Raw genomic sequence first — 72,089 nt, forward strand, 5'->3', positions numbered from 1 at the left:
TATATTTTCATTATGAATAAAACTCAGCTTAAAAATAACTTTACTGTTCTACTTCAGTCTGCAAGTTGGAGTCCAGGCTACACCTTTCAACACGCCTAATTTTATTTCGATTAATAAAACTATACTGAACAAAAATATAAACGCAACATGCAACAACTTCAAAGGTTTTACTGAGTTACAGTTGTTGTATCACAGGAGGTCTGGGAGGTACGTGGTCTGGGATGTACGTGAGGTCTGGGAGGTCTGGGTAATACGTGGTCTGGGAGGTACGTGAGGCAAAGTTGGCTCCCTCTGCTGGGAATACGGGAGCTGGGCACCCCGACATGGACAGCTCTAAGTGGAGGTAATTAGAGGAAAGTGCCAACCAGCCGTGGAGACCAAATAAAAGGAGCACGGGAGAGAACGGGGAGAGACCGACACCAAGTCACAGTAGAGAAGAAGGACCGAGCCAAACCGAAGTGATTTTCTTTGTTATATTTAGTTTCTGTTTAAGTGAAGTTGTTTTTGCGGACTAAAGCCTCCATGTCTCTGTGTCAATCTCTGCACGCTCAATCCAACACCTCACGGTTTACCACACAGTTCATATAAGGAAATCAGTCAATTGGGTCATCTCAGTGCTAAAGGTGTCACTACAGACCCTGGTTTGATTCCAGGCTGTAACACAACCGGATGTGATCGGGAGTCCGATAGGGCGGCACACAATTGGCCCAGCGTCGTCCGTGTTGGGGTTTGGCCAGGGTAGGCCATCATTGTAAATAAGAATTTGTTCTTAAAACTGACTTGCCAAGTTATATAAAGGTAAGAAAATAATAATAATAAATTACACAGGTGTACCTTGTGCAGGGGGCAATAAAAGGCCACTCTAAAATGTGCAGTTTTGTCACACAGCCATTTATGTCTCAAGGTTTGAGGGAGCATCCAATTGGCATGCTGAATGCAGGAATGTTCACCAGAGCTGTTGCCAGAGAATTGAATGTTCATTTCTCCACCATAAGCCGCCTCCAACGTCGTTTTAGAGAATTTGCTCCACCCTCATGGAGTCTGTTTCTGACCGTTTGAGCAGACACATGCACATTTGTGGCCTGCTGGAGGTCATTTTGCAGGGCTCTGGCAGTGCTCCTCCTTGCACAAAGGCGGAGGTAGCGGTCCTGCTGCTGGGTTGTTGCCCTCCTACGGCCTCCTCCACGTCTCCTGATGTACTGGCCTGTCTCCTGGTAGCACCTCCGTGCTCTGGACACTACGCTGACAGACACAGCAAACCTTCTTGCCACAGCTCGCATTGATGTGCCATCCTGGATGAGCTGCACTACCTGAGCCACTTGTGTGGGTTGTAGACTCCGTCTCATGCTACCACTAGAGTGAAAGCACCGCCAGCATTCAAAAGTGACCAAAACATCAGCCAGGAAGCATAGGAACTGAGAAGTGGTCTGTGGTCACCACCTGCAGAACCACTCCTTTATTGGGGGTGTCTTGCTAATTGCCTATAATTTCCACATTTTGTCTATTCCATTTTTTTGAGCAGTGTATATAACAACATTCAACGCTTGTTTTAGCATGATCTAGTCCAATTGTGGCATAATACCACAATTTTTTATCCGTTTGCGTCAGTTTCAATGGGGGACTTTTATTTTGAAGGCGAACCGCCGATTCCACTATTGTTGCTCACGGCAGTGTTGTTCTCAACACACTGGTATGATTGAGAGAGTGAAAACAAGGAAAACAAGCACTGATGTGTTACATTTGTTGTCTCTTTCTGCGTCTTGAAGTTATCACGTTTAGGTTCCATTGGTTCATTGGTTGGCGAGCAAACAGTTCAGGAAACAGACCAAATGTGATACAAATCCCAAGAAAACGGACTACATGGTAGCGGTTTAGCAATAATGTAACCAATATGTATCAAATCGCTCTTCAAGAAGCGTTGCGACAGTCCTCTGGTAAAAACAATTTTTTTGGTAGAGGGGACCACATTTATTTTAGACATTACAAAACAACAATGTGCCAATTTTTTAATAGGAATTTCCACGAATAATATACATGTATTTTAATCTGTAGGCAAGACATACATAACATAGGCTATATATTATGTTTTCTAACAACAGCTGCAAATCACTTACGTAAATTATTTCTTCATCGTTTTCTGACCCCTCTACTGTAATGGTATATTTCAGAGTGTCGGGATGGTCAGATGACGGTGAATTTGAGAACAATCATCTGGCAGCTTCCAAAATCAATTGAAATGTTTTCTTAATAACTAGATTATTTTAGATTAAATTGTTAAAAAAATTATGAAATTAGGTATTTTGGCCATGCAGGCCTGTCCATTTTCTTTGTTTTGAAGGCAAGAAACAAAGAAATATGGTTAATGAATAATGCAACACATATTATATTGGTGTACAATATTTTGGATATGAGATCCTCTTTATAGGCTGGGCTCTGCAAAAAGGTCGGACAATTTGTAACGCTATGAAGCACTGGCTGCTTTCAAACACACACGGATTGGTTTTCTTTATATTTTTCTCGTCTCAGTCTTATTGATCATTCGTTCATGTGAAAAGACTGATAACCTGATAATAGAACTAGCAATACCGGATGTCCCCACGTTACCATACTGTGATTTAACCAATCCAGGTATTGTAGAGATCAGACAATGATACAAAGGAAACGAAACGAAGGAGACACGCGAGTGTATTAAGGAAGCGTCCGTGATTTTAGTCGCTTACAGTCACATGTTTATCTTGTATTGATCATATGACTATCGCGTTCAAAAATGACAGCTGGATTCAGCCAGCAGAATGCAGCAGTGGTCTTATTAATCATTCATTTATATTTATATGGGGGTTATCAACTGACTGAGTTACAGGTAAGGGTCTGCTTCAGGTCTATGCTATACAGGAATGCTGCGCAGCGCCATAACCTGTTATTTACATTGTACCTGCTGCTAGTAGGCAACACTCAGAAGTGTTGTTACATTGCGCAACGGCTGCTACACTCAAGAGTATAGTTGTTACATTGTTTATACACTCGGATGTGTTACATTGTATTGTTACATTGTACCTACTATGCTACTTGGCTACACTCATTGTTGTTATTGTAATTTACATCTTGACATATTTCATTGGGCGCTACGTCATCTTCACGGGGTCTTGCCCCACTAGAGAATGGACATCTGCAGTGTTTGTAGCGGCAATATGGAGAAGAGACGGTCTCTAGTCATAGATCGCATTTAGTTTGGGAGATTGCAAAATATGACCTTTTCTTTCAAGACAGGATAAATATATTGTTTCCGGTGATAAAAAAACATGTTTTGTTTCAGTTACTTTTTCCTCAACTTGTTTCTCTAACTTTATAGCAAGTCAAGCTAGTTTACAGTGCCGAGCTAAAAGCTACGCTAAGTTGAAAATACCACTGTAGCTAACGTTAGCGACTTCCACCTAATAAATATCATAAAAACAAACGACATTAGGGTCACAATAAACTAAAATAAACTAAAACGGGAGGCAAAAGTATTATAATCAAATTGGCTCAACAGACAATGTGTATTATTTAACATGACTATTAAAATGGTACTTATATGAATGGGTAATTGTTTACAAGTTACTAGCTATCCCATAAAGCCAACACCGAAAACCACATATTTTCATCTTCTGTAGTTTGGTAACCTCCTGTTCTTCTACGCCGTAGAATCTACGGACTCTGGCTGGACTGAAGACGACGGACTCTGTCTGGACTGAAGCTGTCGTAAAGTGGCATCCATCTCGCACACAGATCTTTCAACCACAACTGGGCGGTGTGATTCCACTCCGTTGTGGACGTCCCCATTGAAATGCATGATATCCGGCGCCTTGTTCACATTAGCATGTTATGCCGGATGAAATTAATTTCAATGGGGACGTCCACAACGGAGTGGAATCGCAACGCCCCATTGCAGTCGAAGGCTCCGTTGTGATGCGGATGCCACATACATTGACATTTTAAAAACTTTACATAATCTTCAATAGAAGAACTAGATGAAAATATGTGGTTTTGGTGGTGGCTTTATGGGATATCTAGCACATTGAAAACCATAACGAATTCCGATAAGTACTGTAACGACCCTGGGTTTATAAGCGCGGAAATCGACTCTGCCGCTTGAGCATGCTTTTGCGGCACAGTCGATAGCGCGCCGGACCTCGGGCTAGGAGGTCGAGGGTTCGAGACCTGCTCCCTGCTGTTTCATTACAGTACTATTTGAATAGTTATGTTCAGTGACGTGTATTCAACGATGCCAAGTGAATCCAGGCTTCCCCCAAAAAATCACCAAGAAAAAACAAAATAATTTATCATTTGTCTCTATGTTTCATAATTTTCCTTCAATATCCAAGAGGCTGAATGTATCTTACCGAAGAAAGCGAGCGAAACAGCGCCCCTCTGTCTCTGTATGTGTAGGCCATCTATTCGATGCTGTCTGGCCCAAAAAAGTATGACATTGTTTGCCGCCCCCGATAATTGAATGCAAGGGAAGCCAGTGAGTATTTCGCCTCCCTTGATTAAAAAAAGGTATAAAATAGCCAATCAGCGTTGAGCTAAAGTGAGTGAGCTCAACTGTGAATGGTCGTGACACACCCCCCCAAAAAATGTGTCAAGGGAAGCCAGTTTGGATTTGGCTTCACTCCTATCAGATCCCATTCATACGTCATTGACAGAAACAACTTAAATTGTTGCATCTAATTGTGTTATTGTCCTCTGTTGGCTAGCTAGCTAGCTAAAATTGGCCCTTTTCTAAATTAGCCATGGATGGAGAAAGGGACTTTGACTTGTGGTTTTACCTAATTCTCCGTATTGGCCAATGATTATAATGGCAATTCTGATCCAACCATTAATTCATACATTGTGCCCCTGGCCTGAGAGGATGGAAGTTCAATATGTAGCTCGATGTAGAAGGCTAATGTTAACCAGCTAACGTTGCCCATGAATGGAAGTTAGGCTAGCGAGCAAGCATTTTAGCCAGGTAGCCAGGGACAACAAATACTATAATAAAATGTAATGTATGACAGAGTCATAGACCGTTTGGTCAACATGAAAGAGAGGAGGATGGCATTGGCATTTCTCTACAAGTAGATGTGAGTCAACATGTTTTTTTATTTGCAAACCACACACAGAAATCAGAACCATGGACAGCCACATCGTATTTAGCTTATGATGATTGGACTAAATTGGTTTCAGTATCTTTTTAGTTGTCAATGTATTAGACTAAGCGTAAGTGATTTGATGATGTTGAAATGGTGCTGGAATAGTGGAGGCAGCTCCAATTTTCTTTGTGACTTGCAGTAACTCTCCATGGTTATAAATCAATGAATATTCTGGCTGGGCTTCCCCAGTGATTTTACCCACACACCACTACTGGTAATGTTAAATAATACACATAGGCTGTTAAGCCAATTTAATGTTGCCTTCCGTTTCCGTTTAAGTTGGTGATGGTAATGGCGTTTGTTTTAATTATTAGGTGGAGGTCACTAGCTACATTGGCATTTTCAACCTAGCCTAGCTTTTAGCTAGCTACAGTGGTACCTTCAACCTAGCCTAGCTTTTAGCTAGCTACAGTGGTACCTTCAACCTAGCCTTTAGCTAGCTACAGTGGTACCTTCAACCTAGCCTAGCTTTTAGCTAGCTACAGTGGTACCTTCAACCTAGCCTAGCTTTTAGCTAGCTACAGTGGTACCTTCAACCTAGCCTAGCTTTTAGCTAGCTACAGTGGTAACTTCAACCTAGCTTAGCTTTAAGCTAGCTAGCTGCTCTGCAGTGCAAGCTAGCTTGACTTGCTATAAAGTTAGAGAAACAAGTTGAGGAAAATGTAACTAAACAAAACATGTTTTATTATCACCTGAAACAATATATGTATCCTATCTTGAATGAAAAGGTCATTTTGCAATGTCCCAAAATAAATGCGATCTCTAACGAGACACGGGGGCGACCGGGAGCCTAGTGGTTAGAGTGTTGGGCCATTAACCGAAAGGTTGGTGGATCAAATCCCCGAGCTGACAAGGTAAAAATCTGTCGTTCTGCCCCTGAACAACGCAGTTAACCCACTGTTCCTAGGCCGTCATTGTAAATAAGAATCTGACTTGCCTAGTTAAATAAATATACAGCATCTCCTCCATATTGTGTTACAAACACTACACGTGTCGGTTCAGAAGCGGTTGCAGGACTCCGTGAAGATGACCTACGGCGTAATGAAATACGTTACGATGTAAACGGGGTATAAATAACTGTCTGCTGCTAGCCTGCCTGCCTGCCTGCCTGCTACATTGACAGAGATTTGTGGCTTGAATTTTTTATTTATTTTTAATCAGTTGTTGATGTTGATAAAGGCGTTGTGAATTTCTCTACATTGTGAATTTCTGCGGAACAAACAGATATGCCACCTCTGCAACGGAACAGTGCGGAATAGCACCGCGCTGGGCCAGTTCTGTTCCGCATCTGCGGGCTTGATTGACGGATGCTGCTGCCTGCTGCGAAAAGAAAACACCAGCAATGCTGACTACGTCATCGGGTAGGAAATTGTGCTTTAATTATACAACACCAGGCTTTGTTTTGTAACCGTTGGCAGTTCCAGTGAATTGCCCACAGGACAAAATACTCAGTGATTATTCCCTTGATGTAATACCACATTTAGCAACATTCAACAACTATAATAACATGTAACAACTGTTTAGTAAAATATACCAACTGATTACTTGTCTTGTAGCCAATGTCTCATTGTCATTATGTTACATTATGTTGTTTATTTTCCCTAAAAACGTTATTTATCCCACTCTGTTTTCACACTCAGGTTGGATCTATCAAATTGTTCTCTAAGTCATGTCGAGGACCTTCAAGAGGCATCAACAGCTGCAATGATGTATGTTAAACAGACCGTTTTACATTTAAGCTACAAACCTGATCAGTTTGTTCATGTTTTTATATAGCCTGTGGTACTTTCTCTCTTCTTCCACAGAGATATCTCACTGAACCCCATAGTTCAACTGAACAATTCACTGTTTCAAGGCTTCATCCAGCTGGATAACCTGTAAGTACAACTCACTGAGCTGTGTTACCAAGTCCAACCTTGCAATGCACATTTTAATGTCCAATCAGTTCCTTATTAGAATAGAATTCACACATTTTAATGAGCCTATATCCTTTCTGTAAGGATTCTGCCTGTCAACTTGGCCTGTCCAGGAGGCAATATATCATGGAATAAAGTGGAGGTCAAAGATGACACACGTTACTGTGAAGGACAGAAGGACATCTGCAACCAGACTGGACATCTGTGTAAGTGTAACGGCTGTCTAATGCCTCCTCCTCGGATGAGGAGGAGGAGTAAGGGTCGGACCAAAACGCAGCGTTGAATGAAGACATAATGAATTTATTTACAGACAGACGAAGACGGTAAAACTCTTAAACAAACGTAGACAGACCTGAACTTGAGAACTTACATATACACAAACGAACACACGAAACAGTCCCGTGTGGTGCATACAGATACAGGAACAAACACCCACAAAACACATGTGAAACCCAGGCTGCCTAAGTATGATTCTCAATCAGGGACAACGATTGACAGCTGTCTCTGATTGAGAATCATACCCGGCCGAACACAAACATCCCAACATAGAAAATCACACATAGACAAACCCACCCAACTCACGCCCTGACCATACTAAATAAATACAAGACAAAGGAAAACAGGTCAGGAACGTGACAGTTAGTCACTGTCAAGGTTTTGTTTTTGTTGCATGATCCTTGTTGCTGTGTTTAATAAAGAAGTAGCCTGGTAGTTGAAAAGACAAAAACAAAGTGATCACCCCACCACTGTTTTGGTAAATAGAAAGATGGAGCTGTGGGGAAATGGAACCACTCTCAAATTCATAGACAATTGATATCAAATTATAGTTTTAACCACATTTTGAGGCAATACAGTGTTTCTTTGCAATGACTTTGTTTACTATCATTGGAGTAAAAAAAAAAAAAATATTTTGTTCTAATGACGGCCAAAGTTGAACAAAGCTAATGAGGCATTTTATAAGTTATATTCTTCAATAATCAGTGTGCTGTATGTCATTAATTTAAGAAGTCCAAAAATGTATGTGCCAATTACAGATTCCCCCCTTTTAAACTCACGTTGGGTAATTAAAATGTCCGTGTCAACTTAGCTGTGATTCTGAATACAGTGATCTGGCATCAATATTATAGTTGGCATTGTGGATCGTTACTGTCATAATATGTTTATAAAGTATCATAGAGACTATGCTTTTCCCACATAACATTGCTTCTGAGCAAGGCTATTTAACCCAATGTTCCCCGGGCGCCGAAGACGTGGATGTCGATTAAGGCAGCCCCCCCCCCGCACCTCTCTGATTCAGAGGAGTTGGGTAAAATTGCTTAAGACACATTTCAGTTGAATGCATTCAGTTGTACAACTGACTAGGTATTCCCCTTTCCCCCCCCCCCCTTCTACAGCGTTGAATTGCCCTGAGAACTCCCTCTGTGCAGCGTACGGTCCGGGCTTCTTTGAGTGTAGCTGTGTGGACGACTTCCATGGATACAAGTGTCTTCGAGAGGTCTGTTAGTACACCACATCATCCATGTATTAGTTATTGTCAAGACAATGGCTTTAACTTTTATCATCAACAACATTCATTCATATCCAAACTCTGATTGTTGAAGACGGAATGAGCGTTAATTGCCGAGGGAACTCACAGCCTTTCAAACGAAACCCCCATTTTGGCGTATGTGCTATGGTAACACTGAGTCACATTGTTGTTGTCCGTCTCTGTTGTTGACAGGGGAAGTTTCCTATAATCCAGGTGTTCGGGCTTCTAGGGGCCTCGACAGTCCTGGTCTCCATCCTGCTATGGGTCACCCAGAGACGCAAGGTCAAATCTGTCTGAGGTTCTACCCACTCCTCTGGTCTGAGGCCTGGCCCTGGGACTCTATGGTTGGAAAACACTTGTTTTCCCAGTGATTCTGACATGAAGAGGGGGGGGAAACATGTGAACATTTTTAAAACTGACTTTAGGGTGGACAGTCAAGTGTATTCTAATGGAGAAGGTTGTATCATTGCTCTGGATCTTTATAATTTTAATCATCTGTTTTGATGGGGTTGTTGAAAATCTTTGTTTTTATCGCCACCGATGTTGTAGCCTTCAAAAAAAACCTTACAGCCATTTGTCTAGATCAACATGAAATCTAAGAGATTGTGATGCAAGACACAATACATGACCATCACTTTATTATGGCCTACAGTATATGTGCCAAATCATGTTTATAAAAAGCTTACTAAGATGCTTGGGGCCAGTTTCCCGGACATAGACTAAGCCTCGTACAGCACCAAAACATCTATTTCAATAGAGATTCTCCGTCGAGCATGTTTTTAGTCCAGAACTACGGTTAATCTGTGTCCGGGAAACCGGCCCTTAAACTTGATCAATGAAGCATTAATTGTAGAAGCAATAATGTGCAGTATAAAGTTGCATTAGCCCCCCCCCCCCCCCTAATTTTTGGGAAAACTGATATATCAAGATATCGGTTGATTATATACATTATAGGGAGACAAACACATTGTTTGCAGAGAGTACTGCAAATGTTGAATTGTTGTATGTACAGATTGTTCTTATAATAATACATTGTTGCTGTTGTTTGCATTTTGTATTTCATCTTGGATTAAAGAAGATTATATACTGACAATATAGATATGATATACTGACAATATACTGTCTATTGAACAAAAATATAAACGTGAACATGTAAAGTGTTGGTCCCATGTTTCATGAGCTGAAATAAAAGATCCCAGAAATGTCCATATGCACAAAAAGCTTATTTCTCTCAAATGTTGTGCACAAATTTGTTTACATCCCTGTTGGTGAGCATTTCTCCTTTGCCAATATAATCCATCCACCTGACAGGTGTGGTATATCAAGAAGCTGATTAAACAGCATGATCATTACACAGATTCCCCTTGTGCTGGGGAAAATAAAAGGCCACTCAAATATGCAGTTTTGTCACACAACACAATGCCACAGATGTCTCAAGTTTTGAGGGAGCGTGCAATTGACATGCTGACTGCAGGAATGTCCACCAGAGCTGTTGCCAGAGAATTTAATGATAATTTCTCTACCATAAGCCGCCTCCAACGTCATTTTAGAGAAGTTGGCAGTACGTCCAACCGGTCTCACAACCACAGACCACGTGTCACCACGCCATCCCAGGACCTCCACATCCAGCTTCTTCACCTGTGGGATTGTCTGAGACCAGCTACCCAGATAGTTGATGAAACAGGAGTATTTCTGTCTGTATTAAAGCCTTTTTGTGGTGAAAAATGTATTCTGATTGGCTGCGCCCCTGCCCAGTCATGTGAAATTCATAGATTAGGGTCTAATTCATTTACTTCAATTGACCGATTTCCTTATATGAACTGTAACTCAGTGAAATCTTTGAAATTGTTGTGTTTATATTTTAATTCAGTATAAACATGATAAACTGATCAAATACACTGAACAAAAATATAAACGCAACATGTAAAGTGCTGCTCTCATGTTTCATGGTCCCAATCTTGACTTCACTGCTCCCACAGCCATTTAGATTTGCCTTTGTTCTCTGGTTCCACTTCCCCACACTCTGATCCCCTTACCAGCTTCAGGCCATACCAAAGAACACACAGGAACGCTTGTTTAAAAAGCCATTTCAGATGTACATTTATTTAAAATGCCAAATGCACAGGTGTGAATGTGTGCGCAGAGTAGACTCGCTGTTTGGCACTTCTGACGTCTGACTTGGGCCAGATATCACAGTGGGTGTGTAGCCTAGCATGTAGAAAGACTGAGGCGGGGAGAGACTGTGTCTAAAGCCTCGTTCCAACATCCACACTGGCTACTAAGAATGAAGCCATTTATCAGGTAGAACCTATGTATTGTAAGACATCCACACTGGCTACTAAGAATGAAGCCATTTATCAGGTAGAACCTATGTATTGTAAGACATCCACACTGGCTACTAAGAATGAAGCCATTTATCAGGTAGAACCTATGTATTGTAAGCCGGATGCTAGACTGGACATTGGAACATAGTGCATTACAAAATGCCACCCTATATAAAGCACTACTTTTGTCCAGGGCCCTATGGCACCCTATTCCCTATTATAGTACACTACTTTTGACCAGAGATCTATGGGCTCTGGAGCCTTATGGGCCATGGTCAAAAGTAGTGCACTATATAGGGAATAGGGTGCCATAGGGCCCTGGTCTAAAGTAGTGCACTATATAGGGAATAGGGTGCCATTTGAGACAGCCTATAACTTGCCAGACGAGCACTTCTTCTAGAACACAATCAGATCAAGTCTACATTATCAGTCTGCATCAGACCCCCCCACGTCCTCCCCTACTCCCCTCTCCTCTCTTATTGGTCCAGGTTTTTGACCCGGAGTACAACGGGAACGGAGGTACAGGGGATCATGCCCAGGTCTGTGATGACCAGGTCAACAAAATCTGGTGGCGTCACGTCGTAGACCAGGTTCAACAGCCCCAGGGAGCTGACGTCATGCCAGTTCTCCAGCTGGGTCTTCCCCTTCCGGGTCACAATCAGGTCATCGGGGTCATCTGGGGAAAGAAAGTGATTGGTCGAAGGCGAGGGTTAGTGAAAGTCTTATTACAGTTTGCGTCAATGCTGTTTCAATTCTAGTTTAGAAATAGTTTAGAAATAGATAAGAATTTAAAATGTGGATAAGTTTGTCTATCGAAGTTAAAAATCACATTTGCACATCCTTATCTGGTGTTGACTAGAAGCAGAATGGAAATGACTTGCTTTACATAAACTAGATGACTTCATTATCTCTAGAAAGATAACCCCCACACCGTGGCTCTTTACTACATGTTATCAGTCACTGACATCCGGTTTGGAGCGAGCGGTCGCATTTGCATTCGCTCTGCAGGTAGTATAACTTTTCATTACATTTCATTATAGTACAACGGTTTAATTTGTCCAAATTTCTTCTTAACTAGCTACATAGCCGTCTGTGTAAATGTAAATGTAAATGCTAAGTAATTAGTTAAATAGTTAACCAAGCCATAAGACTGCTAATTAGTTAAATAGTTATCTCTAGAAAGATAACCCCAAAACACCGTGGCTCTTTACTACATGGTCATAATAAAGTCAACGAGGCCAAATAGCTCCCACGTTACCAAGCTCGTTTGAGACGAAGGAGTCAGTTTGCACTCTCTCGCAGAACTTGTATGTCTCACAGCAGACCAGGACTGGCACGTTGAAGGTCCTAGCCACCAGCGCTATCTGAGATGTGCCAACACGAGACATCACGTAGCCATTAGCCAGCAGAGCATGGGCACCCAGGAACACCTTGGATACCTGGGAGAGGGGGAGTTTAATGAGTACACGTAGACGTTAAATATATTGGAAATTTGTTACACCCCCCCCCCCCAAAAAAGGACAGGGAAGAAAGAGGGTTAAACTGAGAAGCGTTGGGAGGAAAAATATAAATCACTGATTGGATTTTCTACAAGAGGCCAACAACGTTTGTGATTAAATCAACTCATGTCTAAAACACCAAAAGCCTACATTCTAAATTCCACAGTGAAATGACACCTCCGGTCCCCCAAGGGGCGGTCATCTGTTTTGGAATCACCTCAGGTAGTATGTATGAGGGCAGCGATGAGGACGAGGTTACCTCAGGTAGTATGTATGAGAGGGTAGGGATGAGGACTAGGATACCTCAGGTAGTATGTATGAGAGGACAGAGATGAGGACTAGGTTACCTCAGGTAGTATGTATGAGGACAGCGATGAGGACTAGGTTACCTCAGGTAGTATGTATGAGAGGGCAGAGATGAGGACGAGGTTACCTCAGGTAGTATGTATGAGAGGACAGAGATGAGGACTAGGTTACCTCAGGTAGTATGTATGAGGGCAGAGTTGAGGACTAGGTTACCTCAGGTAGTATGTATGAGAGGGCAGAGATGAGGACTAGGTTACCTCAGGTAGTATGTATGAGGACTAGGTTACCTCAGGTAGTATGTATGAGAGGGCAGAGATGAGGACTAGGTTACCTCAGGTAGTATGTATGAGAGGGTAGAGGAGATGAGGACTAGGTTACCTCAGGTAGTATGTATGAGGACTAGGTTACCTCAGGTAGTATGTATGAGGGCAGAGATGAGGACTAGGTTACCTCAGGTAGTATGTATGAGAGGGTAGAGGAGATGAGGACTAGGTTACCTCAGGTAGTATGTATGAGGACTAGGTTACCTCAGGTAGTATGTATGAGAGGGCAAAGATGAGGACTAGGATACCTCAGGTAGTATGTATGAGGACTAGGTTACCTCAGGTAGTATGTATGAGAGGACAGAGATGAGGACTAGGTTACCTCAGGTAGTATGTATGAGGGCAGAGATGAGGACTAGGTTACCTCAGGTAGTATGTATGAGGACTAGGTTACCTCAGGTAGTATGTATGAGAGGACAGAGATGAGGACTAGGTTACCTCAGGTAGTATGTATGAGAGGACAGAGATGAGGACTAGGTTACCTCAGGTAGTATGTATGAGGGCAGAGTTGAGGACTAGGTTACCTCAGGTAGTATGTATGAGAGGGCAGAGATGAGGACTAGGTTACCTCAGGTAGTATGTATGAGAGGACAGAGATGAGGACTAGGTTACCTCAGGTAGTATGTATGAGAGGGCAGAGATGAGGACTAGGTTACCTCAGGTAGTATGTATGAGGACAGAGATGAGGACTAGGTTACCTCAGGTAGTATGTATGAGAGGGCAGAGATGAGGACGAGTTTACCTCAGGTAGTATGTATGAGGACTAGGTTACCTCAGGTAGTATGTATGAGGGCAGAGATGAGGACTAGGTTACCTCAGGTAGTATGTATGAGAGGGTAGAGGAGATGAGGACTAGGTTACCTCAGGTAGTATGTATGAGGACTAGGTTACCTCAGGTAGTATGTATGAGAGGACAGAGATGAGGACTAGGTTACCTCAGGTAGTATGTATGAGGGCAGAGATGAGGACTAGGTTACCTCAGGTAGTATGTATGAGGACAGAGATGAGGACTAGGTTACCTCAGGTAGTATGTATGAGAGGGCAGAGATGAGGACTAGGTTACCTCAGGTAGTATGTATGAGAGGACAGAGATGAGGACTAGGTTACCTCAGGTAGTATGTATGAGGACAGAGATGAGGACTAGGTTACCTCAGGTAGTATGTATGAGAGGGCAGAGATGAGGACTAGGTTACCTCAGGTAGTATGTATGAGAGGGCAGAGATGAGGACTAGGTTACCTCAGGTAGTATGTATGAGAGGGCAGAGATGAGGACTAGGTTACCTCAGGTAGTATGTATGAGAGGGCAGAGATGAGGACTAGGTTACCTCAGGTAGTATGTATGAGGACTAGGTTACCTCAGGTAGTATGTATGAGGACGAGGTTACCTCAGGTAGTATGTATGAGGACTAGGTTACCTCAGGTAGTATGTATGAGAGGGCAGAGATGAGGACTAGGTTACCTCAGGTAGTATGTATGAGGACTAGGTTACCTCAGGTAGTATGTATGAGAGGGCAGAGATGAGGACTAGGTTACCTCAGGTAGTATGTATGAGAGGGCAGAGATGAGGACTAGGTTACCTCAGGTAGTATGTATGAGGACAGAGATGAGGACGAGGTTACCTCAGGTAGTATGTATGAGGGCAGAGATGAGGACTAGGTTACCTCAGGTAGTATGTATGAGAGGACAGAGATGAGGACTAGGTTACCTCAGGTAGTATGTATGAGGGCAGAGATGAGGACTAGGTTACCTCAGGTAGTATGTATGAGGACAGCGATGAGGACTAGGTTACCTCAGGTAGTATGTACGATGACTAGGTTACCTCAGGTAGTATGTATGAGAGGGCAGAGATGAGGACTAGGTTACCTCAGGTAGTATGTATGAGGACTAGGTTACCTCAGGTAGTATGTATGAGAGGACAGAGATGAGGACTAGGTTACCTCAGGTAGTATGTATGAGAGGGCAGAGATGAGGACTAGGTTACCTCAGGTAGTATGTATGAGAGGACAGAGATGAGGACTAGGTTACCTCAGGTAGTATGTATGAGAGGGAAGAGATGAGGACTAGGTTACCTCAGGTAGTATGTATGAGGACAGCGATGAGGACTAGGTTACCTCAGGTAGTATGTATGAGAGGGCAGAGATGAGGACTAGGTTACCTCAGGTAGTATGTATGAGGACAGCGATGAGGACTAGGTTACCTCAGGTAGTATGTATGAGAGGGCAGAGATGAGGACTAGGTTACCTCAGGTAGTATGTATGAGGACAGAGATGAGGACTAGGTTACCTCAGGTAGTATGTATGAGAGGACAGAGATGAGGACTAGGTTACCTCAGGTAGTATGTATGAGAGGGAAGAGATGAGGACTAGGTTACCTCAGGTAGTATGTATGAGGACAGAGATGAGGACTAGGTTACCTCAGGTAGTATGTATGAGAGGGCAGAGATGAGGACTAGGTTACCTCAGGTAGTATGTATGAGAGGACAGAGATGAGGACTAGGTTACCTCAGGTAGTATGTATGAGAGGGCAGAGATGAGGACTAGGTTACCTCAGGTAGTATGTATGAGGACTAGGTTACCTCAGGTAGTATGTATGAGAGGACAGAGATGAGGACTAGGTTACCTCAGGTAGTATGTATGAGAGGGCTGAGATGAGGACTAGGTTACCTCAGGTAGTATGTATGAGAGGACAGAGATGAGGACTAGGTTACCTCAGGTAGTATGTATGAGAGGGCAGAGATGAGGACTAGGTTACCTCAGGTAGTATGTATGAGGACAGCGATGAGGACTAGGTTACCTCAGGTAGTATGTATGAGGGCAGAGATGAGGACTAGGTTACCTCAGGTAGTATGTATGAGGACAGCGATGAGGACTAGGTTACCTCAGGTAGTATGTATGAGGACAGAGATGAGGACTAGGTTACCTCAGGTAGTATGTATGAGAGGGCAGAGATGAGGACTAGGTTACCTCAGGTAGTATGTATGAGAGGACAGAGATGAGGACTAGGTTACCTCAGGTAGTATGTATGAGGGCAGAGATGAGGACTAGGTTACCTCAGGTAGTATGTATGAGAGGGCAGAGATGAGGACTAGGTTACCTCAGGTAGTATGTATGAGGACAGAGATGAGGACTAGGTTACCTCAGGTAGTATGTATGAGAGGGCAGAGATGAGGACTAGGTTACCTCAGGTAGTATGTATGAGAGGGCAGAGATGAGGACTAGGTTACCTCAGGTAGTATGTATGAGAGGGCAGAGATGAGGACTAGGTTACCTCAGGTAGTATGTATGAGAGGGCAGAGATGAGGACTAGGTTACCTCAGGTAGTATGTATGAGAGGGCAGAGATGAGGACTAGGTTACCTCAGGTAGTATGTATGAGAGGGCAGAGATGAGGACTAGGTTACCTCAGGTAGTATGTATGAGGACAGAGATGAGGACTAGGTTACCTCAGGTAGTATGTATGAGAGGGCAGAGATGAGGACTAGGTTACCTCAGGTAGTATGTATGAGGACTAGGTTACCTCAGGTAGTATGTATGAGAGGGCAGAGATGAGGACTAGGTTACCTCAGGTAGTATGTATGAGAGGGCAGAGATGAGGACTAGGTTACCTCAGGTAGTATGTATGAGGACTAGGTTAGCTCAGGTAGTATGTATGAGAGGGCAGAGATGAGGACTAGGTTACCTCAGGTAGTATGTATGAGAAGGCTGAGATGAGGACTAGGTTACCTCAGGTAGTATGTATGAGAGGGCAAAGATGAGGACTAGGTTACCTCAGGTAGTATGTATGAGAGGGCAAAGATGAGGACTAGGTTACCTCAGGTAGTATGTATGAGGACTAGGTTACCTCAGGTAGTATGTATGAGAGGGCTGAGATGAGGACGTAGGTGCAGCTGATGCCCTGCTGTACGAGACGTCTCAGAGCCTCCCTTCCCTCCAGACGAGGCCGGCTGTCCACAACGATCACACGGAACTTCCTGCTCTTCTCGTATGCCTCGCAAAGGATGTGGTTCACCAGGGACGAGCTACAGAGGGGGAGAAGGGACATGAGATCTCATTAACTGGTGCCTTCCTTATTGACACCTAGCCTGGTCTCAGATCTGCTACAGAGGGGGAGAACAGCTTGATCACTAGACGATCACTACTGGATTGTAAACCAACCCCCGACCACTACACCCTAAGCACTACTGTAAAGCTGCGAGGATTGGAATCAATTCCAGCAATAGGGATAGTTACAGGGAGAGCTTCACTGTGCTTCGTGCAGAGTGGCTGGGTGGTAGTGTGGCCACCTATCCCCTTCCATGTTCTGTCAGATGAAATGGACGACTATTGACAGACGGTAAATCTCACCATCCATACACTAGAATGACGTCTCCGTCACTGATCTTCTCGATGGCGTATTTAGAGATCGCCTTGGCTGCCAGAACTACGTTTTCTTCTATGTAACGGTCTATACAGTTCTGCAGTTTGGTCTTCGCCTAGAAAAGAGAGAGAAAATGGCCATAAAAAATGGACACGATGAGTTCAAATGTGACCTGAAACTGAAACTGGACCTTTTTAACACACAGAATTGAAACTGTATTCTGAAACTCACCTCCTCTTCTTTGAACTGACTGGGAATATTGGAGATTTCTTTCTTGATGTACTTGATTGCGTTGCCCATACTCGCCGACAAGGGGCGACATTGATTGAGAAAACTGCAAAAACAAGATAAACAAGATAAAGCAAAGCAGTTCGACACAAACAACAACACTGAGTTACACATGGAGTAAAACAAACATACAGTCAATAATACAGTAGAAAAATAAGTCTATATACAATGTGAGCAAATGAGGTGAGATAAGGGAGGTCAAAGGCAAAACAAAAGGCCATGGTGGCAAAAGTAAATACAATATAGCAAGTAAAACACTGGAATGGTAGATTTGCAGTGGAAGAATGTGGAAAGTAGAAATAATTAGAGGGAAAACATCGTTCTCAAACGCGCAAGCAGTTTCATGTGACATAGATTAAAATATCTGTTTGAAATTAAGAGGGGAGATGCGTCAACTAGCACGGTTTAACTAATATGACTGGGATTATCAATAGACTAGCACGGTTTAACTAATATGACTGGGATTATCAATAGACTAGCACGGTTTAACTAATATGACTGGGATTATCAATAGACTAGCACGGTTTACTAATATGACTGGGATTATCAATAGACTAGCCTGGTTTACTAATATGACTGGGATTATCAATAGACTAGCACGGTTTACTAATATGACTGGGATTATCAATAGACTAGCACGGTTTAACTAATATGACTGGGATTATCAATAGACTAGCACGGTTTAACTAATATGACTGGGATTATCAATAGACTAGCACGGTTTAACAAATATGACTGGGATTATCAACAGACTAGCACGGTTTACTAATATGACTGGGATTATCAATAGACTAGCACGGTTTACTAATATGACTGGGATTATCAATAGACTAGCACGGTTTAACTAATATGACTGGGATTATCAATAGACTAGCACAGTTTACTAATATGACTGGGATTATCAATAGACTAGCACGGTTTAACTAATATGACTGGGATTATCAATAGACTAGCACGGTTTAACTAATATGACTGGGATTATCAATAGAATAGCACGGTTTAACTAATATGACTGGGATTATCAACAGACTAGCACGGTTTAACTAATATGACTGGGATTATCAACAGACTAGCACGGTTTACTAATATGACTGGGATTATCAATAGACTAGCACGGTTTACTAATATGACTGGGATTATCAATAGACTAGCCCGGTTTAACTAATATGACTGAGATTATCAATAGACTAGCACGGTTTAACTAATATGACTGGGATTATCAATAGACTAGCACGGTTTACTAATATGACTGGGATTATCAATAGACTAGCCCGGTTTACTAATATGACTGGGATTATCAATAGACTAGCCCGGTTTACTAATATGACTGGGATTATCAATAGACTAGCCCGGTTTACTAATATGACTGGGATTATCAATAGACTAGCCCGGTTTACTAATATGACTGGGATTATCAATAGACTAGCCCGGTTTACTAATATGACTGGGATTATCAATAGACTAGCCCGGTTTAACTAATATGACTGGGATTATCAATAGACTAGCCCGGTTTACTAATATGACTGGGATTATCAATAGACTAGCCCGGTTTACTAATATGACTGGGATTATCAATATACTAGCACGGTTTAACTAATATGACTGGGATTATCAATAGACTAGCCCGGTTTACTAATATGACTGGGATTATCAATAGACTAGCCCGGTTTACTAATATGACTGGGATTATCAATAGACTAGCACGGTTTAACTAATATGACTGGGATTATCAATAGACTAGCCCGGTTTACTAATATGACTGGGATTATCAATAGACTAGCCCGGTTTACTAATATGACTGGGATTATCAATAGACTAGCCCGGTTTACTAATATGACTGGGATTATCAATAGACTAGCCCGGTTTACTAATATGACTGGGATTATCAATAGACTAGCACGGTTTACTAATATGACTGGGATTATCAATATACTAGCACGGTTTAACTAATATGACTGGGATTATCAATAGACTAGCCCGGTTTACTAATATGACTGGGATTATCAATAGACTAGCCCGGTTTACTAATATGACTGGGATTATCAATAGACTAGCATGGTTTACTAATATGACTGGGATTGTGCCTTTGGCTGCTGGACAATAAAATAAATGTTGATTTGAAAAGCAAAAGAACATTAGAGAAATGCTGGTTTCAATGGGATATTAAGTGTTTATAAAAAATAAAAAAAATCCCTCAACATTTCTGTGGTTGTATTTTGGCTAGGCTACTTTGAAACAAGGCAAGACATGCTTCATAAAATGCCATAAAACATCCATGTTTTAAACAGTTAAGTTTATAGTTAAATAGTTTCAAAATGCTTGAGCGCCTCAGATTCAAGGTGGGTGATGTGCGGTGCACATTCATCCGGTTTTGTGTATTTGATCTGAACAAACCGTGCCTCAAGTACTTCGACATAATGTTAGACATTCATGTTAATTATCCTTCATTATATTTGTCAAACATGACTAACGTTTAGCCATCTAATTAAAAACCTCGTTAAAGTTTGTTAACATTTTCTGGTTTCCTGTAGACAATATGCATATTACCTTTAACCTATAGGGTTATTTATTTATATGCATTATATTATTGTTTTTTAAATTGATTTAACCTTTATTTAACTACGGCCTAATGACGGCCTAGAACAGTGGGTTAACTGCCTTGGTCATGGAACGACTTTGATTTTTACCTTGTCAGCTCGGAATTTGATCTTGCAACCTTTCGGTTACTAGTCCAACGCTCTAACCACTAGGCGACCTGCCGTCCCTCCACTCTAACCACTAGGCGACCTGCCGTCCCTCCACTCTAACCACTAGGCGACCTGCCGTCCCTCCACTCTAACCACTAGGCGACCTGCCGTCCCTCCACTCTAACCACTAGGCGACCTGCCGTCCCTCCACTCTAACCACTAGGCGACCTGCCGTCCCTCCACTCTAACCACTAGGCGACCTGCCGTCCCTCCACTCTAACCACTAGGCGACCTGCCGTCCCTCCACTCTAACCACTAGGCGACCTGCCGTCCCTCCACTCTAACCACTAGGCGACCTGCCGTCCCTCCACTCTAACCACTAGGCGACCTGCCGTCCCTCCACTCTAACCACTAGGCGACCTGCCGTCCCTCCACTCTAACCACTAGGCGACCTGCCGTCCCTCCACTCTAACCACTAGGCGACCTGCCGTCCCTCCACTCTAACCACTAGGCTACCTGCCGCATGAACAATGTACAACATATTTTTTTTTTAGAACTTGTCGTTAATATGGAGCCCTGGAGATGATGATTTGAGAAAAGGGCTGTAGATCCTGTACCTGATATAGGGCTTAAGCTTGTTGACCAGGTCTCTGGCCAGCTCCTCATTAGGAGGAGTAGTGTAGTCCCTAATCACCTGTACGGACGGGACAGAGAGGAAATTACAGGGATTACGACCAAACTGGTTAAAACAGTGAATTGACTTGTAAGACCATTTAAAATGTCAGTAACCAGCATATAAGGAAGAAACGGATGAAGGGAGGAAGCTACTTCAGATATACAGCCGAGGAGGATTAGAACTAAGAGCAGGCCTGGGGTCAGTGGTACTGTACCTGTTTAGCTACTTCAGATATACAGCCGAGGAGGATTAGAACTAAGAGCAGGCCTGGGGTCAGTGGTACTGTACCTGTTTAGCTACTTCAGATATACAGCCGAGGAGGATTATAACTAAGAGCAGGCCTGGGGTCAGTGGTACTGTACCTGTTTGGCTACTTCAGATATACAGCCGAGGAGGATTATAACTAAGAGCAGGCCTGGGGTCAGTGGTACTGTACCTGTTTAGCTACTTCAGATATACAGCCGAGGAGGATTAGAACTAAGAGCAGGCCTGGGGTCAGTGGTACTGTACCTGTTTGGCTACTTCAGATATACAGCCGAGGAGGATTATAACTAAGAGCAGGCCTGGGGTCAGTGGTACTGTACCTGTTTGGCTACTTCAGATATACAGCCGAGGAGGATTAGAACTAAGAGCAGGCCTGGGGTCAGTGGTACTGTACCTGTTTGGCTACTTCAGATATACAGCCGAGGAGGATTATAACTAAGAGCAGGCCTGGGGTCAGTGGTACTGTACCTGTTTGGCTACTTCAGATATACAGCCGAGGAGGATTAGAACTAAGAGCAGGCCTGGGGTCAGTGGTACTGTACCTGTTTGGCTACTTCAGATATACAGCCGAGGAGGATTATAACTAAGAGCAGGCCTGGGGTCAGTGGTACTGTACCTGTTTGGCTACTTCAGATATACAGCCGAGGAGGATTAGAACTAAGAGCAGGCCTGGGGTCAGTGGTACTGTACCTGTTTGAAGGCGTGGAGCAGGGCTACAGAGCGAGCGTTGGATCCCACCACGATACCCTGTGAGTACTGCAGACCCAACCGCACAATGGAGGGGTGGATCACTGTAGAGGGAATACTGACGGACAGAATAATTACAGATACCATCAAAAAAGGTACAAGCTATCAGTGTTAGAAGCAACTATCCATCAGTAATTATCCAAACAGGAACGTTTTTCAACTAATTTATTTTTTTTTCTTCCACAAATTCAGGTAAGTCCCTCCCCCGTTTTGCTCAGTTTGCTTCAGTTTAAGAAACGTTTTGCAACAGATTTGCGGATTGAATACATCCCAGAGTTCTCCCTAGGGTATTCTGACGAGGTGGTGCTGATGTAGGCCCGAAACGTTGGGAATAGGGAGGTCTGGAGGGGAGGTCAGTCAACTTTCCCCCTCAGGAAGTTGGAGCATTTAGCGTTTTTTTGAAAAACCTGTAACTGCCATTTCCTGAAAATTATATCAAACAACGTAGCCAACACAGCGGTCTGGCGTTTGATCATAAATTACTTGGAGGTGGTTTCAATGACACTTTCACATTTTTCTAAGTTAAATTTAGGGGTAATGATTACTCTAATTAATAGGCGTCTTTATGTGGAAATCGGGACTATGACTACAAGGGGGCGAGCTGCCATCCAGCTGGAGGAAATCAGTACTATGACTACAAGGGGGCGAGCTCCATCCAGCTGGAGGAAATCAGGACTATGACTACAGGGGGGGGGGCGAGCTCCATCCAGCTGGAGGAAATCAGGACTATGACTACAAGGGGGCGAGCTCCATCCAGCTGGAGGAAATCAGGACTATGACTACAGGGGGGGGGCGAGCTCCATCCAGCTGGAGGAAATCAGTACTATGACTACAAGGGGGCGAGCTCCATCCAGCTGGAGGAAATCAGTACTATGACTACAAGGGGGCGAGCTCCATCCAGCTGGAGGAAATCAGTACTATGACTACAAGGGGGCGAGCTCCATCCAGCTGGAGGAAATCAGTACTATGACTACAGGGGGGGGGCGAGCTCCATCCAGCTGGAGGAAATCAGGACTATGACTACAGGGGGGGGGCTCCATCCAGCTGGAGGAAATCAGTACTATGACTACAGGGGGGGGGCGAGCTGCCATCCAGCTGGAGGAAATCAGTACTATGACTACAGGGGGGGGGCGAGCTGCCATCCAGCTGGAGGAAATCAGTACTATGACTACAAGGGGGGGGCGAGCTGCCATCCAGCTGGAGGAAATCAGTACTATGACTACAAGGGGGGGGCGAGCTGCCATCCAGCTGGAGGAAATCAGTACTATGACTACAGGGGGGGGGGGGCGAGCTGCCATCCAGCTGGAGGAAATCAGTACAATGACTACAGGGGGGGGGGGGCGAGCTGCCATCCAGCTGGAGGAAATCAGGACTATGACTACAGGGGGGGGGGCGAGCTGCCATCCAGCTGGAGGAAATCAGTACTATGACTACAGGGGGGGGGGGGGCGAGCTGCCATCCAGCTGGAGGAAATCAGGACTATGACTACAGGGGGGGGGGGCGAGCTCCATCCAGCTGGAGGAAATCAGTACTATGACTACAGGGGGGGGGCGAGCTGCCATCCAGCTGGAGGAAATCAGGACTATGACTACAGGGGGGGGGGCGAGCTCCATCCAGCTGGAGGAAATCAGTACTATGACTACAGGGGGGGGGGGGCGAGCTGCCATCCAGCTGGAGGAAATCAGTACTATGACTACAAGGGGGGGGCGAGCTGCCATCCAGCTGGAGGAAATCAGTACTATGACTACAAGGGGGGGGCGAGCTGCCATCCAGCTGGAGGAAATCAGTACTATGACTACAAGGGGGGGGGCGAGCTGCCATCCAGCTGGAGGAAATCAGTACTATGACTACAAGGGGGGGGCGAGCTGCCATCCAGCTGGAGGAAATCAGTACTATGACTACAAGGGGGGGGGGGGGGCGAGCTGCCATCCAGCTGGAGGAAATCAGTACTATGACTACAGGGGGGGGGGGGCGAGCTGCCATCCAGCTGGAGGAAATCAGTACTATGACTACAGGGGGGGGGGGGGGGCGAGCTGCCATCCAGCTGGAGGAAATCAGGACTATGACTACAGGGGGGGGGGCGAGCTCCATCCAGCTGGAGGAAATCAGTACTATGACTACAGGGGGGGGGGCGAGCTGCCATCCAGCTGGAGGAAATCAGGACTATGACTACAGGGGGGGGGGCGAGCTCCATCCAGCTGGAGGAAATCAGTACTATGACTACAGGGGGGGGGGGGCGAGCTGCCATCCAGCTGGAGGAAATAAGTACTATGACTACAGGGGGGGGGGGGGCGAGCTGCCATCCAGCTGGAGGAAATCAGTACTATGACTACAAGGGGGGGGGGGGGCGAGCTGCCATCCAGCTGGAGGAAATCAGTACTATGACTACAGGGGGGGGGGGGGGCGAGCTGCCATCCAGCTGGAGGAAATCAGTACTATGACTACAAGGGGGGGGGGGCGAGCTGCCATCCAGCTGGAGGAAATCAGTACTATGACTACAGGGGGGGGGGGGCGAGCTGCCATCCAGCTGGAGGAAATCAGGACTATGACTACAGGGGGGGGGGCGAGCTCCATCCAGCTGGAGGAAATCAGTACTATGACTACAGGGGGGGGGGCGAGCTGCCATCCAGCTGGAGGAAATCAGTACTATGACTACAGGGGGGGGGCGAGCTCCATCCAGCTGGAGGAAATCAGTACTATGACTACAGGGGGGGGGCGAGCTGCCATCCAGCTGGAGGAAATCAGTACTATGACTACAGGGGGGGGGGGGGGGGGCGAGCTGCCATCCAGCTGGAGGAAATCAGTACTATGACTACAAGGGGGCGAGCTCCATCCAGCTGGAGGAAATCAGTACTATGACTACAGGGGGGGGGGGGCGAGCTGCCATCCAGCTGGAGGAAATCAGTACTATGACTACAAGGGGGGGGGGGGGGCGAGCTCCATCCAGCTGGAGGAAATCAGTACTATGACTACAGGGGGGGGGGGGGGGGGCGAGCTGCCATCCAGCTGGAGGAAATCAGTACTATGACTACAAGGGGGCGAGCTCCATCCAGCTGGAGGAAATCAGTACTATGACTACAGGGGGGGGGGGGGGGCGAGCTGCCATCCAGCTGGAGGAAATCAGTACTATGACTACAAGGGGGGGGGGGGGGCGAGCTCCATCCAGCTGGAGGAAATCAGTACTATGACTACAGGGGGGGGGGCGAGCTCCATCCAGCTGGAGGAAATCAGGACTATGACTACAGGGGGGGGGGGGGCGAGCTGCCATCCAGCTGGAGGAAATCAGTACTATGACTACAGGGGGGGGGGGGCGAGCTGCCATCCAGCTGGAGGAAATCAGGACTATGACTACAGGGGGGGGGGGGGGGCGAGCTGCCATCCAGCTGGAGGAAATCAGGACTATGACTACAGGGGGGGGGCGAGCTGCCATCCAGCTGGAGGAAATCAGTACTATGACTACAGGGGGGGGCGAGCTGCCATCCAGCTGGAGGAAATCAGGACTATGACTACAGGGGGGGGGCGAGCTGCCATCCAGCTGGAGGAAATCAGGACTATGACTACAGGGGGGGGGGGGCGAGCTGCCATCCAGCTGGAGGAAATCAGGACTATGACTACAGGGGGGGGGGGGGCGAGCTGCCATCCAGCTGGAGGAAATCAGTACTATGACTACAGGGGGGGGGGGCGAGCTGCCATCCAGCTGGAGGAAATCAGGACTATGACTACAGGGGGGGGGCGAGCTGCCATCCAGCTGGAGGAAATCAGGACTATGACTACAGGGGGGGGGCGAGCTCCATCCAGCTGGAGGAAATCAGTACTATGACTACAGGGGGGGGGGGGGGGGGCGAGCTGCCATCCAGCTGGAGGAAATCAGGACTATGACTACAGGGGGGGGGCGAGCTCCATCCAGCTGGAGGAAATCAGGACTATGACTACAAGGGGGGGGGGGGCGAGCTGCCATCCAGCTGGAGGAAATCAGGACTATGACTACAGGGGGGGGGGGGGCGAGCTGCCATCCAGCTGGAGGAAATCAGGACTATGACTACAGGGGGGGGGGGGCGAGCTCCATCCAGCTGGAGGAAATCAGTACTATGACTACAAGGGGGCGAGCCGGAGGGGAGAGCTGGAGATTTGTTCTCCTCGCCCAAGTCCTCTGATTGGCTCAGCTTCAAATGGTTCAGACAAAAACCACAAGGTGCCAACTAGAAGCTAGAAGAGGCAGGTAAGTAGTTACCAGAGTTGCTGGGTGACGGGGGCTCTGGGTAGGGGCAGGTAAGTAGTTACCTGAGTTGCTGGGTGAGGGGGGCTCTGGGTAGGGGCAGGTAAGTAGTTACCTGAGTTGCTGGGTGAGAGGGGCTCTGGGTAGGGGCAGGTAAGTAGTTACCTGAGTTGCTGGGTGAGGGGGGCTCTGGGTAGGGGCAGGTAAGTAGTTACCAGAGTTGCTGAGTGAGGGGGGCTCTGGGTAGGGGCAGGTAAGTAGTTACCTGAGTTGCTGGGTGAGGGGGGCTCTGGGTAGGGGCAGGTAAGTAGTTACCAGAGTTGCTGGGTGAGGGGGGCTCTGGGTAGGGGCAGGTAGGTAGTTACCTGAGTTGCTGGGTTAGGGGGGCTTTGCGGCTGTACTGGTGCAGGTGAGAGAACAGGCTGACTTTGTAGCCGTAGTCGGATCGTAGAGGGATCTGAAACACACATCATACAGAAAGTTTTCACATCCCTTGACTTGTTCCACATTTTGTTTGTGTCACTGGCCTCTACACACAATACCCCATAATTTCAAGGCGGATTTAAAAAAAAAAAAATTATGTTTACAAATGAATGAAAAATGAAAAGCTGAAATGTCTTGAGTTAATACGTTTTCAACCCCTTTGTCACATAATAAACAGCATGGACTCACTGTGTGCAATAATAGCGTTTAACACAATTTTTTAATGACTCATCTTCGTACCCCACACATACAGATAATTGTAAGGTCCCTCCGTCGAGCAGTGAATTTCAAACACAGATTCAATCACAAAAACAGGGAGGTTTTACGACAGAATATATATATTTATATATATTTTTTATTAATTTAACCTTTTTTTAACTAGGCAAGTCAGTTACGAACAAATTCTTATTTACAATGACTGCCTACCTAATATCCCTTTGAGCGTGGTGAAGTTCTTAGTTTCACTTTAGATGGTGTGTCAATACACCCAGTCACTACAGAGATACAGGCGTCCTTCCTAACTCAGTTGCCGGAGAGGAAGGAAACTCCTCAGGGATTTCACCATGAGGCCAATGGTGACTTTAAAACAGTTACAGAGTTTAATGGATGTGATAGGAGAAAACTGAGGATGGATCAACAACATTGTAGTTACTCCACAATACTAATCTAAATGACAGAGTGAAAAGGAAGCCTTTACAGAACACAAATATTTCAAAACATGCATCCTGTTTGCAATAAGGCACTAAAGTAAAACTGCAAAACATGTGGCAAAGAAATGAACTGTATATCCTGAATAGAAAGTATTATGTTTGGGGGAAATTCAATCCAACACATTACTGAGTACCACTCTCCATATTTTCAAGCATGGTGGTGGCTGCATCATGTTATGGGTATGCTTGTCATCGCCAAGGACTAGGGAGTTTTTTGGGATAAAAAGAAACGGAATAGAGCTAAGCGCAGTCAAAATCCTAGTTCAGTCTGCTTTCCAACAGACACTGGGAGACAAATTCACCTTTCAGCAGGACAATAACCTATAACACAAGGCCAAATCTACACTGGAGTTGCTTACCAAGATGACATTGAATCTTCCTGAGTAGCCTAGTTATAGTTTGACTTAAAACCAACTTGATTTTTTTTGATAATATTGGCTGTCCAGCAATGATTAACAGCCAACTTTACAGAGCTTGAATTTTCTTTTGATAATATTGTACAATCCAGATGTGTGCAAAGTTCTTAGAGATTTACCCAGAAAGACTCACAACTGTAATCGCCACCAAAGGTGAATCTAACATGTATTGACTCAGGGGTCAAAGGTGATTCTAACATGTATTGACTCAGGGGTCAAAGGTGATTCTAACATGTATTGACTCAGGGGTCAAAGGTGATTCTAACATGTATTGACTCAGGGGTCAAAGGTGATTCTAACATGTATTGACTCAGGGGTCAAAGGTGATTCTAACATGTATTGACTCAGGGGTCAAAGGTGATTCTAACATGTATTGACTCAGGGGTCAAAGGTGATTCTAACATGTATTGACTCAGGGGTCAAAGGTGATTCTAACATGTATTGACTCAGGGGGTTTGAACACTTATGTAATCAAGATAGTGTTTTATTTTTCACACATTTTTTTTTTCAAATGTTAGAGATTTTTTTCCACTTTGACAAGAGTATTTTGTGTAGATTGACATTGTGTTGTTTGAAATTAATCAATTTTAATTGTAACACAACAAAATATGGAATAAGTAAAAGGTTGTGAATCCTTTCCGATTGCACTGACTCTACAATAAATGTCTAACATATCAAATCCTGCATAGCAAGCACTGTGTGCTGTAGAGCAGCAGAGCTAATCACAAAACAAGGAAATACTGGACCCCCTACTGGAACAGTGTTGTACAGCACCCCCTACTGGAACAGTGTAGTACAGCACCCCCTACTGGAACAGTGTAGTACAGCACCCCCTACTGGAACAGTGTAGTACAGCACCCCCTACTGGAACAGTGTTGTACAGCACCCCCTACTGGAACAGTGTTGTACAGCACCCCCTACTGGAACAGTGTAGTACAGCACCCCCTACTGGAACAGTGTAGTACAGCACCCCCTACTGGAACAGTGTTGTACAGCACCCCCTACTGGAACAGTGTAGTACAGCACCCCCTACTGGAACAGTGTTGTACAGCACCCCCTACTGGAACAGTGTAGTACAGCACCCCCTACTGGAACAGTGTAGTACAGCACCCCCTACTGGAACAGTGTAGTACAGCACCCCCTACTGGAACAGTGTAGTACAGCACCCCCTACTGGAACAGTGTAGTACAGCACCCCCTACTGGAACAGTGTAGTACAGCACCCTGGATTCATGAATCAACATGTTTTTCTCTCTCTCTTTCTACTGTCAAGTATAAAGACAGACACACTAGTGTCATTATCTCAGGCAGGTAGGTAAAGATGACGGTGCTGACGACATTAACAGCCTTGACCAAAAACAAAACGGTAAAAATCAAAACTTAACCTCACACAAAGTGGACCATGATACCTAGTGCCTTTATAGTGGCGCCGTGCGCTAGCGTCTGAAAGAAAATGTGAGGCACAGAATAGAAGCACAGGAAGTTAGTAAAGTAAAGTTTAGCTTGCTGCTTGTTATATCCTTATAAAATCAGCAAACAAAAAGAAACGTCCACTCACTGTTTATTTTCAGCAAACTTAACATGGGTAAATATTTGTATGAACATAAGATTTAACAACTGAAACATAAACTGAACAAGTTCCACAGACATGTGACTAACAGAAATGGAATAATGTGTCCCTGAACAAAGGGGGGGTCAAAATCAAAAGTAAGTCAGTATCTGGTGTGGCCACCAGCTGCATTAAGTACTGCAGTGCATCTCCTCCTCGTGGACTGCACCAGATTTGCCAGTTCTTGCTGTGAGATGTTACCCCACTCTTCCACCAAGGCACCTTCAAGTTCCCGGACATTTCTGGGGGGAATGGCCCTAGCCCTCACCCTCCGATCCAACAGGTCCCAGACGTACTCAATGGGATTGAGATCCAGGACCTTCGCTGGCCATGGCAGAACAATGACATTCCTGTCTTGCAGGAAATCACGCACAGAACGAGCAGTATGGCTGGTGGCATTGTCATGCTGAAGGGTCATGTCAGGATGAACCTGCAGGAAGGGTACCACATGAGGGAGGAGGATGTCTTCCCTGTAACGCACAGCGTTGAGATTGCCTGCAATGACAACAAGCGCAGTCCGATGATGCTGTGACACACTGCCCCAGACCATGATGGACCCTCCACCTCCAAATCGATCCCGCTCCAGAGTGCAGGCCTCGGTGTAACGCTCATTCCTTCGATGATAAACGCGAATCCGACCATCACCCCTGATGAGACAAAACCGTGACTCGTCAGTGAAGAGCACTTTTTGCAGGTCCTGTCTGGTCCAGCGACGGTGGGTTTGTGCCCGTAGGCGACGTTGTTGCCGGTGGCGTCTGGTGAGGACCTGCCTTACAACAGACCTACAAGCCCTCAGTCCAGCCTCTCTCAGCCTATTGCGGACAGTCTAAACACTGATGGAGGGATTGTGCGTTCCTGGTGTAACTCAGGCAGTTGTTGCCATCCTGTACCGGTGCAGGTGTTGTTACACGTGGTCTGCCACTGCGAGGACGATCAGCTGTCTGTCCTGTCTCCCTGTAGCTCTGTCTTAGGCATCTCACAGTACGGACATGGCAATTTATTGCCCTGGCCACATCTGCAATCCTCATGCCTCCTTGTAGCATGCACAAGGCACGTTCACGCAGGTGAGCAAGGAACCTGGGCATCTTTCTTTTGGTGTTTTTCAGAGTCAGTAGAAAGGCCTCTTTAGTTTTCATAACTGTGACCTTAATTGCCTACCGTCTACCATCCACCAGTGCATGTTCATCAATTGTTTATGGTTCATTGAACAATCACGGGAAACAGTGTTTAAACCCTTTACAATGAAGATCTGTGAAGTTATTTGGATTTTTACAAATTATATTTGAAAGACAGGGTCCTGAAAAAGGGACGTTTCTTTTTTTTGGCTGAGTTTATATCTTCATGTATAACTAATCCAAATGTTTCCCCATACAATTATATAGCTTTATAAAATGCTGGTTATAAAGACACTGGATGTTGATGTGGGGTTGTGTGCGCCTTGCCTGGAAATGAATCCAGGGGAAACACTGACAATGTAAATCTGTAAATCTGGGATGACGAACTTCAGTGGTCCTAGCAAAGTTATGGGCGGCAGGTAGCCTAGCGGTTAAGAACGTTGGGCCACTAACCCAGAAAAGTTGCTGGTTCAAATCCCTGAGCCAACTAGGTATATAAAAAAAAAATAATCTGAATGTAAGTGATTTTGGATATGAGCGTCTGTTGGTCAAGCAGTGCCTTGAGGGCAGAGAGCAGCACATTGTATAATGTCAATAACATTGCCACAAACCTGTTGTCTTTCCAACTTCTTGGCCAGTCTTTTCACCACTGCAGGGTCGTCCACTTGAACATGTTCCGGAAGTCTCTTCACCACTAACAAGGACAGGAAGCAAAACATTGAATACATGGGACTTACTATTTCACGTTGTTTAAAGTCCAATGTGTTTTTCACTAAGGGATACCCTTGGAAGAAGTCAGAGGCAGATTAGAGAGACTAATGGACAGGAGCCTGTCCTGTAGACCATCATCATGTGGAACTGTCCCCTAGTCACAACCTGTCCTGTAGTCACAACCTGTCCCCTAGTCACAACCTGTCCCCTAGTCACAACCTGTCCCCTAGTCACAACCTGTCCCCTAGTCACAACCTGTCCTATAGACCTTCATCATGTGGAACTGTCCCCTAGTCACAACCTGTCCTGTAGACCACCATCATGTGGAACTGTCCCCTAGTCACAACCTGTCCTGTAGACCACCATCATGTGGAACTGTCCCCTAGTCACAACCTGTCCTGTAGACCATCATCATGTGGAACTGTCCCCTAGTCACAACCTGTCCTGTAGACCTTCATCATGTGGAACTGTCCCCTAGTCACAACCTGTCCTGTAGACCATCATCATGTGGAACTGTCCCCTAGTCACAACCTGTCCCCTAGTCACAACCTGTCCCCTAGTCACAACCTGTCTTATAGACCTTCATCATGTGGAACTGTCCCCTAGTCACAACCTGTCCTGTAGACCATCATCATGTGGAACTGTCCCCTAGTCACAACCTGTCCTGTAGACCACCATCATGTGGTACTGTCCCTTAGTCACAACCTGTCCTATAGACCTTCATCATGTGGAACTGTCCCCTAGTCACAACCTGTCCTGTAGACCACCATCATGTGGAACTGTCCCCTAGTCACAACCTGTCCTATAGACCTTCATCATGTGGAACTGTCCCCTAGTCACAACCTGTCCTGTAGACCACCATCATGTGGAACTGTCCCCTAGTCACAACCTGTCCTGTAGACCATCATGTGGAACTGTCCCTAGTCACAACCTGTCCTATAGACCTTCATCATGTGGAACTGTCCCCTAGTCACAACCTGTCCTGTAGACCATCATCATGTGGAACTGTCCCCTAGTCACAACCTGTCCTGTAGACCACCATCATGTGGTACTGTCCCCTAGTCACAACCTGTCCTGTAGACCATCATCATGTGGAACTGTCCCCTAGTCACAACCTGTCCTATAGACCTTCATCATGTGGAACTGTCCCCTAGTCACAACCTGTCTCCTAGTCACAACCTGTCCTGTAGACCATCATGTGGAACTGTCCCCTAGTCACAACCTGTCCTATAGACCTTCATCATGTGGAACTGTCCCCTAGTCACAACCTGTCCTATAGACCTTCATCATGTGGAACTGTCCCCTAGTCACAACCTGTCCTATAGACCTTCATCATGTGGAACTGTCCCCTAGTCACAACCTGTCCTATAGACCTTCATCATGTGGAACTGTCCCCTAGTCACAACCTGTCCTGTAGACCATCATCATGTGGAACTGTCCCCTAGTCACAACCTGTCCCCTAGTCACAACCTGTCCCCTAGTCACAACCTGTCCTGTAGACCATCATGTGGAACTGTCCCTAGTCACAACCTGTCCTATAGACCTTCATCATGTGGAACTGTCCCCTAGTCACAACCTGTCCTGTAGACCTTCATCATGTGGAACTGTCCCCTAGTCACAACCTGTCCTGTAGACCATCATCATGTGGAACTGTCCCCTAGTCACAACCTGTCCTGTAGACCATCATCATGTGGAACTGTCCCCTAGTCACAACCTGTCCTATAGACCTTCATCATGTGGAACTGTCCCCTAGTCACAACCTGTCCTGTAGACCTTCATCATGTGGAACTGTCCCCTAGTCACAACCTGTCCTGTAGACCATCATGTGGAACTGTCCCCTAGTCACAACCTGTCCCCTAGTCACAACCTGTCCTGTAGACCATCATCATGTGGAACTGTCCCCTAGTCACAACCTGTCCTGTAGACCTTAAACCTGTGGAACTGTCCCCTAGTCACAACCTGTCCCCTAGTCACAACCTGTCCTGTAGACCATCATCATGTGGAACTGTCCCCTAGTCACAACCTGTCCTGTAGACCTTCATCATGTGGAACTGTCCCCTAGTCACAACCTGTCCTGTAGACCATCATCATGTGGAACTGTCCCCTAGTCACAACCTGTCCCCTAGTCACAACCTGTCCCCTAGTCACAACCTGTCCTGTAGACCTTCATCATGTGGAACTGTCCCCTAGTCACAACCTGTCCTGTAGACCACCATCATGTGGAACTGTCCCCTTGTCACAACCTGTCCTGTAGACCATCATAATGTGGAACTGTCCAATAGTCACAACCTGTCCTGTAGACCTTCATCATGTGGAACTGTCCCCTAGTCACAACCTGTCCTGTAGACCTTCATCACGTGGAACTGTCCCCTAGTCACAACCTGTCCTGTAGACCTTCATCATGTGGAACTGTCCCCTAGTCACAACCTGTCCTGTAGACCTTCATCATGTGGAACTGTCCCCTAGTCACAACCTGTCCTATAGACCTTCATCATGTGGAACTGTCCCCTAGTCACAACCTCTCCTATAGACCTGTCCCCTAGTCACAACCTGTCCTATAGACCTTCATCATGTGGAACTGTCCCCTAGTCACAACCTGTCCTGTAGACCATCATCATGTGGAACTGTCCCCTAGTCACAACCTGTCCTGTAGACCATCATCATGTGGTACTGTCCCCTAGTCACAACCTGTCCTATAGACCTTCATCATGTGGAACTGTCCCCTAGTCACAACCTGTCCTGTAGACCACCATCATGTGGAACTGTCCCCTAGTCACAACCTGTCCTATAGACCTTCATCATGTGGAACTGTCCCCTAGTCACAACCTGTCCTGTAGACCACCATCATGTGGAACTGTCCCCTAGTCACAACCTGTCCTGTAGACCATCATGTGGAACTGTCCCTAGTCACAACCTGTCCTATAGACCTTCATCATGTGGAACTGTCCCCTAGTCACAACCTGTCCTGTAGACCATCATCATGTGGAACTGTCCCCTAGTCACAACCTGTCCTGTAGACCACCATCATGTGGTACTGTCCCCTAGTCACAACCTGTCCTGTAGACCATCATCATGTGGAACTGTCCCCTAGTCACAACCTGTCCTATAGACCTTCATCGTGTGGAACTGTCCCCTAGTCACAACCTGTCTCCTAGTCACAACCTGTCCTGTAGACCATCATGTGGAACTGTCCCCTAGTCACAACCTGTCCTATAGACCTTTATCATGTGGAACTGTCCCCTAGTCACAACCTGTCCTATAGACCTTCATCATGTGGAACTGTCCCCTAGTCACAACCTGTCCTATAGACCTTCATCATGTGGAACTGTCCCCTAGTCACAACCTGTCCTATAGACCTTCATCATGTGGAACTGTCCCCTAGTCACAACCTGTCCTGTAGACCATCATCATGTGGAACTGTCCCCTAGTCACAACCTGTCCCCTAGTCACAACCTGTCCTGTAGACCATCATGTGGAACTGTCCCTAGTCACAACCTGTCCTATAGACCTTCATCATGTGGAACTGTCCCCTAGTCACAACCTGTCCTGTAGACCTTCATCATGTGGAACTGTCCCCTAGTCACAACCTGTCCTGTAGACCATCATCATGTGGAACTGTCCCCTAGTCACAACCTGTCCTGTAGACCATCATCATGTGGAACTGTCCCCTAGTCACAACCTGTCCTATAGACCTTCATCATGTGGAACTGTCCCCTAGTCACAACCTGTCCTGTAGACCTTCATCATGTGGAACTGTCCCCTAGTCACAACCTGTCCTGTAGACCATCATGTGGAACTGTCCCCTAGTCACAACCTGTCCCCTAGTCACAACCTGTCCTGTAGACCATCATGTGGAACTGTCCCCTAGTCACAACCTGTCCTGTAGACCTTAAACCTGTGGAACTGTCCCCTAGTCACAACCTGTCCCCTAGTCACAACCTGTCCTGTAGACCACCATCATGTGGAACTGTCCCCTAGTCACAACCTGTCCTGTAGACCACCATCATGTGGAACTGTCCCCTAGTCACAACCTGTCCTGTAGACCATCATCATGTGGAACTGTCCCCTAGTCACAACCTGTCCTGTAGACCATCATCATGTGGAACTGTCCCCTAGTCACAACCTGTCCCCTAGTCACAACCTGTCCTGTAGACCATCATCATGTGGAACTGTCCCCTAGTCACAACCTGTCCTGTAGACCTTCATCATGTGGAACTGTCCCCTAGTCACAACCTGTCCTGTAGACCATCATCATGTGGAACTGTCCCCTAGTCACAACCTCTCCTATAGACCTGTCCCCTAGTCACAACCTGTCCTGTAGACCTTCATCATGTGGAACTGTCCCCTAGTCACAACCTGTCCTGTAGACCTTCATCATGTGGAACTGTCCCCTAGTCACAACCTGTCCTGTAGACCACCATCATGTGGAACTGTCCCCTAGTCACAACCTCTCCTATAGACCTGTCCCCTAGTCACAACCTGTCCCCTAGTCACAACCTGTCCTGTAGACCACCATCATGTGGAACTGTCCCCTAGTCACAACCTGTCCTGTAGACCATCATCATGTGGAACTGTCCCCTAGTCACAACCTGTCCTGTAGACCTTCATCATGTGGAACTGTCCCCTAGTCACAACCTGTCCTGTAGACCTTCATCATGTGGAACTGTCCCCTAGTCACAACCTGTCCTGTAGACCATCATGTGGAACTGTCCCCTAGTCACAACCTGTCCTGTAGACCTTCATCATGTGGAACTGTCCCCTAGTCACAACCTGTCCTGTAGACCTTCATCATGTGGAACTGTCCCCTAGTCACAACCTGTCCTGTAGACCATCATCATGTGGAACTGTCCCCTAGTCACTACCTGTCCTGTAGACCACCATCATGTGGAACTGTCCCCTAGTCACAACCTCTCCTATAGACCTGTCCCCTAGTCACAACCTGTCCCCTAGTCACAACCTGTCCTGTAGACCACCATCATGTGGAACTGTCCCCTAGTCACAACCTGTCCTGTAGACCATCATCATGTGGAACTGTCCCCTAGTCACAACCTGTCCTGTAGACCTTCATCATGTGGAACTGTCCCCTAGTCACAACCTGTCCTGTAGACCATCATCATGTGGAACTGTCCCCTAGTCACAACCTGTCCTGTAGACCATCATCATGTGGAACTGTCCCCTAGTCACAACCTGTCCTGTAGACCACCATCATGTGGTACTGTCCCCTAGTCACAACCTGTCCCCTAGTCACAACCTGTCCTATAGACCATCATATGGAACTGTCCCTAGTCACAGCCTGTCCTATAGACCATCATCATGTGGAACTGTCCCCTAGTCACAACCTGTCCTGTAGACCTTCATCATGTGGAACTGTCCCCTAGTCACAACCTGTCCTGTAGACCTTCATCATGTGGAACTGTCCCCTAGTCGCAACCTGTCCTATAGACCATCATTATGTGGAACTGTCCCCTAGTCACAACCTGTCCCCTAGTCACAACCTGTCCTGTAGACCTTCATCATGTGGAACTGTCCCCTAGTCACAACCTGTCCTATAGACCATCATGTGGAACTGTCCCCTAGTCACAACCTGTCCCCTAGTCACAACCTGTCCTTTAGACCATCATCATGTGGAACTGTCCCCTAGTCACAACCTGTCCTATAGACCTTCATCATGTGGAACTGTCCCCTAGTCACAACCTGTCCCCTAGTCACAACCTGTCCCCTAGTCACAACCTGTCCTTTAGACCATCATCATGTGGAACTGTCCCCTAGTCACAACCTGTCCCCTAGTCACAACCTGTCCTTTAGACCATCATCATGTGGAACTGTCCCCTAGTCACAACCTGTCCCCTAGTCACAACCTGTCCTGTAGACCATCATCATGTGGAACTGTCCCCTAGTCACAACCTGTCCTATAGACCTTCATCATGTGGAACTGTCCCCTAGTCACAACCTGTCCCCTAGTCACAACCTGTCCTGTAGACCATCATGTGGAACTGTCCCCTAGTCACAACCTGTCCTGTAGACCTTCATCATGTGGAACTGTCCCCTAGTCACAACCTGTCCTATAGACCTTCATCATGTGGAACTGTCCCCTAGTCACAACCTCTCCTATAGACCTGTCCCCTAGTCACAACCTGTCCTATAGACCTTCATCATGTGGAACTGTCCCCTAGTCACAACCTGTCCTGTAGACCATCATCATGTGGAACTGTCCCCTAGTCACAACCTGTCCTGTAGACCATCATCATGTGGTACTGTCCCCTAGTCACAACCTGTCCTATAGACCTTCATCATGTGGAACTGTCCCCTAGTCACAACCTGTCCTGTAGACCACCATCATGTGGAACTGTCCCCTAGTCACAACCTGTCCTATAGACCTTCATCATGTGGAACTGTCCCCTAGTCACAACCTGTCCTGTAGACCACCATCATGTGGAACTGTCCCCTAGTCACAACCTGTCCTGTAGACCATCATGTGGAACTGTCCCTAGTCACAACCTGTCCTATAGACCTTCATCATGTGGAACTGTCCCCTAGTCACAACCTGTCCTGTAGACCATCATCATGTGGAACTGTCCCCTAGTCACAACCTGTCCTGTAGACCACCATCATGTGGTACTGTCCCCTAGTCACAACCTGTCCTGTAGACCATCATCATGTGGAACTGTCCCCTAGTCACAACCTGTCCTATAGACCTTCATCGTGTGGAACTGTCCCCTAGTCACAACCTGTCTCCTAGTCACAACCTGTCTTGTAGACCATCATGTGGAACTGTCCCCTAGTCACAACCTGTCCTATAGACCTTTATCATGTGGAACTGTCCCCTAGTCACAACCTGTCCTATAGACCTTCATCATGTGGAACTGTCCCCTAGTCACAACCTGTCCTATAGACCTTCATCATGTGGAACTGTCCCCTAGTCACAACCTGTCCTATAGACCTTCATCATGTGGAACTGTCCCCTAGTCACAACCTGTCCTGTAGACCATCATCATGTGGAACTGTCCCCTAGTCACAACCTGTCCCCTAGTCACAACCTGTCCTGTAGACCATCATGTGGAACTGTCCCTAGTCACAACCTGTCCTATAGACCTTCATCATGTGGAACTGTCCCCTAGTCACAACCTGTCCTGTAGACCTTCATCATGTGGAACTGTCCCCTAGTCACAACCTGTCCTGTAGACCATCATCATGTGGAACTGTCCCCTAGTCACAACCTGTCCTGTAGACCATCATCATGTGGAACTGTCCCCTAGTCACAACCTGTCCTATAGACCTTCATCATGTGGAACTGTCCCCTAGTCACAACCTGTCCTGTAGACCTTCATCATGTGGAACTGTCCCCTAGTCACAACCTGTCCTGTAGACCATCATGTGGAACTGTCCCCTAGTCACAACCTGTCCCCTAGTCACAACCTGTCCTGTAGACCATCATGTGGAACTGTCCCCTAGTCACAACCTGTCCTGTAGACCTTAAACCTGTGGAACTGTCCCCTAGTCACAACCTGTCCCCTAGTCACAACCTGTCCTGTAGACCACCATCATGTGGAACTGTCCCCTAGTCACAACCTGTCCTGTAGACCACCATCATGTGGAACTGTCCCCTAGTCACAACCTGTCCTGTAGACCATCATCATGTGGAACTGTCCCCTAGTCACAACCTGTCCTGTAGACCATCATCATGTGGAACTGTCCCCTAGTCACAACCTGTCCCCTAGTCACAACCTGTCCTGTAGACCATCATCATGTGGAACTGTCCCCTAGTCACAACCTGTCCTGTAGACCTTCATCATGTGGAACTGTCCCCTAGTCACAACCTGTCCTGTAGACCATCATCATGTGGAACTGTCCCCTAGTCACAACCTCTCCTATAGACCTGTCCCCTAGTCACAACCTGTCCTGTAGACCTTCATCATGTGGAACTGTCCCCTAGTCACAACCTGTCCTGTAGACCTTCATCATGTGGAACTGTCCCCTAGTCACAACCTGTCCTGTAGACCACCATCATGTGGAACTGTCCCCTAGTCACAACCTCTCCTATAGACCTGTCCCCTAGTCACAACCTGTCCCCTAGTCACAACCTGTCCTGTAGACCACCATCATGTGGAACTGTCCCCTAGTCACAACCTGTCCTGTAGACCATCATCATGTGGAACTGTCCCCTAGTCACAACCTGTCCTGTAGACCTTCATCATGTGGAACTGTCCCCTAGTCACAACCTGTCCTGTAGACCTTCATCATGTGGAACTGTCCCCTAGTCACAACCTGTCCTGTAGACCATCATGTGGAACTGTCCCCTAGTCACAACCTGTCCTGTAGACCTTCATCATGTGGAACTGTCCCCTAGTCACAACCTGTCCTGTAGACCTTCATCATGTGGAACTGTCCCCTAGTCACAACCTGTCCTGTAGACCATCATCATGTGGAACTGTCCCCTAGTCACTACCTGTCCTGTAGACCACCATCATGTGGAACTGTCCCCTAGTCACAACCTCTCCTATAGACCTGTCCCCTAGTCACAACCTGTCCCCTAGTCACAACCTGTCCTGTAGACCACCATCATGTGGAACTGTCCCCTAGTCACAACCTGTCCTGTAGACCATCATCATGTGGAACTGTCCCCTAGTCACAACCTGTCCTGTAGACCTTCATCATGTGGAACTGTCCCCTAGTCACAACCTGTCCTGTAGTCCATCATCATGTGGAACTGTCCCCTAGTCACAACCTGTCCTGTAGACCATCATCATGTGGAACTGTCCCCTAGTCACAACCTGTCCTGTAGACCACCATCATGTGGTACTGTCCCCTAGTCACAACCTGTCCCCTAGTCACAACCTGTCCTATAGACCATCATATGGAACTGTCCCTAGTCACAGCCTGTCCTATAGACCATCATCATGTGGAACTGTCCCCTAGTCACAACCTGTCCTGTAGACCTTCATCATGTGGAACTGTCCCCTAGTCACAACCTGTCCTGTAGACCTTCATCATGTGGAACTGTCCCCTAGTCGCAACCTGTCCTATAGACCATCATTATGTGGAACTGTCCCCTAGTCACAACCTGTCCCCTAGTCACAACCTGTCCTGTAGACCTTCATCATGTGGAACTGTCCCCTAGTCACAACCTGTCCTATAGACCATCATGTGGAACTGTCCCCTAGTCACAACCTGTCCCCTAGTCACAACCTGTCCTTTAGACCATCATCATGTGGAACTGTCCCCTAGTCACAACCTGTCCTATAGACCTTCATCATGTGGAACTGTCCCCTAGTCACAACCTGTCCCCTAGTCACAACCTGTCCCCTAGTCACAACCTGTCCTTTAGACCATCATCATGTGGAACTGTCCCCTAGTCACAACCTGTCCCCTAGTCACAACCTGTCCTGTAGACCATCATCATGTGGAACTGTCCCCTAGTCACAACCTGTCCTATAGACCTTCATCATGTGGAACTGTCCCCTAGTCACAACCTGTCCCCTAGTCACAACCTGTCCTGTAGACCATCATGTGGAACTGTCCCCTAGTCACAACCTGTCCTGTAGACCTTCATCATGTGGAACTGTCCCCTAGTCACAACCTGTCCTGTAGACCTTCATCATGTGGAACTGTCCCCTAGTCACAACCTGTCCTGTAGACCTTCATCATGTGGAACTGTCCCCTAGTCACAACCTGTCCCCTAGTCACAACCTGTCCTGTAGACCATCATGTGGAACTGTCCCTAGTCACAACCTGTCCTATAGACCTTCATCATGTGGAACTGTCCCCTAGTCACAACCTGTCCTATAGACCTTCATCATGTGGAACTGTCCCCTAGTCACAACCTGTCCTATAGACCTTCATCATGTGGAACTGTCCCCTAGTCACAACCTGTCCTATAGACCTTCATCATGTGGAACTGTCCCCTAGTCACAACCTGTCCTGTAGACCTTCATCATGTGGAACTGTCCCCTAGTCACAACCTGTCCTGTAGACCATCATGTGGAACTGTCCCTAGTCACAACCTGTCCTATAGACCTTCATCATGTGGAACTGTCCCCTAGTCACAACCTGTCCTATAGACCATCATCATGTGGAACTGTCCCCTAGTCACAACCTGTCCTGTAGACCATCATCATGTGGAACTGTCCCCTAGTCACAACCTGTCCCCTAGTCACAACCTGTCCTGTAGACCATCATCATGTGGAACTGTCCCCTAGTCACAACCTGTCCTGTAGACCATCATCATGTGGAACTGTCCCCTAGTCACAACCTGTCCTGTAGACCACCATCATGTGGAACTGTCCCCTAGTCACAACCTGTCCTGTAGACCACCATCATGTGGAACTGTCCCCTAGTCACAACCTGTCCCCTAGTCACAACCTGTCCTGTAGACCATCATCATGTGGAACTGTCCCCTAGTCACAACCTGTCCTGTAGACCATCATCATGTGGAACTGTCCCCTAGTCACAACCTGTCCTGTAGACCTTCATCATGTGGAACTGTCCCCTAGTCACAACCTGTCCTGTAGACCATCATCATGTGGAACTGTCCCCTAGTCACAACCTGTCCTGTAGACCATCATCATGTGGAACTGTCCCCTAGTCACAACCTGTCCTGTAGACCATCATCATGTGGAACTGTCCCCTAGTCACAACCTGTCCTGTAGACCATCATCATGTGGAACTGTCCCCTAGTCACAACCTGTCCTGTAGACCATCATGTGGAACTGTCCCCTAGTCACAACCTGTCCTGTAGACCTTCATCATGTGGAACTGTCCCCTAGTCACAACCTGTCCTGTAGACCTTCATCATGTGGAACTGTCCCCTAGTCACAACCTGTCCTATAGACCTTCATCATGTGGAACTGTCCCCTAGTCACAACCTGTCCTGTAGACCATCATCATGTGGAACTGTCCCCTAGTCACAACCTGTCCTGTAGACCATCATCATGTGGAACTGTCCCCTAGTCACAACCTGTCCTATAGACCATCATCATGTGGAACTGTCCCCTAGTCACAACCTGTCCTGTAGACCATAATCATGTGGAACTGTCCCCTAGTCACAACCTGTCCTGTAGACCATCATTATGTGGAACTGTCCCCTAGTCACAACCTGTCCTGTAGACCATCATCATGTTGAACTGTCCCCTAGTCACAACCTGTCCTGTAGACCTTCATCATGTGGAACTGTCCCCTAGTCACAACCTGTCCTGTAGACCATTCATGTGGAACTGTCCCCTAGTCACAACCTGTCCTGTAGACCTTCATCATGTGGAACTGTCCCCTAGTCACAACCTGTCCTGTAGACCATCATCATGTGGAACTGTCCCCTAGTCACAACCTGTCCTGTAGACCATCATCATGTGGAACTGTCCCCTAGTCACAACCTGTCCTATAGACCTTCATCATGTGGAACTGTCCCCTAGTCACAACCTGTCCTGTAGACCTTCATCATGTGGAACTGTTCCCTAGTCACAACCTGTCCTGTAGACCATCATGTGGAACTGTCCCCTAGTCACAACCTGTCCTGTAGACCATCATCATGTGGAACTGTCCCCTAGTCACAACCTGTCCTGTAGACCTTCATCATGTGGAACTGTCCCCTAGTCACAACCTGTCCTGTAGACCTTCATCATGTGGAACTGTCCCCTAGTCACAACCTGTCCTATAGACCATCATCATGTGGAACTGTCCCCTAGTCACAACCTGTCCTGTAGACCATCATCATGTGGAACTGTCCCCTAGTCACAACCTGTCCTGTAGACCATCATCATGTGGAACTGTCCCCTAGTCACAACCTGTCCTATAGACCATCATGTGGAACTGTCCCCTAGTCACAACCTGTCCTGTAGACCATCATCATGTGGAACTGTCCCCTAGTCACAACCTGTCCTGTAGACCATCATCATGTGGAACTGTCCCCTAGTCACAACCTGTCCTGTAGACCATCATGTGGAACTGTCCCCTAGTCACAACCTGTCCTATAGACCATCATCATGTGGAACTGTCCCCTAGTCACAACCTGTCCTGTAGACCTTCATCATGTGGAACTGTCACCTAGTCACAACCTGTCCTGTAGACCTTCATCATGTGGAACTGTCCCCTAGTCACAACCTGTCCTGTAGACCTTCATCATGTGGAACTGTCCCCTAGTCACAACCTGTCCTGTAGACCTTCATCATGTGGAACTGTCCCCTAGTCACAACCTGTCCTGTAGACCATCATCATGTGGAACTGTCCCCTAGTCACAACCTGTCCTGTAGACCATCATCATGTGGAACTGTCCCCTAGTCACAACCTGTCCTGTAGACCATCATCATGTGGAACTGTCCCCTAGTCACAACCTGTCCTATAGACCTTCATCATGTGGAACTGTCCCCTAGTCACAACCTGTCCTATAGACCATCATCATGTGGAACTGTCCCCTAGTCACAACCTGTCCTGTAGACCATCATCATGTGGAACTGTCCCCTAGTCACAACCTGTCCTGTAGACCATCATCATGTGGAACTGTCCCCTAGTCACAACCTGTCCTGTAGACCATCATCATGTGGAACTGTCCCCTAGTCACAACCTGTCCTGTAGACCACCATGTGGAACTGTCCCCTAGTCACAACCTGTCCTGTAGACCTTCATCATGTGGAACTGTCCCCTAGTCACAACCTGTCCTGTAGACCTTCATCATGTGGAACTGTCCCCTAGTCACAACCTGTCCTGTAGACCATCATCATGTGGAACTGTCCCCTAGTCACAACCTGTCCCCTAAGATGAGGGGGGGGGGGGGGGGGGTGATGAGGTGAGGGGGGTGTGATGAGGGGAGGGTGGTGTGATGAGTGGAGGGTGTGATGGAGGAGAGGGGGTATGATGAGGGGAGGGGGGGGTGTGATGAGGGGAGGGGGGTGTGATGAGGGGAGGGTGGTGTGATGAGTGGAGGGTGTGATGGAGGAGAGGGGGTATGATGAGGGGAGGGGGGGGTGTGATGGAGGAGAGGGGGTATGATGAGGGGAGGGGGTGTGTGATGAGGGGAGTGGGGTGTGATGAGGGGAGGGGGGGGGTGATGAGGGGAGGGGTGTGTGATGAGGGGAGGGGGTAATGGGAGGGTTATTATAGGTTGATTGTATGCATGTCTATGAAAGCAGCAGCACACTTTAATTGTCCAAGTAATTTCCCCTCTAGGACAATAAGATATAGCATGTCAACAAGGTGCTCCATAGGTCCACCAGCAGATGTTGTGTTGTACCTGGGTTTAGTTCACTTGGAGGGGCCTTGGTCTTGCTGCTGGAGGAGCAGCTCTGTTGTTTAGAGGTTCTATCAGCTTCCTGCCTTGCTCTCCTCTCTGCCTTCTGCTCAGCTCTGCTTTTGGCTGGCTTGTCTGCTGGGGAGGGGGCAGGAGAGGAGTGGGAGGGAGCTCCTGAGGCAGGCACAGGTATTGGTGCAGAGGCAGGTAACACTGTGGGAGCTGGGGACAGAGACAGACAGGTGCATTGACCAATGAAGTGGATGCTGGATAGGATTCATGGGTAAATGGACCAATGACGAAGCTAGCACTTTATGGAAATTAGTGAACAACTATTGGAATTTGTTTTTCCAAATATATAAAATGATACAATCAAACCACAAGCAGAACATTTAAGACATGATGACAACAGTAGAAGAGAAGGTTACAGCATGGAGGGTTACAATATGGAACCAGGCTATAACACCTTTCTGTGTTGGGGGTTGTGTTCGCACAGGTTGTGATGGAGCGACAGGCTTCTTTTCCTTCGCTCTTTCTGACGGGCCCTTCTCATCCTTCTGTTTCTTCTGTTGTTTCTTCTCTTTCCTCAGACGTTGCTTCTCCTCTTTGGTCAACTCCTTCCCTTCATTCTAAAAGTGATGTGGATTAACGACAGGAAGAAACGCTGGTTAGCGCGTTGGACAGTGGACCATATGGTATTGACAATATTGTCCATTTCATGCCATTTTTGTTGTCATTTGGAAAAACTGAGTAACTTTTGGTTTAGAACGATAAATGACTTACTTTTGCGCGTACGATGTCATCTTTCTTCTCAGGTCCATCTGTAACACACAGTGTCGTATTGACGACGAAGTTACATTTGCATCCAGCTGACAGTGCGGTCTTGCTAGCTAACTAGCCAGGTAGGTAGCTAACTATCTAGCTTTAACTGGCTAAATATAGACATCAGACAGGTTAGCTAATTAGTTACTAACGTTACATGGCTAAATATACACCAACCAGGCTAGTTAGCTAGCTATTAACGTTAACTGGCTCGGTATCTAACGTTAGTGTGCATAAACTATCAATCAATCAAGTGTATTTATAAAGCACTTCTTACAATCAGCTGATGTCACAAAGTGCTGTACAGAAACCCAGCCTAAAACTAGTCAACGAGTAAAAGCGTTTTTAACTCTGTTGGTTCAAGTAACAACCAATATGAATGATGCAATATTAATCGGCAACTTGTAACAGTGAAGCCGATAACGTTAGCTACCAGCCCATCTCTTCGCAGGCTAACGTTAGCTACCAGCCCATCTCTTCGCAGGCTAACGTTAGCTACCAGCCCGTCTCTTCGCAGGCTAACGTTAGCTACCAGCCCATCACTTCGCAGGCTAACGTTAGCTAACAGCCCATCACTTCGCAGGCTAACGTTAGCTACCAGCCCATCACTTCGCAGGCTAACGTTAGCTACCAGCCCATCTCTTCGCAGGCTAACGTTAGCTACCAGCCCATCACTTCGCAGGCTAACGTTAGCTACCAGCCCATCACTTCGCAGGCTAACGTTAGCTACCAGCCCATGAATGCGCAGGCTAACGTTAGCTACCAGCCCATCACTTCGCAGGCTAACGTTAGCTAACAGCCCATCACTTCGCAGGCTAACGTTAGCTACCAGCCCATCACTTCGCAGGCTAACGTTAGCTACCAGCCCATCACTTCGCAGGCTAACGTTAGCTACCAGCCCATCACTTCGCAGGCTAACGTTAGCTACCAGCCCATCACTTCGCAGGCTACCGTTAGCTACCAGCCCATCTCTTCGCAGGCTAACGTTAGCTACCAGCCCATCTCTTCGCAGGCTAACGTTAGCTACCAGCCCATCTCTTCGCAGGCTAACGTTAGCTACCAGCCCATCACTTCGCAGGCTAACGTTAGCTACCAGCCCATCTCTTCGCAGGCTAACGTTAGCTACCAGCCCATCACTTCGCAGGCTAACGTTAGCTACCAGCCCATCACTTCGCAGGCTAACGTTAGCTACCAGCCCATCACTTCGCAGGCTAACGTTAGCTACCAGCCCATCACTTCGCAGGCTAACGTTAGCTACCAGCCCATCTCTTCGCAGCCTAACGTTAGCTACCAGCCCATCTCTTCGCAGGCTAACGTTAGCTACCAGCCCATCTCTTCGCAGCCTAACGTTAGCTACCAGCCCATCTCTTCGCAGGCTAACGTTAGCTACCAGCCCATCTCTTCGCAGCCTAACGTTAGCTACCAGCCCATCACTTCGCAGCCTAACGTTAGCTAGAGAGCTAATAACTCTGCTGTACCTGGACAACATTCACCGCAGACGAGCTGCCACGTTTGTTTACTCCGTGATATTGTAGCCAGAGCTGTAACTATAGTGCTTTCATTTAAAGTATGTTGACAGCTGTCATTTCAGACTCACCTGCTTCTCTACAGTCCGCCATGTTTACGATAACTTCAGCAGGAAGTTAACAAGCATGGAAATGTGTCAGAACTGGGCTGGTGGAAAATTCACAGTGCCCTCTTGCGGTTGAAGTAAACGAGGCTCCGAAGTGCCTATAAATTAGGTAGTTGTTGAAGGGAGCCTAAAGGCCAGCAGATGGCGGTATGAGTTAATTTTACCGTCCACATGCATTGTATGCAGCCGGCAATAGAGTACCACAATATGACTCATAATACCCATAAAACCTAGCGGTAAAACAGAAATGATTCCAATCGTTTTTCCACCATTCATTTTTTTCTCATAGGGGATTTTTTAGAAACACTTAAAATAAGGGCTGTGTTTTGTGTAGAATTACCGTGGCGTGACATTTTGCTAACTGTGTAAATCTCTCTTGGACAAGGTGGTCTTTAGTATAACATCAATGGAAAAAAGGCCCGTTCTGGCTCCGGACCTGCAATGTGCATTACCATGGACTTCACATAGGCTACCGGAGGCCAGTGATGTAGTGGTAAAAAAAAATTGTTGGGTAAACTCAGATTTCCGGTTTCTAAATTTAAAAAAAGTAACACTCACTACTTTCAATGTATTTTTCTGAAAATGGTGGGTAACAACGTTTACTTGTGTTTACCCTCCAATAGGCCTACACCACTGCTGGTAGCCTACCCTCAGCCGAGGCAATTTTACAAAACTGAAATATGAGCTTTACATAAGAATTCAGACCCTTTACTCAGTACTTTGTTGAAGCACCTTTGGCAGCGATTACAGACTCGAGTCTTCTTGGGTATGATGCTTGGAACACCTGTATTTGGGGAGTTTCTCCCATTCTTCTCTGCAGATCCTTTGAAGCTCTATCAGGTTGGATTGGGAGCGTCACTGCACAGCTATTTTCAGGTCTCTCCAGAGATGTTCAACCCTGTTTAAGTCCAGGCTCTGGCTGGGCCACTCAACGACATTCAGAGACCTTTTATATATATATTTTTTTTAACCTTTATTTAACGTTGCAAGTGAGTTAAGAACAAATTCTTATTTACAATGACGGCCTAGGAACAGTGGGTTCAGGGGCAGAACGACATATTTTTACCTTGTCAGCTCAGGATTCAAACTAGCAACCTTTCGGTTACTGGCCCAACACTCTAACCACTAGACTACCTGCCACCCAGACTTGTCTTGAAGCCACTCCTGCGTTGTCTTGGCTGTCTGCTTAGGGTCGTTTTCCTGTTGGAAGGTTAACCTTTGCCCCAGTCTGCAGTCCTGAGTGCTCTGGAGCAGGTTTTCATCAAGGATCTCTCCGTTCATCTTTCCCTCAAATCTGACTAGTCTCCCAGTCCCTGCCGCTGAAAATCATTCCCACAGCTCGATGCTGTTACCACCATGCTTCACCGTATGGATGGTGGCAGGTTTCCTCCAGATGTGACTGTCACGGATCCCCCCCGGTACTGCTGCTCATTCCGCGCACCAGTTCCGGAGGTCTACGTCACCGGCCTTCTAGGCGTCACTGAACTGGATTCATCACCGCCAACCCCGGACTGTCTCGTCTGATTCGCCCTGATTAGGATGTTATATATGTGCCCTCTGTTCCTCATTGTCCTGGTCGGTTATTGTTACCATGTCCGTTGGTCTTGTGAGTACCTGTGCTCTGTTTTATCGGCTTTCGTGCTATGTGCTATTGTGCACTTGTTATTATGGGTCTCGTCCCGTGTATCATTATTTACAGGGTTTCACCTCACTCTTTTGTTTGGGTTTCATCCCTGTGTTATATATATATATATACTCACACACGCACGTGTTTGTTTTGGGTTTCATCCCTGTGTTATATATATATATATATACTCACACACGCGCGTGTTTGTTTTGGGCTTCGTCCCTGTCGTAAACACGACGTACTTTAATTTCGGTGGAGAAATAAAAAAACCTGATGACATATTCCTGCACCTGCCTCCTATCATTATACAGCGTGACAGTGACGCTTGGCTTTCAGGGCGAAGAGTCCAGTCTTGGTTTCATCAGACCAGAGAATCTTGTTTCTCATGGTCTGAAAGTCCTTTAGGTTATTTCTGGCAAACTCCAAGCAGGCTGTTTTGTGCCTTTGACTGAGGAGTGGCTTCTGTCTGGTCACTCTACCAGAAAGGCCTGATTTGTGCAGTACTGCAGAGATGGTTGTCCTTTTGCAAGGTCCTTCTCCCTCGATTGCTCAGTTTGGCCGGCTCTAGGAAGAGTCTTGGTGGTTCCAAACTTCATCCATTTCAGAATGATGGAGGCTACTGTGTTCTTGGGGACCTTCAATGCTGCAGAAATGTTTTAGTACCCTTCCCCAGATTTGTGCCTCGACACAATCCTGTCTCAGAGCTCTACGGACAATTCCTTCGACCTCGTGGCTTGGTTTTTGCTCTGACATGCAATGTCAACTGGGAGACCTTATATAGACAGGTGGGTGCTTTTCTAAATCATGTCCAATCAATTGAATTTACCACCAGTTTTATTTATCCATTATTTTACCAGGTAAGTTGACTGAGAACACGTTCTCATTTGCAGCAACGACCTGGGGAATAGTTACAGGGGAGAGGAGGGGGATGAATGAGCCAATTGTAAACTGGGGATTATTAGGTGACCATGATGGTTTGAGGGCCAGATTGGGAATTTAGCCAGGACACCGGGGTTAACACCCCTACTCTTACGATAAGTGCCATGGGATCTTTAATGACCTCAGAGAGTCAGGACACCCGTTTAACGTCCCATCCGAAAGACGGCACCCTACACAGGGCAGTGTCCCCAATCACTGCCCTGGGGCATTGGGATATTTGTTTAGACCAGAGGAAAGAGTGCCTCCTACTGGCCCTCCAACACCACTTCCAGCAGCATCTGGTCTCTCATCCAGGGACTGACCAGGACCAACCCTGCTTAGCTTCAGAAGCAAGCCAGCAGTGGTATGCAGGGTGGTATGCTGCTGGCATAAAGTTGTAGAAACATCAAGGATAATCAATGTAAACAGGATGCACCTGAGCTCAATTTCGAGTCTCATAAGCAAAGGGTCTGAATACTTATGTAAACAAGGTATGTCTGTTTAAAAAAATAAATAATAATAAAATAAAACATAAAAAAAAAAACTGTTTACACTTTGTCATTATTGTGTATTGTGTGTAGATTGAATAGAACAAATATATTTAATCCATCTTAGAGTAAGGCTGTAACGCAATAAAATGTGGATCTGAATACTTTATACAGATACTATATATATATATATATGTATATATACTATATACAGATCAAGGGATCTGAATACTTTCTGAATGCACATCAGAGGAGACTCAAATAAAACAAAACCGTTTGAAATAGAAGCAGTAGGTTTTCTCCCCCCCCCCCAAAAAAAAAAATATTGATAACATTCCACCCATGAGGCCACTAGAGGGCGATTTGGTAATTTGACTGCAGGAAAGGCACCCTGTTCAAATCATGGATCTTGGCGATGCACTGTAAGTGTAACTATGCCTACGTAACATTTCATTATGTTTTGCCGTGAAAACAGTTCTCATGGGAACACAAATCCACAACAATGTAAGCCTAGGCCATTGCAAAATGGTGGTATACTACTTCTGGTCAACGATAGACACGGAGAACACCAGTACCCACGATGCACCTGGAAAACAAAGCAATGAGCGCTCTAAACAGCTGACTTGGAAAAACAAAACAATGATAAATCAATGAATAAATCTAATGTATTTGTAACAAAGGCAATTAAAAAAAATCAAGAAAGCATTGCAAACAAATGGGAAAAATTAGGAAGCACAAAGGAAAATCTAATAGATGAGTCTGAAATTCAGCACTACTGAGTGGACAGCGCGACCACATAGAAAGAAAAACTTAAACCATGACATAGAGGTGGAAATATTAGTTTTTATTTTCATATTTACCACTGTAAAACATATTTACCATTTCATTTTAAACCGACAGGGAAATGGTTAAATTAGCAGTATTTAGAGACCCCCCCTCAAAGTTGGACTTTTGTTGCATTTAGGGGAGCTAACGTCTCATTCAGGGGAACTGAGCCCCCCCCCCCCCCCTCTGGCTCCACCGTATTTCGCACATTGCCTAAAACATTCTCCATTCAGGCTGCAATTCGATTTCATCCTTTACTTTTTTTAGGCTGGAAAAAATGGGTGAAAATATGCCTTCTTTCTTTATGAAACACCATTTTTCACCACCATGCTAGAATGGCTAACGCCTAGGAATGCTACTTCCTGATGGTGAACCCCGCGTTCACGCAATATCCAACATTCCGGGATTAGCATTTAGCCACTTTAGCATGGTGGAGGAAAATGGTGTTTCGTAAGGAAAGCACATTGTACCCATTTGTTTTCTTCCTTTCTTGCCATTAAATCAAGTTAAGGAGGAAATTGAATTGCAGCCTGAATGGAGAATGTTTTATGTACGAACCGCTCCACGGGGGATACGGGTGTATTACCGGTTGCATACAATGCATTTGGACGGTAAGATGAACTCGATATCACCATCTGCTGGCCTTTGGGCTATGTTGAGGGCTTGTTCTTTAGAAAACATATATATAGTGTCAGTCATCGGACTTCAACGTACTCATTGTTCTCTCAGATTAGGTCTTTATTGTAGAAATCCTCTTAAGGATCGGACCCTTTTTTTTAATGTTCGCCTAAAATGACATACGCAAATCTAACTGCCTGTAGCTCACGACCTGAAGCAGTGATATGCATATCCTTGATACCATTTGAAAGGAAACACTTTGAAGTTTGTGGAAATGTGAAAGGAATGTAGGAGAATATAACACATTAGATCTGGTAAAATATAATACAAAGAAAAAAACATGTGTTTTATTTATTTTTTAATTGCAAGAGAAAGGCCAACAATGTATTATTCCAGTTTCATGCTAATCACATTAACGCACATTAGCTCAACCGCGTGGTGGGGTGGGGCGATGACGACGACAACGACACCGATCCCGGGAGAGGTTTTAAAGTAAAACCCTCAGCCTTCGTCAGTTTTTTGGAGAATGGACACATGAAACAGGCTTTTATTTCAAAATGCCTTCATATTGGTTCAGGGACCAATCACAATGGGAATACAACACAAAACGTGATTGGTAAAAAAAATGGCCAAAATTTGACCGATAGGAGACGATTTAGAAAAATATAAAAGCCTCGTTCACTTTGTACCCAAACTGGACTTAGGTGTAGACTTAACATAGTGACATTTTACGACTTTTCTCGCACTGTCAATATGATACTGTAGCGCACAACTGTGCAGGGAAGTGAACCCGGGTCGCGTGAAAGGCCACCGCCCTATTCATCGTGCCAACTAGGTGGGAATTGTAATGTGGCTCATATAGCAAGGATCGCTACACTGTTCCTCTCCAAACGGGAAGGCTTGTCCCCTAGCTTCGACTACTCAGCCCCTTCACACATTCGAGCCATGCGTTCCCGATGGCCTCTTCTGACACCAATGTAGCAAACGGTGGGGCAGAGAAGCAAACCCGGGGTGGCTGGCGTGAAAAACAAAACAAATAGGGTTCACCCACTTTGGTGGGACTTGTTACATGACTTATATAGCGAGGATCGCAACAGCACAAATGTAACAACAGCCGGAGCGCACCGGACACGAAACCACAAACGTAACAAATATCACTGTGCCATTCGATGTATTATCTGGGTGAAAATGTTTCTCCTGTGCAGAGCAAAACAATGTAGAAGCATATGTGATGGTCACAAATTTCAAGTCAAACTATGACAACAGTATCATATTGTGAGCAAACCTTCTATTATCCAATGACAACACCTTGGTGACTAGAGGGCTGTGTTGCTGGGGACAATTAAAGGGAGTATCCGGTACTTTTGTTTACTTTTTAATCCAGTAGTTCCTAAAGTAGGGCCCAAGTGCCAAAGTGGTCCCCGAAAATTCCGTCCTACATCCCATATGTGCAACACTCACTGCTCTCAGCTCTCTCGCTCTGCTGTGAGGGATTTTTGCTAGCTGTCACTCAAATGGTGAGGGACTGAATCGTATTGGCTGGAACTCAAATTACTCAAATGGTGAGGGGGCTGTGTCCACGTGGGGGGAAGGGGGGAATGTGGGCAGGGCACATCTTCCAGAAACAGTCGCTTTCAAACTAGGGATTTCATGGCTAATTGAGGTAAAACAGTAATTCTGCTCATAGACTATGCATGCAGGAACTACACGTTGACACATTCAACCCAAAGCGGGAGGTTTAAAAAAGACTTACTAGTTGCCAAAGTACTGGATCATGTGTTAATACAGGGAATGTAATAGTTTCATTCCTTGGTTAATACAGGGAATGTAATAGTTTCATTCCTTGGTTAATACAGGGAATGTAATAATTTAATTCCTTGGTTAATTGTAACGGTCCTGACCAGTTTTATGTTGTTTTTGTATGTGTAATTGGTCAGGGCGTTAGTTTTGGGTGGGCAGTCTATGTTATCTGTTTCTATGTTGGTTGTGGTTGCCTGGTATGGCTCTTAATTAGAGGCAGGTGTTTTGCGTTCTCCTCTAATTAAGAGTCATATTTAGGTAGGGTGTTCTCACTGTTTGTTTGTGGGTGATTGTCTTCCGTGTCTGTATGTTATTTCGTACCACACGGGACTGTTTCGGTTTATGTAGTCTGTTTCCTGTCCGTGAGTTTACGTGTAGTTATGTAAGTTTATGTTCAGGTTTCGTTGACGTCGTTTTCTTGTTTTTTGTAAAGTTGAAAGTGTTTTGTTTTTTTCGTGTTGCCATCATCATCGTGTTAAATAAAAAGATGGCTTATTTCCCTGAAGCTGCATTTTGGTCTGATGATCCTTCTCTCCTCTCCTCATCTGAGGAGGAGGAGAGCGACAGCCGTTACATTAATACAGGGAATGTAATAGTTTAATTCCTTGGTTAATACAGGGAATGTAATAGTTTCATTCCTTGGTTAATACAGGGAATGTAATAGTTTAATTCCTTGGTTAATACAGGGAATGTAATAGTTTCATTCCTTGGCTAATACCCAGCAACTCATATAGCACAGCAACCCAATGTAAATATGACAGAGATAAAAGCACGGTCACATCTTTAATTCTTTATTTTTTAAAACACAACATAAAAATGTACGTAACAGAAACATCTAAAAAATGTATCCACAGTGGTACAAAAAGTAGATTAATTTGACCTGATTCAGACACACAAAAGCAACAGCAGTAGGCTACAGTAGTACAGTAGTAGTAGTGTACACTCTGTCTTTCGTTCCCGCTGTGGATGTCTGTCTGCTGACTGAGGTCACGACGCAGTAGCTGGTTGAAGGGGACCAAACCTCTCTGAAACACCTGACTTGGTTCCGTTTGACCAGCCACAGCGAGGCGTGCTGTTCAGGACGAGAGGGAAAGCGAGAGAGGGGGGTGGGGGAGGAGATAGGACAGGGGTGAGGAGAGGAAGAAAGAAAGAAAGAGAGACAGGAGGGCAGTGGAGTTGATATTTTGTAGCCGTGACGTCAGAGTTCCACATCGTCCTCTTGTTCCTGTTTATGAAAAGAGAGAAAGAAAAACAGGAAAAGGGGAGGTCAGTAAAAGCACAACAGTGATGACACGGTACTATAACATATGATATGGAGAGGCTGTCATTTTCCCTACCATAACATTACTCCCAGAACTATCACTGTGCAATCTGGAAACTAATCATCCCTACCATAACATTACTCACAGAACTATCACTGTCCAATCTGGAAACGAATCATCCCTACCATAACATTACTCACAGAACTATCACTGTGCAATCTGGAAACTAATCATCCCTACCATAACATTACTCACAGAACTATCACTGTCCAATCTGGAAACTAATCATCCCTACCATAACATTACTCACAGAACTATCACTGTGCAATCTGGAAACTAATCATCCCTACCATAACATTACTCACAGAACTATCACTGTCCAATCTGGAAACTAATCATCCCTACCATAACATTACTCACAGAACTATCACTGTCCAATCTGGAAACTAATCATCCCTACCATAACATTACTCACAGAACTATCACTGTCCAATCTGGAAACTAATCATCCCTACCATAACATTACTCACAGAACTATCACTGTCCAATCTGGAAACTAATCATCCCTACCATAACAATACTCACAGAACTATCACTGTCCAATCTGGAAACTAATCATCCCTACCATAACATTACTCACAGAACTATCACTGTCCAATCTGGAAACTAATCATCCCTACCATAACATTACTCACAGAACTATCACTGTCCAATCTGGAAACTAATCATCCCTACCATAACATTACTCACAGAACTATCACTGTCCAATCTGGAAACTAATCATCCCTACCATAACATTACTCACAGAACTATCACTGTCCAATCTGGAAACTAATCATCCCTACCATAACATTACTCACAGAACTATCACTGTGCAATCTGGAAACTAATCATCCCTACCATAACATTACTCACAGAACTATCACTGTCCAATCTGGAAACTAATCATCCCTACCATAACATTACTCACAGAACTAGCACTGTCCAATCTGGAAACTAATCATCCCTACCATAACATTACTCACAGAACTATCACTGTCCAATCTGGAAACTAATCATCCCTACCATAACATTACTCACAGAACTATCACTGTCCAATCTGGAAACTAATCATCCCTACCATAACAATACTCACAGAACTATCACTGTCCAATCTGGAAACTAATCATCCCTACCATAACATTACTCACAGAACTATCACTGTCCAATCTGGAAACTAATCATCCCTACCATAACATTACTCACAGAACTATCACTGTCCAATCTGGAAACTAATCATCCCTACCATAACATTACTCACAAAACTATCACTGTCCAATCTGGAAACTAATCATCCCTACCATAACATTACTCACAGAACTATCACTGTCCAATCTGGAAACTAATCATCCCTACCATAACATTACTCACAGAACTATCACTGTCCAATCTGGAAACGAATCATCCCTACCATAACATTACTCACAGAACTATCACTGTGCAATCTGGAAACGAATCATCCCTACCATAACATTACTCACAGAGCTATCACTGTCCAATCTGGAAACTAATCATCCCTACCATAACATTACTCACAGAACTATCACTGTCCAATCTGGAAACTAATCATCCCTACCATAACATTACTCACAGAACTATCACTGTCCAATCTGGAAACTAATCATCCCTACCATAACATTACTCACAGAACTATCACTGTCCAATCTGGAAACTAATCATCCCTACCATAACATTACTCACAGAACTATCACTGTCCAATCTGGAAACTAATCATCCCTACCATAACATTACTCACAGAACTATCACTGTCCAATCTGGAAACTAATCATCCCTACCATAACATTACTCACAGAACTATCACTGTGCAATCTGGAAATTAATCATCCCTACCATAACATTACTCACAGAACTATCACTGTCCAATCTGGAAACGAATCATCCCTACCATAACATTACTCACAGAACTATCACTGTCCAATCTGGAAACGAATCATCCCTACCATAACATTACTCACAGAACTATCACTGTCCAATCTGGAAACGAATCATCCCTACCATAACATTACTCACAGAACTATCACTGTCCAATCTGGAAACTAATCATCCCTACCATAACATTACTCACAGAACTATCACTGTCCAATCTGGAAACTAATCATCCCTACCATAACATTACTCACAGAACTATCACTGTCCAATCTGGAAACTAATCATCCCTACCATAACATTACTCACAGAACTATCACTGTCCAATCTGGAAACTAATCATCCCTACCATAACATTACTCACAGAACTATCACTGTCCAATCTGGAAACTAATCATCCCTACCATAACATTACTCACAGAACTATCACTGTCCAATCTGGAAACGAATCATCCCTACCATAACATTACTCCCAGAACTATCACTGTCCAATCTGGAAACGAATCATCCCTACCATAACATTACTCACAGAACTATCACTGTCCAATCTGGAAACTAATCATCCCTACCATAACATTACTCACAGAACTATCACTGTCCAATCTGGAAACTAATCATCCCTACCATAACATTACTCACAGAACTATCACTGTCCAATCTGGAAACTAATCATCCCTACCATAACATTACTCACAGAACTATCACTGTCCAATCTGGAAACGAATCATCCCTACCATAACATTACTCACAGAACTATCACTGTCCAATCTGGAAACGAATCATCCCTACCATAACATTACTCACAGAACTATCACTGTCCAATCTGGAAACTAATCATCCCTACCATAACATTACTCACAGAACTATCACTGTCCAATCTGGAAACGAATCATCCCTACCATAACATTACTCACAGAACTATCACTGTCCAATCTGGAAACGAATCATCCCTACCATAACATTACTCACAGAACTATCACTGTCCAATCTGGAAACGAATCATCCCTACCATAACATTACTCACAGAACTATCACTGTCCAATCTGGAAACTAATCATCCCTACCATAACATTACTCACAGAACTATCACTGTCCAATCTGGAAACTAATCATCCCTACCATAACATTACTCACAGAACTATCACTGTCCAATCTGGAAACGAATCATCCCTACCATAACATTACTCACAGAACTAGCACTGTCCAATCTGGAAACTAATCATCCCTACCATAACATTACTCACAGAACTATCACTGTGCAATCTGGAAACGAATCATCCCTACCATAACATTACTCACAGAACTATCACTGTCCAATCTGGAAACTAATCATCCCTACCATAACATTACTCACAGAACTATCACTGTCCAATCTGGAAACTAATCATCCCTACCATAACATTACTCACAGAACTATCACTGTCCAATCTGGAAACTAATCATCCCTACCATAACATTACTCACAGAACTATCACTGTCCAATCTGGAAACGAATCATCCCTACCATAACATTACTCACAGAACTATCACTGTCCAATCTGGAAACTAATCATCACTCTCGAGTGGCGCAGCGGTCTAAGGCACTGCATCTTAGTGCTACAGGCGTCACTACAGACACCCTGGTTTGAATCCAGGCTGTATCACAACCGGCCGTGATTGGGAGTCCCATAGGGCGGCGCACAATTCGTTCTGGGTTTGGCCGGGGAAATAAGAAGTTGTTCTTAACTGACTTGTCTAGTTAAATACATTTTAAGTAAAACATTACTCGCAGAACTATCACTGTCCAATCTGGAAACGAATCATCCCTACCATAACATTACTCACAGAACTATCACTGTCCAATCTGGAAACGAATCATCCCTACCATAACATTACTCACAGAACTATCACTGTCCAATCTGGAAACTAATCATCCCTACCATAACATTACTCACAGAACTATCACTGTCCAATCTGGAAACGAATCATCCCTACCATAACATTACTCACAGAACTAGCACTGTCCAATCTGGAAACGAATCATCCCTACCATAACATTACTCACAGAACTATCACTGTCCAATCTGGAAACGAATCATCCCTACCATAACATTACTCACAGAACTATCACTGTCCAATCTGGAAACGAATCATCCCTACCATAACATTACTCACAGAACTATCACTGTCCAATCTGGAAACGAATCATCCCTACCATAACATTACTCACAGAACTATCACTGTCCAATCTGGAAACTAATCATCCCTACCATAACATTACTCACAGAACTATCACTGTCCAATCTGGAAACGAATCATCCCTACCATAACATTACTCACAGAACTATCACTGTCCAATCTGGAAACTAATCATCCCTACCATAACATTACTCACAGAACTATCACTGTCCAATCTGGAAACTAATCATCCCTACCATAACATTACTCACAGAACTATCACTGTCCAATCTGGAAACAAATCATCCCTACCATAACATTACTCACAGAACTAGCACTGTCCAATCTGGAAACGAATCATCCCTACCATAACATTACTCACAGAACTATCACTGTCCAATCTGGAAACGAATCATCCCTACCATAACATTACTCACAGAACTATCACTGTCCAATCTGGAAACGAATCATCCCTACCATAACATTACTCACAGAACTATCACTGTCCAATCTGGAAACTAATCATCACTCCCGAGTGGCGCAGCGGTCTAAGGCACTGCATCTTAGTGCTACAGGCGTCACTACAGACACCCTGGTTTGAATCCAGGCTGTATCACAACCGGCCGTGATTGGGAGTCCCATAGGGCGGCGCACAATTCGTTCTGGGTTTGGCCGGGGAAATAAGAAGTTGTTCTTAACTGACTTGTCTAGTTAAATACATTTTAAGGAAAACATTACTCGCAGAACTATCACTGTCCAATCTGGAAGCTAATAAGACCATTGGGCTAAATCTTGTTTCACTGGACTAGACAGACATGGAGAAAGTGATGTTACTGAGCAGAGTAGACCTCTCCCATCCTAGGAAGTCATTGTTAAATAATAATTTGTTCTTAATAACTGACTTGCCTAGTTAAATAAAGGTTAAATAAAGGTTAAATAAAGGTTAAATAAAGGTTAAATAAAAGTTAAATTAATAAATAATATTATTAGAGATACAAACAACTCAACCCACTCCCAATGACAACCCCACCTCTCCCTTCTTTCCCAACCCTACCTCTCCCTCCCTCTCCCTTCTTTCCCAACCCTCCCTCTCCCTCCCTCTCCCTCCCTCTCCCTTCTTTCCCAACCCCACCTCTCCCTCCCTCTCCCTTCTTTCCCAACCCTACCTCTCCCTCCCTCTCCCCCCCTCTCCCTCCCTCTCCCCTTCTTTCCCAACCCCACCTCTCCCTCCCTCTCCCTTCTTTCCCAACCCTACCTCTCCCTCCCTCTCCCTTCTTTCCCAACCCCCCCTCTCCCCACCTCTCCCCTTCTTTCCCAACCCTCCCTCTCCCTCCCTCTCCCCTTCTTTCCCAACCCCACCTCTCCCTCCCTCTCCCTTCTTTCCCAACCCCACCTCTCCCTCCCTCTCCCCTTCTTTCCCAACCCTACCTCTCCCTCCCTCTCCCTCCCTCCCCCTTCTTTCCCAACCCCACCTCTCCCTCCCTCCCCCTTCTTTCCCAACCCTACCTCTCCCTCCCTCTCCCTTCTTTCCCAACCCTACCTCTCCCTCCCTCTCCCTCCCTCCCCTTCTTTCCCAACCCCACCTCTCCCTCCCTCCCCCTTCTTTCCCAACCCCACCTCTCCCTCCCTCCCCCTTCTTTCCCAACCCCACCTCTCCCTCCCTCTCCCTTCTTTCCCAACCCCACCTCTCCCTCCCTCTCCCCTTCTTTCCCAACCCCACCTCTCCCTCCCTCTCCCTTCTTTCCCAACCCCACCTCTCCCTCCCTCTCCCTTCTTTCCCAACCCCACCTCTCCCTCCCTCTCCCCTTCTTTCCCAACCCCACCTCTCCCTCCCTCTCCCTTCTTTCCCAACCCCACCTCTCCCCTTCTTTCCCAACCCCACCTCTCCCTCCCTCTCCCTTCTTTCCCAACCCCACCTCTCCCTCCCTCTCCCCTTCTTTCCCAACCCCACCTCTCCCTCCCTCTCCCTTCTTTCCCAACCCCACCTCTCCCCTTCTTTCCCAACCCCACCTCTCCCTCCCTCTCCCTTCTTTCCCAACCCACCTCTCCCTCCCTCTCCCCTTCTTTCCCAACCCCACCTCTCCCTCCCTCTCCCTTCTTTCCCAACCCCACCTCTCCCTCCCTCTCCCTTCTTTCCCAACCCCACCTCTCCCTCCCTCTCCCTTCTTTCCCAACCCCACCTCTCCCTCCCTCTCCCTTCTTTCCCAACCCCACCTCTCCCTCCCTCTCCCCTTCTTTCCCAACCCCACCTCTCCCTCCCTCTCCCTTCTTTCCCAACCCCACCTCTCCCTCCCTCTCCCTTCTTTCCCAACCCTACCTCTCCCTCCCTCTCCCTTCTTTCCCAACCCCACCTCTCCCTCCCTCTCCCTTCTTTCCCAACCCTACCTCTCCCTCCCTCTCCCTTCTTTCCCAACCCCACCTCTCCCTCCCTCTCCCCTTCTTTCCCAACCCCACCTCTCCCTCCCTCTCCCTTCTTTCCCAACCCCACCTCTCCCTCCCTCTCCCTTCTTTCCCAACCCCACCTCTCCCTCCCTCTCCCCTTCTTTCCCAACCACTCCTCGTGTTGCTATAACTGGGGACAGCTGTTCGGTCAATCCCCCATGACTGTCAGCAGCAGGGCTGGGCAGGGCAGAGGTACGTCACAAATGGCAGCCTATTTCCTTTAAAGTGCACTACTTTTGACAATGGCCCATAAGGCTCTGGTCAAAAGTAGTACACTATTTAAGAAATAGGGTGCCATTTCACCCAAACACCCAGCTAATGGTTAACGTCCACACGTGTCTGGGCTGAAGGACACCGAATGAAGAACAGTCCCTTCCACCTGTTGGCTGGGCCACACACACACACACGCACGCACGCACGCACACTCACGCACACTCACGCACGCACGCACGCACACACACACACACACACATGCACACACACATGCGCGCACACACACGCACACACGCACGCGCGCGCGCACACACACACACACACACACACACACACACACACACACACACACACACACACACACACACACACACACACACACACACACACACACACACACACACACACACACACACACACACACATATTCTAAACTTCTACTCCTCTATACAGATGCCAATAAAACGGCCATTCAGTCTTGCAGCCTCAGTTTTCATCCCAACAAACATCCTCTTCTCCCGCTTGGCGCTCCAGTCCCCTTGTAACCACACACTTCCTTACATTCCATAACAGCAGTATTCATATGGGGATATAAGGAAGCATGTCTTCACAGGAGGCAACGACAGGATCTCCTCCCTGACAGACCAGGCCCCCCGGCTAGAGGACACAAAGCATCCGTTCATTACCGCACAGTCCCAGGGAAGTGTGAGCAGAACCTTTAACTGTCTAACAATGGTTAACTGTAGATTTATCCTAAATGCCACCCTATTGGTTAACTGTAGATTTATCCTAAATGGCACCCTATTTCCTATATAGTGCACTTCATTTTAATCAGGCCTCTATGGACCCTGTACAAAAGTAGTGCACTACATAGGGAATAGGTTGTCATTTGGGATGAGAGAGAGAGAGAGAGAGAGAGAGAGAGAGAGAGAGGTGTAACTGAAGCTCCCATCCGTAATCAGTTTAAAGTGAAACACGTTGGTTAACCTGAAGGAAGTAGCAGGACGAAACGAGGTACGTTGTGGTGTTGACGTGCAGTTAGACGTTAGGTTAAACTCACAAGGTTAAATCTTGTTCAATGGAACGATTGTCTTAAATCGAATTACATTATCAATAATAAAAAAAAAAAATTGAGATCTGAATCATTTGAATATTCTTCTATAAAGAGGATTTTCGGGAACATAGCCGAGATTATCTCTAAACGGAGTCAGTGACGATGAAGTTTGATGGGTAATGCTGCAGTAATAATGCTGCAGCCATGTTGGATGACTGGCTGCCTGTCCCTAGTGGTCAGTAACTTTAGACCTCATGTGTCTAGATAACTCAGAGGGTTGAGACACACGCACACGCACACACACACACACACACACACACGGACTACTAACACATAAAGGTCACTAGCGATTAAAGTTCATCAACATTGTGCAGTATGTCACGTTGTGATATCTGAAACACCAATGAATACATTTGACTGAAATCTCAACAACAAAATGGTTTTAAGATGACCACAACTAGTAAAAGTAGAGGCAAGACAATATATTGTATTAAACTTTTACTTTTAACAAAATCATTTTCTGTACCTTTCCTGCGATTCATGTTCTCATCCACATCCCAGAGTCTTCCTTGTCTCCACCGTAGCGTGGAAATAGGTCATTCAGACAGTCTGTCCTTGATGCACTCTACTAAACTCCATCCAGAAAGCTGGCTCCACTGAACATGTTCAATTCTACCTTACTACATCTTTCCCTTCTCTGCAATGAATTCTGGGAACCTAAAAGCATTCTAAGAACCTAAAAGCATTCTAGGAACCTAAAAGCATTCTAAGATCCTAAAAGCATTCTAGGAACCTAAAAGCATTCTAAGAACCTAAAAGCATTCTAGGAACCTAAAAGCATTCTAAGATCCTAAAAGCATTATAGGAACCTAAAAGCATTCTAAGAACCTGAAAGCATTGTAGGAACCTAAAAGAATTCTAGGAACCTTCAAGAATCTAACAAGACCAAGACAAACCAACAGCTAACAGCCAACATGATCCTCACTTTCCTGACACCACACTGTTGATCAAAGACAGGAACCGTGTGACACCTCAGCAAACAGAAGCTCACCTTCAGGCCTCTAGATTGCACCCAGGCGGTGCCTCCTTCTCATCCCCTCTTCTCTCTACAGATCACCCCTCTCCTTTCTGCTCCTCACCTGACGAAGGCTTCACATCCTGCTAGTGGTCCAGAGTGTCATTGTCCCAACGTCATAAACCACAGATAGACATTAGCTAACAACTGTTCCAACACCTGCTGCTACGCCTGTCTCATGGTCTCCCTGTTCCCCCGTCCCCCTGTCTCACGTCCCACTCTCAGCTCACATGGTACAGCAAATCAGGGGGATTTGATGGGGAGAGAGCACAGAACATGTGACTCTAAGCTATTTGATTATGAGTACTTTAGGTTTTACTGAGATGAAAATAGTAATATTATAGTAAATTCTTCACCATCTACTTGTAGCAAACATCAGAATCATCTATTGAACAATCAGGAGCTTTTCACTTTTATCAACTAGCAGAACTTCTAGAAAAGTACTTTCAAAGTATTGAACTAAAAAAAGGTTTACTGGAAAGCTGCCCAGCAACAGTTCCTCAAAGCCAACAGATCTCCACAAACAGAACATAACTCAGCCACACCTGGTGCCATAACTCCAAACTAAATACCCACTGACAGTGACACAGCCAACACACCTCTCCTAGTCCTTCAAGTTCTCTAGGCCCTCAACCAGACCACAACATTCCTGTAGCAGTCCTCAACCTCTCTCTCCCCTTTCTTCCTTCCTTCCCGCCTGGGCTGCTGTCCTCTCCTCCTCTACCAGTCCTCCAGTCCCTATCTTTTACCTGTCTGTGTTTCTCTCTCTTCCTGTCTTTCTTCCCTCTCCTCTCCTCTCCTCTCCTCTCCTCTCCTCTCCTCTCCTCTCCTCTCCTCTCCTCTCCCTCTCCTCTCCCTCTCCTCTCCTCTCCTCTCCTCTCCTCTCCTCTCCTCTCCTCTCCTCTCCCTCTCCTCTATTCTCCTCTCCTCTCCTCTCCTCTCCTCTCCTCTCCTCTCCTCTCCTCTCCTCTCCTCTCCTCTCCTCTCCTCTCCTGCCGTACCGTCCCGGTGTTCCTTCTTCTGTGTCCAGCCAGTGGATTGTGTCCAGATCAGTACTCCTCGCCTGGCCTTTTCTATCCGCTGGGTGTGCCCCCCTCCCCAGCCTCTGCCGCGGCCTGCCCCCCCCCCCCCCCCCTCCCTCCCAAGCTTCCTCCTCGGCTTGCCCTCCGCCGCGGCCTGCCCCCCCCCCCCCCCCTCCCAAGCTTCCTCCTTGGCTTGCCCCCCTCCCCAGCCCCAGCACAGAGCAGTGGCCTACCACCTGTTGGTGTCTCTCTGAAGCCTGGGCCTTGCCTGCACCTCCTGTCCAGCCCAATCAGAGCCTGACAGGGGGCAGTGAGCCTGTAAAATCACACCTCTCAGCTGTTCACACACGGCCTGAGACACCCTACACCCCCACACGCCTGCCCAGCGTTCTCTACCCTATTCCTTTTTAAAACAAGTAAGAAGGGGTAACGCTTGGTCGGAGAAGGACAGGACCCGAGAAACAACTGCTCTTGGCTTGGGGCATTTTTATTGGTTTAGGGGTACAGTCAGAAAAGAACAGCAGTCACTGGCACAGCTGAAGAAAAGTTAGGATTTTGTCTCTCTTTGGTTCCTAGAGAGTCATACATGGAGCTATCAAAGCTAGAGTTAAACTGAAGTCTGAGTAGCTATCAAAGCTAGAGTTAAACTCTGATGTCTGAGTAGCTATCAAAGCTAGAATTAAACTGAAGTCTGAGTAGCTATCAAAGCTAGAGTTAAACTCTGACGTCTGAGTAGCTATCAAAGCCAGAGTTAAACTCTGAAGTATGAGTAGCTATCAAAGCCAGAGTTAAACTCTGGAGTCTGAGTAGCTATCAAAGCTAGAGTTAAACTCTGAAGCCTGAGTAGCTATCAAAGCTAGAGTTAAACTCTGGAGTCTGAGTAGCTATCAAAGCTAGAGTTAAACTCTGAAGCCTGAGTAGCTATCAAAGCTAGAGTTAAACTCTGAAGCCTGAGTAGCTATCAAAGCTAGAGTTAAACTCTGAAGTCTGAGTAGCTATCAAAGCCAGAGTTAAACTCTGAAGTCTGAGTAGCTATCAAAGCTAGAGTTAAACTGAAGTCTGAGTAGCTATCAAAGCCAGAGTTAAACTCTGAAGTCTAAGTAGCTATCAAAGCCAGAGTTAAACTCTGAAGTCTGAGTAGCTATCCAAGCCAGAGTTAAACTCTGAAGTCTGAGTAGCTATCAAATCCAGAGTTAAACTCTGTCTGAGTAGCTATCAAAGCCAGAGTTAAACTCTGAAGTCTGAGTAGCTATCAAAGCCAGAGTTAAACTGAAGTCTGAGTAGCTATCAAAGCCAGAGTTAAACTCTGAAGTCTGAGTAGCTATCAAAGGCAGAGTTAAACTCTGTCTGAGTAGCTATCAAAGCCAGAGTTAAACTCTGAAGTCTGAGTAGCTATCAAAGCCAGAGTTAAACTCTGAAGTCTGAGTAGCTATCAAAGCCAGAGTTAAACTCTGAAGTCTGAGTAGCTATCAAAGCCAGAGTTAAACTCTGAAGTCTGAGTAGCTATCAAAGCCAGAGTTAAATTCTGAAGTCTGAGTAGCTATCAAAGCCAGAGTTAAACTCTGAAGTTTGAGTAGCTATCAAAGCTAGAGTTAAACTCTGTCTGAGTAGCTATCAAAGCCAGAGTTAAACTCTGAAGTCTGAGTAGCTATCAAAGCCAGAGTTAAACTCTGAAGTCTGAGTAGCTATCAAAGTTAGTTAAACTCTGAAGTCTGAGTACTTTGACAGTTTCTGCCCAGTAGGTGTAAGAGTGAGTAACCAATAGTATTTCAGGCTTTAAATTCAATATTTGTTTTCTTTATTTGAGCTTAGGGTGTTTTTACAGATCCCTGTCTGGTTCACATCCTGTAGAGATCTCTGTCTGGTTCACATCCTGTAGAGATCTCTGTCTGGTTCACATCCTGTAGAGATCCCTGTCTGGTTCATATCCTGTAGAGATCCCTGTCTGGTTCACATCCTGTAGAGATCCCTGTCTGGTTCACATCCCTGTCTGGTTCACATCCTGTAGAGACCCCTGTCTGGTTCACATCCCTGTCTGGTTCACATCCTGTAGAGATCTCTGTCTGGTTCACATCCTGTAGAGACCCCTGTCTGGTTCACATCCTGTAGAGATCTCTGTCTGGTTCACATCCTGTAGAGATCCCTGTCTGGTTCACATCCTGTAGAGATCCCTGTCTGGTTCACATCCTGTAGAGATCCCTGTCTGGTTCACATCCTGTAGAGATCTCTGTCTGGTTCACATCCTGTAGAGACCCCTGTCTGGTTCACATCCTGTAGAGATCCCTGTCTGGTTCACATCCTGTAGAGATCTCTGTCTGGTTCACATCCTGTAGAGATCTCTGTCTGGTTCATATCCTGTAGAGATCCCTGTCTGGTTCACATCCTGTAGAGATCCCTGTCTGGTTCACATCCTGTAGAGATCTCTGTCTGGTTCACATCCTGTAGAGATCTCTGTCTGGTTCATATCCTGTAGAGATCCCTGTCTGGTTCACATCCTGTAGAGATCTCTGTCTGGTTCACATCCTGTAGAGATCTCTGTCTGGTTCACATCCTGTAGAGATCCCTGTCTGGTTCATATCCTGTAGAGATCCCTGTCTGGTTCACATCCTGTAGAGATCTCTGTCTGGTTCACATCCTGTAGAGATCTCTGTCTGGTTCACATCCTGTAGAGATCTCTGTCTGGTTCACATCCTGTAGAGATCTCTGTCTGGTTCACATCCTGTAGAGATCTCTGTCTGGTTCACATCCTGTAGAGATCTCTGTCTGGTTCACATCCTGTAGAGATCTCTGTCTGGTTCACATCCTGTAGAGACCCCTGTCTGGTTCACATCCTGTAGAGACCTCTGTCTGGTTCACATCCTGTAGAGATCTCTGTCTGGGTCACATCCTGTAGAGATCCCTGTCTGGTTCATATCCTGTAGAGATCCCTGTCTGGTTCACATCCTGTAGAGATCTCTGTCTGGTTCACATCCTGTAGAGACCCCTGTCTGGTTCACATCCTGTAGAGATCTCTGTCTGGTTCACATCCTGTAGAGATCCCTGTCTGGTTCACATCCTGTAGAGATCTCTGTCTGGTTCACATCCTGTAGAGATCCCTGTCTGGTTCACATCCTGTAGAGATCCCTGTCTGATTCACATCCTGTAGAGACCCCTGTCTGATTCACATCCTGTAGAGACCCCTGTCTGGTTCACATCCTGTAGAGACCCCTGTCTGGTTCACATCCTGTAGAGATCCTAATCTACAAAGCAAATATGTTGTGAACAATGAGATACGTTCTACAGGACTACTAACAGTAGATGACCAGTAATCTATTAAATAACCTTGACACCGTTGAGGCCCTATACCATCGCCCTGAACGAGTTCCATATTTTACAGTCTTTTGAACTTCCACCCCAGTGTCTGTGATATGTGTGGAGTCTGAAGAATCTGCCATGTGGATGTTTGTATGACTTCGTTAAAACCAGGCAATGAATTAAACATTGGCCACAGCAGTATCCAAAAATAACCCAGTTGCAAAAAGTGACTGCTTAGGCTTTGAAATATGATGAAACATTTGGTGTGATATAAATATGATGTAACACATGATATGTGGATATGTGATCAACTATAAATAGTAGGAGCTTGTGTGTTTGGAGAAATAAATGAACAAAGTAAACAGATGATGGTGAAGAAACTCCAGGAACAAACATGATGCATTATGTAACCTGAGAATATGTAACCTCGCAATGTGTAACCTCGCAATGTGTAACTTCACAATGTGTAACTTCACAATATGTAACCTCGCAATGTGTAACCTCGCAATGTGTAACTTCACAATGTGTAACTTCACAATGTGTAACCTCACAATGTGTAACTTCACAATGTGTAACCTCACAATGTGTAACCTCACAATGTGTAACTTCACAATGTGTAACTTCACAATGTGTAACCTCGCAATGTGTAACCTCACAATGTGTAACCTCACAATGTGTAACTTCACAATGTGTAACTTCACAATGTGTAACCTCGCAATGTGTAACCTCACAATGTGTAACCTCGCAATGTGTAACTTCACAATGTGTAACCTCACAATGTGTAACCTCGCAATGTGTAACCTTACAATGTGTAACTTCACAATGTGTAACCTCACAATGTGTAATCTTATAATATGTAACCTCACAATGTGTAACCTTACAATGTGTAATCTGAGAATATGTAACCTGAGAATATGTAACCTTACAATGTGTAACCTTACAATGTGTAATCTCACAATGTGTAACCTTACAATGTGTAATCTTATAATATGTAACCTGAGAATATGTAACCTCACAATGTGTAACCTCACAATGTGTAACCTCACAATGTGTAACCTTACAATGTGTAATCTGAGAATATGTAACCTTACAACGTGTAACCTCACAATGTGTAACCTCGCAATGTGTAACCTTACAATGTGTAACTTCACAATGTGTAATCTGAGAATATGTAACCTTACAATGTGTAACCTTACAATGTGTAACCTCACAATGTGTAACCTTACAATGTGTAACCTTACAATGTGTAATCTTACAATGTGTAACCTTACAATGTGTAACCTTACAATATGTAACCTTACAATGTGTAACCTTACAAGATGTAACCTTAGAAACTCTCCATAAATGTTTCTCTATCTGTTACCAGACATCAGACACCAACATTACATCTCATGTCATGGAATTCAGAAGGCTAGCACGTCCAGTAATAAACCAGTATTAACAGCAAACTGATAATAACTATATTAATATGTCATGTGTTGTATAGTCATCGTTGTAATTTCTCAACCTTACTGATTTTCATACCGTGTTCTCCCTACCCTCTAAGGCATCTCTAATGCTTCATACCGTGTTCTCCCTACCCTCTAAGGCATCTCTAATGCCTCATACCGTGTTCTCCCTGCCCTCTAAGTCATCTCTAATGCTTCATACCGTGTTCTCCCTACCCTCTAAGGCATCTCTAATGGTTCATACCGTGTTCTCCCTGCCCTCTAAGACATCTCTAATGCTTCATACCGTGTTCTCCCTACCCTCTAAGGCATCTCTAATGGTTCATACCGTGTTCTCCCTACCCTCTAAGTTATCTCTAATGCTTCATACCGTGTTCTCCCTACCCTCTAAGGCATCTCTAATGCTTCATACCGTGTTCTCCCTGCCCTCTAAGGCATCTCTAATGCTTCATACCGTGTTCTCCCTGCCCTCTAAGACATCTCTAATGCCTCATACCGTGTTCTCCCTGCCCTCTAAGTCATCTCTAATGCTTCATACCGTGTTCTCCCTACCCTCTAAGGCATCTCTAATGCTTCATACCGTGTTCTCCCTGCCCTCTAAGGCATCTCTAATGCTTCATACCGTGTTCTCCCTGCCCTCTAAGACATCTCTAATGCCTCATACCGTGTTCTCCCTGCCCTCTAAGACATCTCTAATGCCTCATACCGTGTTCTCCCTGCCCTTCAAAGGCATCTCTAATGCTTCATACCGTGTTCTCCCTACCCTCTAAGGCATCTCTAATGGTTCATCCCGTGTTCTCCCTACCCTCTAAGGCATCTCTAATGGTTCATACCGTGTTCTCCCTACCCTCTAAGGCATCTCTAATGGTTCATACCGTGTTCTCCCTACCCTCTAAGGCATCTCTAATGCTTCATACCGTGTTCTCCCTACCCTCTAAGGCATCTCTAATGGTTCATACCGTGTTCTCCCTACCCTCTAAGGCATCTCTAATGGTTCATACCGTGTTCTCCCTACCCTCTAAGGCATCTCTAATGCTTCATACCGTGTTCTCCCTACCCTCTAAGGCATCTCTAATGGTTCATACCGTGTTCTCCCTACCCTCTAAGACATCTCTAATGCCTCATACCGTGTTCTCCCTACCCTCTAAGGCATCTCTAATGGTTCATACCGTGTTCTCCCTGCCCTCTAAGGCATCTCTAATGGTTCATACCATGTTCAGATCACCCACAGGAGCTGGATGGCTTCAGCTGCAGTGTGTGTGTGTGTGTGTGTGTGTGTGTGTGTGTGTGTGTGTGTGTGTGTGTGTGTGTGTGTGTGTGTGTGTGTGTGTGTGTGTGTGTGTATGCATAACAGCAGCGTATGTGCATGTGTGTGTCCCTGTGTGTGTGTGTGTGTGTGTGTCCCTGTGTGTGTGTTTGTGTGTGTGTGTGTGTGTGTGTGTCCCTGTGTGTGTGTGCCCCCCTGTGTGTGTGTGTTCCCCTGTATGTGTGTTTGTGTGTGTGTGTGTCCCTGTGTGTGTGTGTGTGTGTGTGTGTGTGTGTGTGTGTGTGTGTGTGTGTGTGTGTGTGTGTGTGTGTGTGTGTGTGTGTGTCTGTGTGTGTGTGTGTGTGTGCGTGTGTGTGTCTGTGTGTCTGTGTGTGTGTGTGTGTCCCTGTGTGTGTGTCCCTGTGTGTGTGTGTGTGTGTCCCTGTGTGTGTCCCTGTGTGTGTGTCCCTGTGTGTGTGTGTGTGTGTGTGTGTGTGTGTGTCCCTGTGTGTGTGTGTGTGTGTCCCTGTGTGTGTGTGTGTGTGTGTCCCTGTGTGTGTGTGTGTGTCCCTGTGTGTGTGTGTGTGTCCCTGTGTGTGTGTGTGTGTCCCTGTGTGTGTGTGTGTCCCTGTGTGTGTGTGTCCCTGTGTGTCCCTGTGTGTCCCTGTGTGTGTATCGCTTACATTTTCCTCTGTAGCAAGCACAAGCCTCAGCGGCTCCACTAAGGTCACCACCTGTGTTTCTAAAATGGGCCCCGGGGCGGTTGGAACCGGGTGGGGGGGGTCCTCGTTCACAGAGAGCTACGGCTCTAAGAAGGGCTTTATAATGAAACCTTATGCTCACGCTATTTTGGAGGCATTCACCGTCCACAAATAGCATCCCATATTTTGTAGCCCGTAGAGTGCTTTCAAAATGGAACCCTATTCCCTCTGAAGTACACTACTTCTGACCGAGGTTCATAGGGCTCTCAAAAGTAGTGCGTTAGGGAATAGGGGAGAGGGGCATTTGGGGGCATATCGCCGGCGGGTTTCTTTCTCCCCAACATCACATACAAGATGTCACTACATTCAACAGGTGTTTAATTTCTATTTCCCGTGGTCAAGTGGTTCAGAGAGAGAGAGGGGCAGTGGGACTCGAATGCAACATTTCCAGTTATGTTGTTTAATTTCTATTTCCCGTGGTCAAGTGGTTCAGAGAGAGAGAGGGGCAGTGGGACTCGAATGCAACATTTCCAGTTATGTTGTTTAATTTCTATTTCCCGTGGTCAAGTGGTTCAGAGAGAGAGAGAGGGGCAGTGGGACTCGAATGCAACATTTCCAGTTATGTTGTTTAATTTCTATTTCCCGTGGTCAAGTGGTTCAGAGAGAGAGAGAGGCAGTGGGACTCGAATGCAACATTTCCAGTTATGTTGTTTAATTTCTATTTCCCGTGGTCAAGTGGTTCAGAGAGAGAGAGAGAGAGAGGCAGCGGGACTCAAATGCAACATTTCCAGTTATGTTGTTTAATTTCTATTTCCCGTGGTCAAGTGGTTCAGAGAGAGAGAGAGAGGCAGCGGGACTCAAATGCAACATTTCCAGTTATGTTGTTTAATTTCTATTTCCCGTGGTCAAGTGGTTCAGAGAGAGAGAGAGAGGCAGTGGGACTCGAATGCAACATTTCCAGT

The 72,089-nt window shown here is 45.9% G+C and overlaps 2 protein-coding genes and 1 long non-coding RNA gene across 3 annotated transcripts; 1 reads left to right on the forward strand and 2 right to left on the reverse strand.

Annotated features, from left to right (window-relative positions):
* Nucleotides 1-2,222: 2,222 nt before the first annotated feature.
* Nucleotides 2,223-9,818, forward strand: LOC129817858 (all-trans retinoic acid-induced differentiation factor-like). The gene is made up of 7 exons (XM_055873453.1): nt 2,223-2,860; nt 6,393-6,529; nt 6,809-6,877; nt 6,974-7,045; nt 7,169-7,290; nt 8,479-8,579; nt 8,805-9,818. The coding sequence occupies exons 1-7, from the start codon at nt 2,768-2,770 to the stop codon at nt 8,907-8,909; spliced, it is 699 nt and encodes a 232-aa protein (XP_055729428.1). The 5' UTR covers nt 2,223-2,767; the 3' UTR covers nt 8,910-9,818.
* An 866-nt stretch (nt 9,819-10,684) lies between these two features.
* LOC129817856 (translation initiation factor eIF-2B subunit delta-like) lies at nt 10,685-47,041 on the reverse strand. Its single transcript, XM_055873450.1, has 13 exons — nt 46,976-47,041; nt 45,340-45,377; nt 45,023-45,185; nt 44,560-44,778; nt 31,241-31,323; nt 26,663-26,754; nt 22,025-22,139; nt 21,012-21,088; nt 17,651-17,753; nt 17,407-17,534; nt 16,904-17,081; nt 12,195-12,375; nt 10,685-11,612 (listed from the first exon to the last, which is right to left on the reverse strand). The coding sequence occupies exons 1-13, from the start codon at nt 46,995-46,997 to the stop codon at nt 11,413-11,415; spliced, it is 1,599 nt and encodes a 532-aa protein (XP_055729425.1). The 5' UTR covers nt 46,998-47,041; the 3' UTR covers nt 10,685-11,412.
* A 7,016-nt stretch (nt 47,042-54,057) lies between these two features.
* Nucleotides 54,058-62,953, reverse strand: LOC129817948 (uncharacterized). Its single transcript, XR_008753823.1, has 2 exons — nt 62,868-62,953; nt 54,058-54,512 (listed from the first exon to the last, which is right to left on the reverse strand). It is a non-coding gene; the product is annotated as an uncharacterized LOC129817948 (long non-coding RNA).
* Nucleotides 62,954-72,089: the final 9,136 nt, after the last annotated feature.

This window comes from Salvelinus fontinalis, chromosome 20 (assembly GCF_029448725.1).
Source record: "Salvelinus fontinalis isolate EN_2023a chromosome 20, ASM2944872v1, whole genome shotgun sequence".
Lineage (NCBI taxonomy): Eukaryota > Metazoa > Chordata > Actinopteri > Salmoniformes > Salmonidae > Salvelinus > Salvelinus fontinalis.

What these genes read in the sequence shown, in the direction of transcription:
- LOC129817858 (XM_055873453.1), top strand. Translation starts at nt 2,768, where the DNA reads ATGACAGCTGGATTCAGCCAGCAGAATGCAGCAGTGGTCTTATTAATC. An exon ending in ATCAACTGACTGAGTTACAG is followed by an intron (nt 2,861 to 6,392) that starts GTAAGGGTCTGC and finishes CGGAACAAACAG; the next exon opens with ATATGCCACCTCTGCAACGG. An exon ending in CAACCAGACTGGACATCTGT is followed by an intron (nt 7,291 to 8,478) that starts GTAAGTGTAACG and finishes CCCCTTCTACAG; the next exon opens with CGTTGAATTGCCCTGAGAAC.
- LOC129817856 (XM_055873450.1), bottom strand. Translation starts at nt 46,997, where the DNA reads ATGGCGGACTGTAGAGAAGCAG. An exon ending in CCCCTAACCCAGCAACTCAG is followed by an intron (nt 22,140 to 26,662) that starts GTAACTACCTAC and finishes TCTGTCCGTCAG; the next exon opens with TATTCCCTCTACAGTGATCC. An exon ending in TCTCATACATACTACCTGAG is followed by an intron (nt 12,376 to 16,903) that starts GTAACCTAGTCC and finishes CCCCTCTCCCAG; the next exon opens with GTATCCAAGGTGTTCCTGGG.